Source organism: Sminthopsis crassicaudata, chromosome 2 (genome assembly GCF_048593235.1).
Source record: "Sminthopsis crassicaudata isolate SCR6 chromosome 2, ASM4859323v1, whole genome shotgun sequence".
In the NCBI taxonomy this organism is placed as follows: Eukaryota; Metazoa; Chordata; class Mammalia; order Dasyuromorphia; family Dasyuridae; genus Sminthopsis; species Sminthopsis crassicaudata.
Window position 1 is genome coordinate 473,077,810 of NC_133618.1, and position 60,948 is coordinate 473,138,757.

The 60,948-nt window shown below is 36.5% G+C and overlaps 1 long non-coding RNA gene across 1 annotated transcript; it reads left to right on the plus strand.

Moving 5' to 3' along the window:
* The first annotated feature begins 32,694 nt into the window (after positions 1-32,694).
* LOC141557482 (uncharacterized) lies at positions 32,695-57,556 on the plus strand. Its single transcript, XR_012486804.1, has 3 exons — positions 32,695-32,933; positions 55,894-55,968; positions 56,633-57,556. It is a non-coding gene; the product is annotated as an uncharacterized LOC141557482 (long non-coding RNA).
* The last annotated feature ends 3,392 nt before the right edge of the window (positions 57,557-60,948 follow it).

Consider the following 60,948-nt stretch of genomic DNA (forward strand, 5'->3'; position numbering starts at 1 on the left):
TTGTATTTCCTCCCCAAGTTATACTTTTCTCTTTCCTTTCTCCCTTTCCTTCTCCCCAAAGTTTTGCTTCTGACCATCACCTCCCTCAAACCCTCCCATTTTATAGCTCCTCCCACTTTCTTATCCCTTTCCCCTTATACTTTTGTTCTCCCTTTTATTAGCCTCCCCATTTCCTTTCCCTTGCCTTTTCTATTTCTCTATAGGCTGAAACAAATTTTTCTATGGGCTAAATATATCTGTTATTCTCTCTTTGAGTCAAATCTGAGGATCACACAAGGCTCATCCCTCTCCCTTATTTCCCTCAATTATAAAAGATATATTTTTTTGCCTCATGAGATGTAATTTACCTCTTTGTATCTCTGCTTTCCTCTTCTTCCAGTACAATCCCCTTTTCACCTTTAATTTCTTTTTTATATCGTCACACTAAAATCAAATTATACCTACACCCTATAAGTATACTTATAACAAAGACAGTTATCAAGAGTTAAACATGCCATCTTCCCATATATGAATGTAAACTTTTTAACCTTTTTTTCAGCTTTTTTTTTTTTTTTTTTTTTTTTTTGCTGAGGCATTTGGGGTTAAGTGACTTGCCTATGGTCTTGCAGCCAGGAAGTGTTAAGTATCTGGGACTAGATTCGAACTGCACCACCTAGATGCCCCAACTTTTTAACTTTTAAAAGAAAGTTGTTTTTTTCTTTACTGTTTACTTTTTTGAGCTTCTCTTGAGTTCTGTATTTGAAGATCAAATTTTCTGTTCAGCTCTGGTCTTTTTATCAGAAATAAATGAAATTCACCTATTTCATGGATTGTCCATCTTATTCCCCTGAAAGATAATACTTAATTTTGCTTAATAATTGACTCTTGGCTGCAATCCAAGTTCTTTTGCCCTTCAGAATATTATTTTCCAGGCCCTTTGATCTTTTAAAGTGGAAGCTGCTAGGTCTTTGGTAATCTTGATTGTGGTTTCTCGATATTTGAATTGTTTCTTTTTGGCTGATTGCAGTATTTTCTCCTTGATCTCATAATTCTGAAATTTAGCTATGATATTCCTTGGAGTTTTCATTTTGGAATCTCTTTCAGGAGGTGATAAGTAAATTCTTTCAAATGGCTATAGGAATCTAGGCAGTTTTTCATGATGATGTCTAGATTCTTTTTTCCATCATGTTTTTCAGGAAATCCAATAATTCTTAGATTGTTTCTCCTAAATCTATTTTCCAGGTCAGTTGTTTTTCCAATGAGGCATTTTACATTTTCTTCTATTTTTTCTTTCTTTCTTTTTCTTTTTTTTTTTTTTTTTTGTTTGACTGATTCTTGAAGTCCCCTTGAGTCGTTCACTTCCATTTGTTCAATTCTAATTTTTAGTGAATTATTTTCTTCAGTTAGCTTTTTTATCTCTTTTTCAAGTTGGATAATTGAACTTTTAAATGAGGTGTTTTGTTCATTTCATTTTTTTCCACTTCACAAATTCTGTTTTTCAATGAATTGACTTCTTTTTCATATCTATTTTGTAAGGAATTATATGCTTTTTCCGTTTCTCTAAATTTATTTTTTAAGTGAGATTTCTGTGTTCCTTATCCAAACTTTCCTCCAAAGTTCTCATTTCCTTTCCCTATTTTTCTTCTCTCTTTTAAGATCATTTTTGAATTTTTCCAAGAGAGTCTTGGGAGATGGAGACAAACACCCTTTGGGGCTTCATTTGGAGACAATTTAGTATCTTCAGTGTTTGAGATCTATTTTTCTCTGTCTCCATAAAACTCTATAAAGCTATTTATGGTCAGAGTTGTTTGGTTTTTTTTTTGTTTTGTTTTGTTTTGTTTTGTTTTGTTTTGTTTTGTTTTTTTGCTTTTTTGCTCATTTTTAAAGGTTGAGGTCTACTCTTAGGACAAAGGGGAGATTGTCCTAAACTTCCTTTACAGGGGACAGCAGCATCATGGTGCCATGGGGCCAGTGCTGCTGACTTTTTTCCCATACAGGGTAAGTGTAGCCAAGTCCCACTATTTTGGGGTTTAGAGGCTTACTATTTGCCTTCTGTAATTGTATTGGATGTCTCACAGCTAGTCTGCTGATCCACTGGTTTCTGAACCAGGACAGATTAGCCAATGCCCCTATATTTTGGCTAAGAATCTCCTGGAGATTCCCCTGGCACATAAATGTCACACCACCTTGGGTCCCTGTGCTGTACCTGCACTTAGCCCGCTTCTCTCCATGCCCGATTGAAACAGACTTTTTCTGAAATTCTTCCAAAGTATCTTCTGCTGGAAATTAGTTACACTCCAAATATTTGTGGGTTCTCTCACTCCAAAACCAGTTCAGAGGCTTGATTTGGTGTTGATCTAAGGGAAGCCAGAAAGAACTCTGTCCTATTCTCTGCCATTTTACCTCTACCCCTGAAGATGTTTAACCTTCTTTTTCATTTTTTAAAGCCCATCGTAACCAGCCTTTATCCTTTCTAGTTTCATTATACAACAATTCTCATTCCTATGTTCATCAATTCATCCAACCAAACCTCTCCCTATTTTTTGTCTCATCAAGCCTTTCCTAATGCCCCCAACTGCTAAATCATTTAACTTCTGACAGCCTCAGTTTCCTTATATATAAAATGGGCCTAATAATTACACATACTTCATAGGGCTATTTTAAGGATTGATGAGGTAATATATGGAAAGTTTGCAAAATTTAAATCCCTATTTAAATGTTGGGTGTAATTATTGTTCCTCCTCTGAAATTACTCTTGGGAAGGGGCAAAACCATCTGCATTTTATAAAGTTGTGCAGTAGCTCTCAAAGTGTGGTCCATTGACTACTAATTCCCTTCCAGAATATTCACAAGGTCAAAACTATTTTCATAATAATACACAAATGTTGTTTGTTCAGTCATGTTCAATTATTTGTGATTTCATTTGGAAATTTTTAGCAAAAATATTGAAATGATTTGCCTTTTCCAGCTCATTTTACAGATGAGGAAACTGAGACAAACAGGGTTAAATGACTTGCCCAGAGTCACACAGTATCTAAGATCATATCTGAACTCGGAAACATGAGTCTTACTAATCTTAGGTCCAGTGTTCTATTTACTGTATCACATAACTTTTCTGTTTTTTGCTTACTAAAATAGTTGTCCTCTATAATTTTTTAAGAGCATTTTTGAGGAGTTGGGCCTAAGATCAACAAGTTTGAAAGCCATTGATTTAATGATTCAGATTGCCTAGCATAGCCTCATTTGAGCAGGCAGTGTTTCTAGAATATATAGGTGTTATGTTAATAAATCTTGAGATGCTCACAAATGGCCTCTTTGAGGGATAGATACATTTTACTGCATCATTGCACATGGTTTTTTATTCCATAACTTCTAAAATGCTTTGCCAGTTTTTTATATCCAGCACTGAATATAAAAGTTTGTCAACCCTTCAAAATATCTTTTGATGTGTTTCCATAATGGATACTTCCCATCCTCTGTTTGCCCCCGCCTTCTCTTCTTCTCCATTAGATGGTGCAATTAAAGTCTTAAACTATGATCCTTTCTTAGAGTTAGTTTTCCCAGTCTGTTCCCTTGGTACAATTTGAGGCCTTTTCTTTAGAAGCTCATTTCTACAGAGAGATTCCAGAGTTCACAATACTGAAGTTTAGTATGATTCTGATACTTCAGAATATATCTAAATTAGCTTCTTCCATTTATTCCCTCTCAGGTTACTTACTAGATTTTTATGGTCACTGTTTTCTTCCTTTCTTTCTTTCTTTAAAAAAAACAACAAACAAACAACCCACAAACAACACTATTTGAACAAATTATTCCCAATTTGGGGGGGGTCACATAAGACTTTACCTGGGATGGCTGGATGGCACATTGAATACAGTACTGATCCTGGAGTATAAAAGGACCTGAGTTCAAATTTGTCTTTAGATCCTTAATACTTCTTAGCTATGTGACCCTGGACAAATTATTTAACCCCAATAATCTAGCAAGCAAACAAACAACAAGACTTTATCCAAGAAGCTGGTTGATGTTCCCTGAATAGGCTTCTACCTAGCTTAAAAAAAGCCCAATGAACACTGTTAATAGCATTTTTTTTTTTTTTTTTTTTTTTGCTGAGGCAGTTGGGTTTAAGTGACTTGCCCAGGATCACACAGCTAGGAAGTGTTAAGTGTCTGAGGTCAGATTTGAACTCAGGTCCTCCTGACTTCAGGGCTGGTGCTCTATCCACTGTGAATTTTTTTTTTTTTAAATGTCAACAGACTGCCCTGTTAACTACCAGTCTGACTTCTAGGACAGCATGATAGCATGAACTAGAGGACATGAGTCAGAATTGAATATGCTGAAATTATTTCTTTGTTCTGCGTCCTTTCATGTCAGCTCTGGTGCATCTAGATTTGGAACAACATTGAATTGTATCTAAAACATAAATTTCAATAGAACATATTTCTCATGTATATAGCAACTTTCAAATATATCTTATTGATAAGATTTACTATATTAAAACATCTGAGCAGCAAATCAGAATTTTCCACTCTACCCAATTAGTTAATCAATTGACATTTTTTGGTCCTGCCCAATAAGTAAAGCAGATGGAATTTCCTATTTCAAATCCCACATCCCTATTTTTAATTTTGGAATTATTATTGTTAATAATAATAATTATCATTATTATTGGTGAAGTAGAAAGGAAAAGAAAATTTGTTATGTGAATGTCTTTATGTAGCCTGTGGCAAGGAAATGCCTTTTCTTTACTCTTTCTCCAGCTCAGGTTATTTCTTTTGTATCTATACATTTGATAAATGTCTTATGGTGAACTTGCAAGAAGCAAGGGGCTCATTCTCTTTAACCTGTAATATAAGATGCAAAATATTATTTCCTAGCCTGAACATCTTCTCATTTATTAGGAGATGGGAAAGTTTAGTTGTATTACTTGGTATGATGTTCCTACCTGAGAATGTCATCATTGCTTCATCGTTATTTTTTTTTTTAAATCCACCCTATGCATTCTATGAACAAGCTAGGGAAAGTTCTATAAGAGAATGTGAGTGGAGGCAGTATAATGTGGTGGAAAGAGCACTGAATCTAGAGTCAGAAGACATTACTTCAAATCTCAGTTCTGATATTTAATTTTTTTTTCTCTTTTTTTTTTTCTTTCTTTCCTTCTTTTTTTATTCCTTCCTTCCATTTTTAATATAAGTTAAGCAAGTTAACATGACCTTTCTGGGCCTCAGTTTCCCCATCTGTCAAGAGCATTAGACTAGATTAGATTAGATCTATCTATGGGGGCAGCTAGGTGGCACAGTGGATAGAGCACCAGCCCTGAATTCAGGAAGACTGGAGTTCAAATGTGATCTCAGACACTTAACACTTCCTAACTGTGTGACCCTGGGCAAGTCATTTAACCCCAGCCTCAGGGAAAAAAAAGAAAAAAAAAAAAAAGATTAGATCTATCTAGATTAGATTAGATTACATCTATCCTTTCCAGATCTATTTTAAATCATTACTTTTTCTTAGATTGCAGAGCATATATATAAAATCTCTGGATAATTGCTGCATAAAACTCCATATCATCTTGGTATCATGTTAAAAGAACCTTAATTGATGGGACAAGCCAATGGTCCAGGCTTACACATGTTGTTAATAGGAATATGTTGAATGACAGCCTGAGATGGTGAAATCACTAAAGAAATAACTAATTGGCTGAGTCTCCCTCATATATTAATTGAGTAAATAGCTAATCTGCAAAGGTTGTGAAAGAGATTTCTTCACAACTGAAGATTCAAGGTTATAAATCTTTTTCTACACAGATGAAATCATATGAAGACTTCCTGAAGTAATAAGCAATAGGAATTTTATATTAAAATTAATTATTGAAAAATTCACAGGTTTACCTTGAGAAAGTTCTGCTTAGATGTGGCAAGTGAAAAGCTAGAAATTCCATGACATTTATAGTTTATTTTTTTAGTTCAAAAGCAGAAAACTAGCTGCTGTTCAAGTAGTAACAGTAACAGTAATTTTCTCCTGAGCTAAGATTTTTGGCTTCTCTTATGGACCCATTTTTCCCTTCTTGCTTTTACTTCTGGCTGGAGGACCCAGTTTTCTAGTAAATGTACATGGAATGATGATGAGAGATTTGGTAATAACATACTTCTCTGGTGCTTGAAGATTTATGGTGAGAACATCATTGACTGCCTTCCAGATCCCTTAGAAAGAGCCACATCACTGGAGGGGGAAAAGTTAAAGAGAAATGCAGAGCAAAAATAAGTAGTTAGAGACATAGCAAACACCTTTCTTCAAAGTCAGGGAAGCTGAGGAGGCCATTTTTCCTTAAGAGAAGGTTGAGTGACTGGAAGTCTTTTCTAAATTTGAGGCTGTATGTTTCTCTGATTCATAATCCATTCTTTGGTTATTCCTTGCTGATTCATAACTATTATCACCTGGTGAGTGGGATGGGGTAGGGACAATCTAAAAATCTCTATAACTTTATCATAATGTATAGAAGGCACAAAATGCCTGTTCAGTTGCTTAATTGAAAACTTTTCTGGCTTTTTTTCATATAATTATTTGATGTTACTTTCAAGTCAACTATTCCAATTTATTAAAGTGTATCTTTCACCTAAGCAGAGGAATTATTGCTCTTTTGTCCACCTCTCAGGACTCACAGAGAGAAAATCTGATACCTTGACCATTGGGAAACAAGTTGGTTTCTCTTTTTTTCTTCTCATTTATGAATGAGGGATAATGATACAGTCCTACTCCTCAAGAAATTAGAAAAACTGTTGAATATAGCCTCAGCCCATGGGTAAATTGAGTAAGTCTGGGCTGTCACTGTCATTTTTATACCTTCTTAAACTTTTAACGAATCACTAAATCCTAGTATTTCAGAGTTAGAAAGGGCCTGAGAGGCAATCTAGTCTAACTTGTACCTGGCTTAGCATTACCTCTAGCATTTATTTAACATGATTCATTAGGCTTTTTCCTGAAGACCTCCAGTGAGGGAGACCCTCTTCCTCCTAAAGTATCCCATTCTACTTTGGACAACTCTAATTGTTAGAAAGTTTTTTTGTTACATCAAGTTTAAATTTTCCTACTTGCATCTTCTAATCATCATTTCTTGTCCAAGAAGAAAAAATAAAATTCTTATGCTATGTGACAGGTCTTCAAATACTTAATTGACATCATCTAGCATATCATGCCTCAGGATAAATGTGCCCATTTCTGCAACCAATATTCACATAGCATGAACTTGGGTCCTATTACCATTCTAGTTGTCTTCCTTTGATGTTCTCCCCTAGATATTCCTAACAAGTGATATTAAACTGGGCACAGCACTCCAAATGTAGTCTGACCAGGTTCTCCTCATTCCTGATGGACTTAATGAGACTCTAAGATAAGATTAACTTTTTTGATGACCATATATATCACACTCTTGACTTGTGGGAAGCTTGCAATCCACTAAAATCCTCTGACCTCTTCAGACCAACTTCTGCTTAGCCATGCTTCCCCATCTAATAGGTGTGAAGTTAATTTTTTTTAAGTTTCCAGTAAGTATCATTTAATTAGATCTTGGCCAGTGCCTTAGCTTGCTTAGATGTTAATCCTGACTCTGTCATTTAGTATGTTAGCTGTTCCTCCCAGCTTGGTATCATCTACAGATCTGATAAACAGAGCTTGTCTTTATTGAAGTCACTGATAAAAATTTTAAATAGTACAGAGCAAGCCAAACACTTAAACCTTCCTCCATGATACAAAAGCATTGATAATTGCTCTTCAGGTCCATCCATTCAGCTATTTCAGAGTCTCTTCTAACTGTATCATCATCTTAACCTATATCACTCTATCTTTTCTGCAAATAAAAAAACATTTGATTTCATGTCTAGCCAACATCTAGATTGACTGGATCTACCATATTTCCCAGATCAACAAGCTTAATTAGCCTGCCAAAATAGAAAGCGAGGTTAGTCTGGTATTACCTAATATTAAAAAAAAAAAAAAAAAAAAAAAAAAAAGAATTGTACTAGGCACATAGAATGGAATGGGAACCTAGGTGGTTCAATAGAGTGCTGGACCTAGAATCAAGAAGAACTAAGTTCAAATCTAATTTCAGATATTTGCTAATTGTATAATCCTAGTCAAATCACTTAACCTTGTTTGCCTCAGTTTCCTTAACTATAAAATGAAGATAATAATAGCATCTCCCTCTCAGGGTTGTTGTGAGGATCAAATGAGAATAATTGTGAAGTGCATAACATAGTGACCAGCACATAGTAGGTACTATGTAAATATTATTATTATTGTTAATAGCTGACATTTATAAATGTTATTTTTAACATTATTATTGGTAACTAACATTTACATGATAACTACTTTGTGTCAACCACAATGCTAAGCATTTTGCAATTATATCATTTGATCCTCACAACAATCCTGGGAGGGAAGTACTATTATTGTAAACCCCATTTTATAATTGAGAAAACTGAAGCAAAGAGATTAGTGACTTGCCCAGGATCATATAGCTAACAAGTTATCATTGTTGTTGTTATAGAATCTCAACTCTTAAGAAGTTTATATCATATTCATTTTCAAAAATATCTTTCTACTCCCCTCATCAGTGAGCCTTCTATTGTAACAAAAAATTAAAAAAAAAAAAAACAATTAGCAAAACTAGCCAATATATCATCATATATGACAGCATATGCAATATCCCATATCCATAGCCCCTTACCTTTACAATAAAGGGAGAAGGTATATTTTTCTCAACTCTTTCTGGAGGCCAAACACATGACCCCATATTGGCTCTTGGTGATTACTTTTTTTTCTAAATGTTTAGTAAACAGTACTTTCATACTGTGTTCTAGAATTTTGCCAGGGATTGAATTTAAGCTATCGGCCCATACTTTACAGATTTCATTTCCTTTCTCTTTTGTGAAAACTGGGACAGTGTTACCCATTCTATAATTTTGTAGTACGTCTCCAATTCTCCATAGACTTTTACTGACAGTGGTTCAGAGATCACATTGTTAATAATTTCAGTGTCCAAGGACACGTGATTTGAACTCATCAAGGGCTAAATTTTTCTCTTACCAATTTCTTGCTTATCTTGGGAGTCAACTTTCCACTAACCATTTTTGTTCTCTCCTTCCCAGTACAAAAGGCATAACCATTGACAAAAAAAAAAGAAAAAGAAAAGAAACAAAGAAACAAAGAAACAAAGAAAAAAGAAAAAAGCAGGTAGAAAATCGAGCCCTTCAGCATATTCTTTGTCTTCAGTCATAATCATCCCATCACCCCTCCCCCCCTTAGTAGCACTCCTCTACTTTCTTTAATTGTACTCTTTTCCCTAACCTAACTTAAAAACAAACTTTCATACTTCTGGGCCCATTCTTATAGGCTATCACATACTTTTATACTCTTCCTCTATTAGTTTTCCTTGCCACCATCTTGTCTACATGTCTTTATTAAAATCTGACCTGGTTTGTTAAGTTTCAAATCACACTAGAGAGAACTCTTGGTTTTTATTCCTCATTAGAATTTTCATCTTCAAAATTTAATTCTCTTTAAAGCACTCTTTTTTTTTTTTTTTTTTTTTTTTTTTTGCTTAGGCAATTGGGGTTAAATGGCTTAGGGTCACACAACTAGGAAGTGTTAAGTATCTGAGGCCAGATTTGCATTCAGGTCCTCCTGGTAAAGGGCTGAAACTCTTAAAAGGTGTGCTTGAATCAGACAACCTCACACTTAAGGCTAATTACCTATTGGACAATGATTCTATTAGCATATGTTTGGGAAAATGGTCCTACTCACTGTTCCCTGCTGATGTTTGGTGTATACAGATAATTGCAAGAAGGATTAGAAGGTAGTGTGAGACAAGCCAGACTCACTTTTCAGCAGGATGAGTAGGAGAGAGGTTGTTGACTTTGGACTCAAGAATCCAGGATACATCTTTGGAGAGCCTGTGGCAGTTTGTCTATCTCCTTCACTTCTCCCCCTAAAGACCAAGGACTTTTATTTTTCCTGACTCTGACTGTTCTTGAGGACTCTGGGGAGCTAGACTGCACTTTACACTCCTGACTTCAGGGCTAGTGCTCTATCCACTGAACCACTTAGCTGCCCCCAAAATCTAATTCTCAAGACTTTTCTTATTCTCCTAGGTTGACTTACCGTGTTGAATTATATTTCAGAGAATCCTATCCTTTATCTGAATCTTTTGAACATGTTCTCCTCAAATCTCAGGTATATATCTGACTAGTCCCAGCTTTTTTCTCCTTTGTTACAAACTCTAAGATGGAATGATAGAGTTACAGAAAAATACAAAATATTGTTCAGTTGACTATAAACAATTAAATGATCTTTCTCTGTCTTTCTTTATCTCTGTCTGTCTTGTTTCTCTACTCTCTTTCCCCCCTTCCTTCCTATCATCACTGAAATCAGAACTAGAATAGAATTTCCCCTTATTGGTTCCTTCACATTTTTAAGGATGAAATTAGCATTAAAGGAAATCAAGAAATTGATTTGAGAGAGAGAGAGAGAGAAAGAGAGAGAGAGAGAGAGAGAGAGAGAGAGAGAGAGAGAGAGAGAGAGAGAGAAAGAGATGCCTAAATAATTGAAATCACCTATCATTGTTATATTATGCCTCTATACTTAGCTGTGATGTTTCCTAAATTTCTCATCCATTTCTTCTTTCTGTCCAGATGGTATATAATATAATCTAGTAATAATATTACTTCTATTTTCCCTTTCTTGATCTAAAGATTAGGTAAACCTAAATGTTTTCCATTATGCTTCCCTCTTTTAGTTCCTGGATTTCTTTACAAAAATGTATCTTTTTATCCAGTATCTACAGTATAACTTTGTGCCTCCTTTACCTTTCTTGATTTTTTAGAATAAGATGTATCTTTTAAGAGTCATGTTGCAGATATAGGTTTCATTTCACCAACTCTCACTAGCTTCTATGAAGTCAAAATTTCCTCCTTGCTTTAGGAATTCTCCATCTTCCTTGTTAGACTTACTTTGTGCATTTGTATCCAGACAGTTAAAATCAAAGGTTTTATTGATGGTTTTGTTCTTGGATTTTGGCTTCTAAGAACTACAAAGAATTTTCATATTCCATAACTTCAGATCATTAAATAATACAAATGTAAGGAATAGGCTAAGTGGGTCTCAATGTCAACAACTTAGATTTTCTAAATAGTCTTTATGTTAAAATGTCTTTTTTACCCTTAGATCTAGCTGAGTGGTTTCTGTCATTAGGAAATCCAATTAGTCTGATTTATTTATAACATGAAGGCTGAGAAACAGACTAAATAATACTTTGTACCTTTTGAATTTTTACAAATTATTTTATTCTTAAACCTCCAAGGTCATGTTTAAGTGCTGTGAATAGAGAGATCAGTAGCATCATCAGTATGGATTCAAGATTCCTTTCCTTTTCTTCTTTTCCTCCCTCCTTCCTTCGTCTGTCTGTTTGTCTGTCTGTCTCTGCCTCCTTTCTCTTCCTTAGGAGCTGGAAGGACTTAGCTGGTACTCCTGTGAGTTTGATTAAGGGCCTCACTTTTTGCTGGGCAGAAAGGTAGCTCCAGAAAAGAGGTCTTTGTGTCCTATTGACTGGTTTCACCCTAAGTTCCAAGAACACCGATGAAGTAAGAGAGGGGAATAAGTAAACATGTTGGCACTATTATTTATGTAATGGTCTTGTACCCTACCTGGAAATATACTTACCTCTATATACCTCCTCTAATCAGTTCCAAAGCAGTCCGTGCATGTGTTTCTAGACCCCACAAGGTTTTAGCATCCGATCTGCCTCCAGGACAAACCTTCTCATACCTTTTCCAGCTCCCTCCACCTCACAGCTTTGGATTGTGCTGTCCTATATATAGCCCACCTATTGGGACCACTCAAGGGATGGATTTCATTCTCCAAGCTCTCATCACAGACGTCTATCTTTAACCTTCCTGTTCTCCCATGATAAATAAGAACCCAACTTCTTACCACACCTTGCTGCTGTAACTCAGAGGCCTATCTTTAGCTCATCCCTATCTCCCCCTGGCACTGGCTGTGAGCAGAGGCCCAGCTGTTGTTGATACCCCATCTGGAAGATGGGCCATGGGTTTGGAGTGCTTCAGGCAGAGCTGGCCTGGGGCCAGGGGAGGGCAGATGGGCGGGCTACACAGAGATGACTGACAGTCTTTCCATGACCAGTTTCCTTTGGAGGAACACAAACATTGCCTGCTCATGTCTGTCAGGACTTTGCTGACAGGCATTTCCAGGTTTTAGTGAGGAATGATTGAAAATGTGTATTTATACGATGATTTCATGCCTTCCTTCACCCTCTAAGAAAGCACTAAACTAGTACTTTACCCAAAAATGCAGAGAGTAATAATGAAGTATAAAAATATGTCCCCAGTTTTGGTATACAGAAAGGTCTTTGATCCAGAAAGGGCTTAGAAAATTTCACAGGCATTGAAGTGATACTAGGTTTATAGGCAGCTGTTAGGCTTGTACTTTTCTATAGAACTGGATGAGAAGCAGAGATTCTAAAATGTGGGTCTGTGTTGTAAGCTCCCCAGATGCTTGATTCACACTCAGGATTCCTGGTTCAGGGGTTCATGTCAGCCTGTTAGTTTAGGAGCATAGAGGCCAATGTCCAAGGATCTCTCAGTTGTACCCTAAAATGTGTGCCCCTTTTCCTTCTCTTAAACTAAGGGTGTGAGGAGACAACCCCTCGAGGGACTACAGGAAGCCAGCCACTAAGATCTTGACCCTGAAAGTCAAGCAGGGTTTCCCTCAGGCCTTTAACTGTCTGGATGCCTGCCAGCCCAGAACACAGGATTTGGCTGGCCCCCTCCTTTCATTCCAGTGCTGGAGGGAATGGCCTTGGTTCTGTTCAGCACAGCAAGTCACAAATGACCCTGTGCAAAGCCCATGTAGCAAGGCCCCACATTACTTAAGCAATAGTCAGGAACACTGCAACCTAGAAATCTTTTTAAAGTTCTTTTAGCATTAGTATATCTGAGCACTGATTGCTTGCAGAAGGGCATACCCATCTGCAATTCTTCAGAGCACTTTCCCCAGGCTGCCCCTTTCTATGTCTCAGATGCCAGATCCCTAGAAATGACACATCACTTGCTTTTTCAGCATCCTTAGGTTTCCTAGAATTGGAAAACTTTCACTGGGAAAGGAAAAAGGGAATGAAATTGAAATAATGAAGAACTAATTAGCATATTGGAGTGCTTATCCCACACCATGGCTTGCCATTATTGTCATTTTTTTTCCCTCTTGTGTTCTCAGTGTGATAAAAGATAGGAATCACATCTAATCCAAAGAGAAACTAGTAAATATTTGTGGTGCTTCGGGAATATTCTAGGGATTTGCTAACTAGATAAAAATTAGAATCTCTAAAGGACAATCCTGATTGTTTCATAAAGGTAAGCCAGAACTGTCTCTTGTCTCCTTTGGCTGAGTCCCTGGTGTACATTCAATTTTTTTTTTTTTTTTTTTAAGAATGTATTTTGAAACGGCAAATAACCCAAACAAATTCACAAAGCAGGCTTTGGTGTTTTTCCATCTAGTTTCAGAGCTTTTCATGTAGTGCATCTGCATCTACATACAAATATACCCACATTCTTTCCCTACTGTAAGACCAATCATTAAAAATGCCCATCTTTCCTTTAGTTTCTGACTCTGCAACACCTGCATACTTGTTGCCCCCAGAAGCTGTTATTTCCTTTGTCCTTGATACCGTCTGCCACTCTTCAGGGGTCACATATCTGGTGATGTGATAGGGCAGCCTCAGACCTCAGTTACCGTGGCATTGGGTAGCCACAAACAGGCCCGTCACCAACTGCCTGGAATTAGTGCCCCCCTCCCTTTAGAGGGGTTGATGAGGTTGGTTGTTGCCCTTCGTTCTCCAAGAGGACCAAAATGACATCACTAGTTAGAGTTCCAATGTGTTCTGCCGGGACTGATTAGACCAACAGGAGCTCTGGGCGTTCTGCCTCAGGCGGGACACAAATAGTCCATAGGAACATGTGGGGTGGCTTCTCTAATTTTGCACATCTGGAGTTTCCCTTGGGCTAATTCAATTCTGCTTCTCTTATGAGGGCACGCCATGCTGCTCGTCCTGTGCCTGTCCCCCATGTCATACAATTGATTCTAAAGTTCTTAAGAGAGACCTTATATGGCTTATTATGACTATTTTGTGAGCACTTGCCCGCCCTGTATAGGAGAAAACATCACACTTTCTTGGGATAGAAAAGTACTTTACAAGTCACATTAGGAGTCCTTTTGTTAAGAGTTATGAATTACCAAACTTTGTAAGCATAATGAAAGGAAAGTAAGACCCACTTAAACTAGGGCAGTCTCCCCACCCCACCCTCCTGTAGCTTGGGAGTGTCACTGTGTGATTTAAAGGGATCTCTAGCCTCTTCTCTCTTCGTTCTTCTCTAAGGGAGACTTTAATTCTTTCCAAGAGGGGAAGCAGGAAGTTGGGGACAGAGGCTACTCTGCTCCTCTCAGAGGGAGGAGATTTTAAGCTACAATCTTATCTGTCTACTCCCTTAAATATTATTAGCCCAGGGGATGTGATTGAGTACAATATAATTTCTGATGAGTACATCATTAATGGGGAAGATCTCAAGTTCCATATGTAATGCTTGAACTCTTTGCCACCAAATACCAGTTCCACAATGAGCATACACAGTGAATAGCTAAGAAACCTATTTATTCCAATTGTAATAAACAGAAATCAGAGAAGGTATACATAGGTGATTATATACCAGACATTATAGAGTAAAAGAACTCTCTTGTTGGGAGACAGAAAACTTAAGATTGTTCTAGATCTTACCCAAGGGGAAACTCCTGAAAGTCTCTGCTGCAGCAGGCTAGGGAAAAGATAGGATGGAGATCATCATCTTTTCCTTCAGCCATCTGAAGTGGGGTTGGCCACCTCCATCTGGAAGTCAGAAGCAGCCAAAGGGACTCAAAATTTGAAAAGGAATGACAAAGATGTAGCTCCTCCCCCACCAACTCTGTCCTGCCTCTCACCCAGGGCAGGACATTTATCTCTGCCAAAGAGGAGTCTCCATAGCAATGGACTTTGGGGTAGAAATTACATAAGAAATTGAGAAATCGGTCAGCGAGAAAACACATATTATGTTAGGTGCTGAGATTGGATTCAAGGAGAGATTCACTATAAACCAGAACAAACTCCAACTTCAGTCAGTTATTCAGCCAGTCAACAGATATTTATTGAGTACCAGACACCGGGCTAAATGCTGGAGATACAAATAAAAGCAAAAATATAGTCCTTACCCTCAAGGAACTCACATTCTTATGGATTAGACATGCAAATTGCTCCATATGTGCAAGATATTTACAATGTAAATGTAAAATAATCTCAGAGGGGAAGGTACTAACAATGCCTCTAAAGGAAGTGGGGGAAGGGATAGCAGGAGGGCAGCAAACTCTGTCTTTGGAGCTGAGTCTGAGCTCAGTCTCTGACTGGTTATGAAGTATTTAATTGTCTTCCTCTATGAAAGAGAAGGTTCTCCGGAGTCTTTTAGACATTAAGATATATTAGCAATATTCTTTGAGATCCTTCCCTGGTAGGTTCTGCAGAATGGTATAGAGTATCATTACCATTGCTATTTGACTAATTGAATAATGACTCATTTTTAAAAGAAAAATTGATTCGGGGGTACAGCCAGCAGTGAGCAAGATCCCCTACCCTGGAAGCAGAGATTCAGGGTTGTTTTTAGAACATATCCTCCTTTGGGCTTACTGCCTGTAGGCCGGTAAAGCTGACTGGCTGAGCACAAGGTGAGTGGGTCAGAAGGCTTTCTTAGGCTTCGGGTCCCATTTTAACATAAAATAACTGCAAAGTCTGGGCTGCTTGATTCTGAGTCCCTTGTCTAATCAGTGCAGTTCTCCCAAGCTATAGGTAATAGAAAAATCGCCTGTCCTGCTGTCCCTGCCAGCGACCTCCTCAGATGGAAAATAGAGGACTCTTTGTATTGATGGGCTGATGTACTACTGCACAGGTACCATAGAAGGTTATTGCATCTGATTGAAGTCTCTCTTCCCTTTGTATAAAAGCAGCATAATTAATCAGGCAGTAATGAATTCAGGTACTGCCAGTTTGTCACCTCGAGAGAGAACTCTGAAAAGGCTAGAATTCAAAAATGGAAATAGGGTCATGATTATATTTTTCATTAAAAATTTTCCAACATGTCTGATGAATCCATTTTCTAAAATTTAGCCCAAAATATGTTTGGTGATCTTTGGTCAGGATTGTCTGTCTTGCTTCAGCTACATCAGGTTAGATACATATGGGGCTGCAGATCTATATTGGATCGAGGTGAACCTGGCTAGACAATTCAGGAGATGGCACCTGTTTTCTTTTTACTAGGCCAGGAAAAAGCTTTAGAGTTAGAGAGATAGAGATTAGGGAAGGGGTTGTCCCAGAAGGGAATTGCCCTTTTCTCAAATGATTTGTGGCAAAACCAATATTCCTCTTCCTCTCCTTTTTTGACCAGGCTTGTGGTTTCATTGCTGAAGGAAATTCCTAACTAGGAAACCCTCTCTACTGATACAGATTGGAATGGAGCATAAAACTTAAATAGTGTTATTGAGTTGCCTGGGGGTGCTGAGAAATAGAATGAGTTGTCCAGAATGTTGGTACATGTCACTTGAACCCAACCTAGTCTTCTTCACTCTGAGGCCAGTTCTTCACCCTCTATGTCATTATTGGAGCCCCTTTCTCCATCCACAGATGAGGAGCTGACCAGACATTTACCTGTGTGACATCACAGTCATGTTCTTGATCACAGAAATGCCTGTCTACTCTCATTCATTGCTCCGGCATCTCTCTTTATCCTCTTAAAGGATTTAAATAGTAATAACCAATATTTATGTAGCAATTTAAGGTTTATAAAGGATTTTACATGTTGTTTTTTTTTTCATTTGATCCTCACAACAACCTCATGCTACTATAGTGGATTTTAATCCTCATTTACAGGTTGAGAAATGAAAGGTTAGTGAAAACAAGTGAAATGTACAAGACTATACAATAAGTGTAGGAAAGGTTAATTGAACTTAGTCTTCCTGATCCAAGGTCAGCACTCTATATTTTATATACTACTACATGCTGTAGAAAAGGTACCAGAATTAAAAAGTATTAATTAAATTTTATCAAAAATTTAAAGAAAAACCCCTACATCATATAAACTTTTAAAAATAGAAGTATAAAATTATTCTACCTAATTCTTTTAAAAATAATATCTTTTTTTTCAATAAACTGAATATGGTTATGATTCCCAAACTCAGCAAAGAAAAAAACTAAAGAAAATTAAAGGGTATTGTCACTTATGAATATTAGAACAAAGATGTTGAATGTCAGACAAACAGATTTCTAGTCCCAAAAATCCTTTCATGCCTTATTATGGTTCCAGGTTCTCAAAGACTGAGAATCTTTTAGCTGAGCATAAATTCTGTTGTATTTTTACCCTATTGGAAAAGATTGGTCCCAGCAAATGAACAGTGACTGTCTTCCAAGGACTATCACAGCCATGTATGAGAATCTCAGAGGCAACTAGGTGGTGCAGTGGATAGTGCACTGAGCCTGGAGTTAAAAGACTCATCTTCCTGAGTTCAAATCTGACCCCAAGCACTTACTAATTATGTGGCCCTGGGCAAGTCACTTAACCTTGTTTGCCTCAGTTTCCTCTCCTCTAAAATGAACTGGACAAGGAAATGGCAAACCACTCCAGTATCTTTGCCACAAAAAGCCAAAACGGGTCATGAAGACCTCATCACCAATATATTAACCCCTTGGTGAAGAATTTTTAGCTTTAGCACACTGTGAAACAAGGAAAGATACATAAAAATGGTCTTCAGTTTTTGTGGTCCCCTTGAGTCAGTCACTTTTAAAGTAAAATCTGTCAGAATGACAGAAAAGGGAGAAAATGCTAAAAATCACAGTTTTAAAAGCATCCATAAATATTAACATACATGTAGATTCTTTAAATGTAAAATCCTTGTCCAGTGATCAAAGAACAAACATATCATTGAAGGTATTGCGTTGTATTAGTCTTCACATTTTTTTAATATAAAAGAAACAAAAGACAAAAGGAAATTGAAGGTAAATAGAAGAATAGATTGCAGGTTTCCAGGCAATAAGGGAGTTAAGTTTTATCATTCATCCAAAGGCTACAAGAAACATAATTTCATGGGACATTTGGTTATCTCATATTCCAGTGCTCACAATAAGTATTTACAAAAAACAAAACAAAACAAAACAAAACAAAAAACCACTATGAAAACAATTGTAATTATTTCTTAACAGCTAATGATGAAGATGAAGAGTTAAAAGAATACTATGATAAAAATAAGGCTCATACATCAAATTAACATTTACTTCAATACACAAAGATTTAGATGCAAAAATGGGAAGAAGGTGGCAGGTTAAAAAAAAATATGGTTCAAAACTAAGAAATAAGAAAGGCCAAAGACTTGTAGATTATATAGAAGAATCATATCCATATATTATTAATATTTTATTTGAGAAAAGAATAAGGAAGTACTGAAGCAAATAGCATCACAAAAATTAAATTAATTGTATTTTATTAGACTAATTGGACCCTGATGTGAGTTATTTCTGAAATCAACTTTTTATGTACAGTCATACAACTCATTTCTTAGGTGCGAGGTGGTGCTAACTTTTCTGCCTCAGGTTCCTAATCTGTAAAATGAAGACAATAATAACACTTACTTTTCAGGGTTGTTGTAAGAATAATGTGTGTAAACCACTTCATAAAGCACTATATAAATACTAGCTATTGTCATTGTTAGAATAATGGATAAAATTAATATCAAATTGGAAAAAAAAATAAAAATAAGTTAACAAAGTATTCGATTCAAGAAAACCTAGCCTGACCTTTTTTTTTTTTTTTTTTTTTTTTTAAAGCAGTTAGCATTGAAAAATAGGAATTGGATAAAAGAATTGACATTGACACCAACTATTACCATTTCCTAAGGAAGTTTATTTAACCAATGCAAAATAGTTAACACAATGAAGATCCCTTTGGATCTTGTTATATCAGCTCAGAGGTCACCAAGTTTTTATGTCTGATACTTGTTTACTTGCTGCCTTTTTCTTGTGCGCTGGAACTGACACTATATTTGACACTGGATTCCCTTCCATATCCTATTTTCTCTTTTCTCTCCTTATTTTTCTTGAGTTGATCCTTTGGAAATATAAAGGGCTTTCTCATCCCTGCCCACTCTTCCAGATTAGATTAGATTTTTATGGTCCCTATGTTTAGTCTATTTTTGGAGAAGAAGATGGTGGACGTGGTTGTGTTGTCAGAGTCCTTTTGTGCCACTCCTTTTAAAAAATTAATTAGGTCCGATGCCCATGCTGGAAAAAAATATTGACGATGGGAGTTAAAGTAGACAATTGAGTTTGAAAAGTATTTTGATAAAACCTTCTATATTTTACTATATCTAATCTTTTAAAAAGTAGTCAAAGGTTAAAAAAAACTAAGAAAATTCTCAAGATTTTAAATGTAATAAATAAAAGTATCTTTTTTATGTAATACCATTCCCTCAGTAGATTGATAGCATTTTATACCCTATAGCAAGAAAGTCAAAGACTTAAATTAATCTCATATACCCATTCATTGCAGTCTGATCCTATTCATGTTGGCCTCCCAGCTGGAGTTAATACAGGCATACACAGTCATGTTCTCATTGGCTTTGGGCTACAATCAGTCTGAAAATTTATGGTCTATTTATGATCTCAAAGGATGCTAAATTTAAATATTGGATTTAGAGCTGAAAGCGATCTTAAAAATCATCTAGTCCAATCTCTTTATTTTTCAGGTAAGAAAACTGAGGCTCACAAAAGTGATTTGTCCACAGTCATATTCATGTTCTCCTACTCTAAATTCAATGTTGTTTCCAATACACCATGCTCCCCTTTTTTGTTGGCTCTGGCCTAGTGTGAGTTTGAGTATTCATAATCCTGTTTTAATTGGCTCCATGATAGTATCATTCTGTCTATACAAAGCCCTGTTCTTATTGGTTCTGGGATGGAGTCCTGCCAGGTATACATGGTTCTGTTTTTGTTAACACCAGGTTGAAATAGGATTGACCATACATCAGATCATGTTTTTGGTTGATTGTTTCTTACTTGAGAAAGACAGAAAACAAAGGCTGTCTGGGATACATTTTACATGTTACATTATTATAGCACATTACAGTAAAAACAAATACATAATTATGATGTTTTGTTTTCTACATATTTGGATAGAGAATGATCTAATTAAGTTATTTGTGTTTAAGTTGTTCTCTCTCAGTAGAAGGTAAACTTTTTGAGGGCAGGGACGATTTAGTTTTTATCCTTGTTTTAATATACAGAGCACCTAGCACACTGTCTGGAAACCTAGTGGGCCCTTAATGAATTGAATTGAGAAATGTTGGTAATGGAAAGACAGTACCACTTGTCAAAAGGATTTGTATTGGACCAGTTTCTGAGAGTGAAAATTATATGAAGGAGGCACCCATATGGGTCACTTTTTACTGAGGTAAGTCAAGGATATCAAGATGAATCCAAATGAATATTAATGGCATAACTGTGCATTGGTCTTGCTATCTTCCTATGGGTTTTTAAAATTAATTTGAGAATATTTGGGGATCAGATGAGCAATTCCCAGCTACCTATTATTCTGTGTCTGAATGTGCAGCTGTGCAGACCCCTGTCATATTAGAGAGGAAATTAGGTTAGATCTGCTTTACTATGAGATGAAAAGACAGGCTGAGGTGAAAGGAGTGTGGAAGGAAAGAAGGGAGCCTGTGTTTCCAAATGAAATGAGAGCAGAGACTTGACAGATGAGTTTTGTTTCAAGTCCATGCTGTTTAAACAAACAGTTCTTTGGGAAATGTGGAGACTGTAATTTATGTTATATTAATAACATTCTTTAAATTATTACTAAAAGAGCCATAGCAATGAAGCACAAGTTGTGGCTTTTTTTTCCTGTCCTTCCCTTTATCTGTGAGCTTCATTTCAGAATCATCCTTTTTTGTCAGCACCTTGTTTTTCTGTTGTTTTGTTTGGCCAAGAAGTAACTTTTCTGCCCAACAGTATATTAATGCAGCAGAGAAATAAAGATGCTTTTAAAAAATGCTTTCAAGCACAAAAGGAGATGGTTTTCAGGAGATTATTTTACATATTTACATATTTTACCTTAAGCATTTTGTAGTCTTTGCCTACTGGTGGATGTATCAGATTTTTACACACTCTTTCAAAATGAACCCGTTTGGCTTCTAAGCCCATTGAAAAGGGAGGAAATGAATTCTAACTTTTTTTCACTTCATTTTCACATCCTCACATTTCCTTATTTCACATGGTTTAAAACAAAATGCCTCCAGGATTATTTTTCCTTTCTCAAGAGCAAAGTGAATGTGACTTTTCTAAGGGGGTCACAGGATGCCTTGGAGGCTTGTGGGTGTTACTGGACCGCTGCCTGCTTTCAGCTTAACTGAAGGGCTTGTCAGAGTTTTCATCTCCTAAGAAATGAGCCCCAGGCACTGGCCAGAAGCAGGAGAAGGCAGCATTATGAGTCCCACGCTGGTTATTTCCCACTGACATCAAATCCTGAGGTTTTTAAATTAATCCCACACAAAGACAACCCTTCATTTTGGTGCCAGTTTGAAATTAGACTGCAATAATGACCTTTCTAAGATGTCTCGTTGTTAAGATAACCCCCTGTTGAAACTTAAAGGAGGCCCCTTGCCCCCCGTGAGGAAGAGATGCATCGGAGGCTCCGGCAGACTCTGTAAAGGTGACAGCAGAGCCTGGCCAGGGGCTTGACCTCTCCTGCCAAGAGGCAGGAAATGGATCACCCGCCCAGAAGCAGGGCCCTGTCTCTCCAGCTCAGTCCGGCCCCCAGAAGCCAACAAAGGCTTTGCTTAGTGCCAGTGGGCAGATGAGTTACCAGCTCTTCTCAAATGGCTGCCTTTCCCAGAGAAGGGGGTGGCCTTCACCTCCAGAACAAAGTGGATATTCAGAGAGGTGAGGGTACAAAGCAGCTCCCTTGGATTTTAATCAGTGTTTTTATTAAAGGCAGTTGGAAAACCCAGGGAAATGAAAAATTAATGGTAATTATTACTATGAGCAAACAAAGACACAGAATCACTGCCAGTGATTGGAAGCCCAACGTGGGCTTTTCAGAGGGGGAAATATGAAGCTGGCAAGAGCAGTTTGTACCAACCAGGATTCTTGCAGCCCTTGGAATAATGACTCTGGTTTGTGACCAGCTTCAATTTGTCCTTCTTGTTTTGAAATGTTAGTTTTCCTTTCTGTAACAATATGACTATTTTGTGCAAGGGCTGTCTCACCTAAGATGTGAATGAATCCAAAAGATTCTATTGCCTTCCTGAAATCACAGCATGAGTGTGTGCAGAGAACTCAATATGAAAAAAAGCCTCATTCTTAAAAGTGAGTGAAATGGGGGAAGGTCTTAGGGGTCTCTATCTAATGAGTATTTCTAGCATTTCAAAAGGGTTTAGCACCTCCTTGTTGAAGTTTTTCTCCCTGTCTGTCCAGATGGTATTAAAATACAAATAACTCTAGTCTCAACTTAGGTTAATTTCTGACATCAAAACCCCTAGTAAATACATCTCAAATGGAGATTCTTCAGCATTTATGTTGTTTGAAGGTGACCAAATTTTCTTTATATATAATATATATTATGTAGAGAGAAATGGTGGTTTGCCTCTTGTGTAAACTGTTGTTCTTCTAAATAAGGAGTTATTTTTGTCACTTTCAATCATGCCATCTTCTTTGGAAGCTCTGGGTCCATTAGAATGGTCAGTCTGCTGCTACAGTCTAACATCGGGGCAAATTTGATTTTATTTCTTAGTCTTCAGAAATGGAAAGTATATATGTAACACGTTATTATTTTGTGGCGTGCACTACCATCTGCTGCTTTATTTCCCAGAATTCTTATTTGGGGAACAATTCAGTTTTGTTGAATTCAATGATTTCCATAGGATGCAAATGTCTCATCTTTTAAAAAGGAAAATAAACCACAAACCTCTCTATTTCTTTTTAACCCATGGCAGAACCAGAAAAAGAACATTGAGCACAAATGTGACTGACCCTTTGATATTTGGGAAATGAAAATGTGATTAACAGAGAGCATTTTAAAATATATATATAATGATAATAACAGACTGTGTCAAATCTTATTTTTCTGCTTAGTGTTGAGAAAATGTGCCAGTGTTTGGCTGTGCTGTTTAAGAAGTTAGAATACTGCCTTCCTTTTAGTTATCATTTCTCTTCTAATACATTTCACCTATTTTAGGAGCATGGATCAGAAACTCAGAAGGAAAACCGATGCCCTTTCCTGCAGCTAAATTAACAGGAATCACGTGGAAAACAATCTGAGCCTTGTATGAAAAGGGGAGCCATTAAAATTTGCCCTGAGCTATGGACTGCACCCAATATCCCCAGCACTGCTCCTGCTGCAGATGTGGAGGCTGGCTCTCGGGCAAACGGAGCTGTGTTGTATAGCTACAATTAAAATCAACTCCTCTGCCAAAAAATAAAAGGGAGGAGGGTAGAAGGAGAACATCAAAGACAGATTGAAATGTGTAGTTAGTAATAAGAGTGGTCTCCTCTTGAACCAAGGCCTGCAGCAATTCATGGCCCCCTTGTTAATGAGAAATTTTGACCTCTGGTTTGTAAGTTAAACTTGTAATCCCAGCTAATGAAGTAAATCAATCCCAACTTCAGTCTGTTGTTCCCATTTTTCTTTGCATACTGTGTCTGGGAGTTAGGATCCAGGTCTACAAACATTATTTGGAAAAAAAATAATTATTCTGGAATTGTATAGCATCTTGTATTTTGCAAATGCACTTAGGGTAATATTGTAAGCATATATTGTAGTCTCATAAATTATTTTATTGAAACTCAGGTGACAAGATACCGCATTAGTTGCTGTATTAAAATACCAAGGAATGGATAGTATTGAAAAGAAAGGTAAAATTTGTAACTCTCCCACAAAATTAAAAAAAAAAGGTTCTTAACCAGATTCCTTAGCAATAATGCAATAATTATATCTGTTTTGGATAATTTGTGAGGCTTGTGGAAAGAACAAGGCTCAGAATACTGTGAAGTGAGAACGACAGGCTAGAAATATTATTGGGAAGAATGGCAAATGGTAAGGATGCTGTGAGGGAGAACTTGACTCCTCTTTTCTTCTATTTGAATTTGTGGAAAGGAAAAAAGCAAAGCCATTATTTTGTTATCAATACAGATGGAAAGTTAAGATGTTTATTCTTGAATAAATAGGTTATTGCAAAAAGCCGTTTTATAAGGTATAATAGAGAGAACACTAGATTTGGAGATAGGAGCAACTGGTTTTTCTCCTGGCTTTGATGGGAATATCAGGTAACTTCTCAGATATTCAGTTTTCTCATCTCCAAAAGAGGAATACTTGTGCTACCTACATACCCTGTGATCATGGGGGAACACTTTGTAAACATTAACACATAATGTAAATGTGTTATTATTCTCATGCTATATTTATCAAGTCATAAAGTAGTGGAAAATGGACTGGATTTGAATCAGCTCTATACTGCAATTTACTGCCATTGTGATCTTGGGGGAATCATTCAACATCCCTGAACTTCAGCTTCCTTGTGTATAAAAATAAGGGGATTAGACTACATGGCCTCTAAGGTTCTTCTATGATCAGAAATGGGATATCAATAGACTTGAAGATCAGATCAGCACCTCAGGGTTTACATGATGGAGATAGAGACTTTCTTTTTCTATGAGAATGACTCAGTTCAGTGCAGGCTCAGGGCTGTTACCCTTTGCTGTCGACTGACCAAAAGGCTACTCACAGGGATATGTTCAAGGAAAAATTTTCATTTAGTCAAGAGAAGAATCCTTCCTATATGGTTACCAATGACCCAGCATGTATTGGCACAAATGATAAAAGGCTTACAGTGAACACAATTCAAATATGGCCACCAGGATTCTTCTTCCCATTAGGTTCCCCAAGAGAGACTTTGAAAACAACCACAGCATTTCTGACTAAAGTGAACATAATTAGAAGATAATGGTCAGAAAGGTCTGGCCCTGACCCTTCCTCTTAGAATCCTTAATTCTCCAGTGGATAAGCTGAGTCTGATGTTACTGTCCAAGAGCCCCCCTTGAGGCTTTGGCTCAACTTGGCTTTTAAGAAATATAGTTGGGGTAGGGAGATTCTCCCAAACTGCCCTTTCCCAACCCAGCCCAACCCAGCCTGTGGAGTTCAGACTTGTCTCCCAGGGGATCGTCACTCCCTCTAGCTGAAGAGAAGATGCTCTTGGCTTTGTGATTTGCTCTGCACAGGTGCTTCCCTCCCACCTGCAGGTGGAAACAGTTCTTATTTAGAAAACCAGGTGAGGCTAGAATGTTTTGCTTTTAGCTGCTTCTACTGGGAATCCTTTTCTCTCTTCTTCCTCTTGGCAGACATTCTCCTAGAGAACTTCTCCGGCCCCATCACCAGCTTCACTGAGGGTGGTGCTTATTTTAAACTTGGATGACTGTTGTTTATCATGAAGCAAGCTGAAATATTGTAATTTATTTTTGCTAGTGACTTTCAAAAAAAGGGATGCTTTTGTACATGAGGATAATGGTGGAGAGACAATCCCTATACATCCTATACCCATAGCTATACAGAAATAATACTTCTATGTGTGTGGTTTCTTAACACAGGCCAAGTCACCTAGCTAACTGCATTTACAAGCCATTCCTAGACTTACCTATCATGTTTTTTAGTCAATATGTAGATGAATATATCATGTTGTATTAAGAAATTTGAAAATATCTGTTATTGATTCAAGGCTGAATAGTTAATTCTACTGCAAACAACACATTACAAATAAAAGATTTTAATAACCTTTTTAATTCTCCCCAAATTTAAAATGTTTAGTCCATATTAATTTCATCAACAAGTGGAAAAACACAGCAGTGGATCTATTCTCAAATGATATACCTTGTATATGGAGAATCCTGTTGAGAGGAACTTCGAAAATAATCATGGTTTATTAGCTGCACAGGCTTCTTTCCTTTGTTTCTATTCATTTAATTCAAAGTGAAACAACTCAGCATGCAAAACTGAAATTAGCCGCACAAAAAAGGTGTAAGTGAATAAACAGGCAGCTCCATTAGAGGGGATGGGTTATTGGATCCCTCGCCATTCCTCAGATGGCGGCCTATTAAAAGTGGTAATGTCTGCCTCCAGCAGTGCCTCTGGCCAAGAACGAAGGCCAAGACAGGCATATTTCACATGCATCAGACACAAGAATTAAATAGACCAATGTTCCCTAAAAGACTGAAGTACATCTCTCTCTGACGTTCATCTCAGGCAAAAATTCATTGATCTCAGTATGTCCCTTGGCAATTATAAAATATTAAATCCAAGTCACACTTTTCTAGTTGGCTTAATTTTTTCTCTATTCACAGCTTTCTATTTGATCAATTTTAACAAGTTAGGAATAGCATCTAATAATAAAAGCTACAGAGTTTAAAAGTTTGTTCATTTGACATTCTTCCTTTTTTATTTAGTTTTTTCTGGGGAGGGGGGGAGCTGCCTGCCATCTTACTTTATCTGAATTATTTGAACACTCTTTTAATGGATGAAAACAGAAAAAGAACATCACTGAACTGGAATGTTCTTCGTGGAGAAAGATATTCGTTAAGACTCTTCCAGTGATAAGGAAAATCTGCTCTTTAGGCTTTCTTTCATACCATTTGCAGAAATATGCAGACTGTTTACTGTTTGGAAGAAGTCATTACTGCTCTGTTTCCCAAAAGGCATTGCCTCTTTGCTCTCTGGAATGAGTGTTTTAAGGCTAGAAGTTCAAGTGCTTGCATTTGAGATTTGCAAAAGGTAGATTACTTTTTCCACATCAAATCAAGGTGTTTGGGTTTTTTTTTTCCTTTTTTTAAAAAACTCATTTGTAATGTTATTTGGAGTGTACTTTATGTTTGTTAATTCAGGATAATGTGTCATAAATATTAGAGTACCAATACATTATGAAATAGTCCAAATCACTTTGGCCCATTTCAGCTTGGAATATTACTTTGAAAATATTGTGCCATAGCAAATTAACTTCTGGGTACAGGTGTGCCTCATGCTGTGTAATAGCATATTCTTGAAAATACATACATTTGATGTATATGGAGGAGGAGGAAGGTTGTAGGGACAAATTAAATTATATTTTGAATGCAGGAAACAAAATTTTGACTTTTAAAAGCATTTTATAACAACATTTTGCAAAGGGAACATTTATTATGTAATCTGGATTTTTCATATATTGGTTTGAAAATTATTAATTTTATAAATTGGAAGTTTCAGTCTTTTTTTATTTAAAATTACTCTAGCTTATTTACTTGATATATTATTTGACCTATTTCCTAATTCTTAATGTTTCCATATATGTGACAAATTTGCTCAATCCTTTAATATTCCAAAAAGTTATATTAATGGGCAGTAGTCATTCATGGGACTGACCTAAAGATATCAGAAAAAAAATGCACTGAACCTTGGTTACTGAGATCAAATTATATCATAGGCTTGTGTAAAGAGTAGATTAGGTGTGTTCGCCCAAGGTTGACTTTACTATTTGCTTTTGGAGTTGAGGACTGAGGAGGAAGGGATAATGGTAATGTGATGCAAAAATGTAATGGGACCTAATTAGCCTACTCTCAGTACCCCTATGTCTCATGTTAACATCATTTGTTGTTTTGTAATTTCAGTTGCATCCAACTCTTAGTGTTTTTTGAGATTTTCTTGGCAAAGATACAGGAGTGGTTGGCCATTTCCTTTTCTAGCTCATTTCACAAATGAGGAAACTGAGGCAAACAGGATTAAGTGATTTGCCCTGTCACACAAATGTCTGAGGTTGAATTTGAACTCATGAAGATGAGTCTTCCTGAGTCCAAGTTCAGGATGCTATCCATTGCACCACCTAACTGTCCTTATGTTAACATCTGGTTAATACCACTGAAGTGGTTCTAAAAAATCTTGCTTTTTATCTGGAAATTTTGTCAGTTTAAACATTTCTTTGGTAATGTCTATTAATAATGTGTTTTTCTTTACAAGTAAAAATATGAAAAGAAAAGGAAATAGGCATTTTATGTAGCACATATTTATTATGTGCTATACTTGTGCTAAGTATTTAATAAACATTATCTCATTTTGCTTCTCATGACAGCTCTGTGAGATTATTCTCCCCATTTTATGTTGAAGAAAGTGAAATAGACAGATGTTAAATGATCTCACTAATGTCTGAACTTGAATTTGAACCCAGGGCTTTTCAGTCTGGAGCTCTGTGCATTATGGTGCCACCTAGCTGCCATGTTTTTATATAATTGATTGGAGACAATTCATAGATAAAACAGTCAAATGTGATGGAGAGAACAACGCAAAAATTTAAAAAAACCTAGTTTTTGGTCAGTGAGATCTTGAATTAGTCCTCAGTCTACCTTACAGATGGATATAGTATTACCTGGAGACCATAAAAAAAGACTAGATGTAGAAATTGTGCAATAATGGAGTTCTAGAAATGGTCACGTGGCACATAAAAATATGTTCCTGGGTGGGTGGAACTTCTAGGAGAAGTCTTAGGGTTCTCAACTGTACGAATATACTCAAAATGTTCTCTGTGCACGTGTGTGTAGCTATTATTCTGAACATAAAAATAACCTTTGTGTGTTTTGAGATCTTTGGTTCTATATTTGATTTAATCATTACCAATTATGTTCCTAAACAATAACTATTCTCATTCTACTGCCCCCCTTCATTCATTTTGCATTCATTAGAGTCCTAATATAGGTGGAATAGTGGGGGGAAGACAATTTAGATAAAATGTTTTTCTTGCTCTCCTTGAGCTCTCAGTCTCATTGGGTAAAAAAAAAAAAAAAAAATGGTCACTTCAGGAGATACTTGCTGTTTCAAGACCCTTAAGTTTTACTAAATGGTGCCTTTAGGAGTTACTTATCCTCAGAAGTGCCCAAATGACTACTTAGGCTCTCTTAAAATTAAGAGAAGTTTCTTTCTGCTACATTTTGGAAACTTTAGACTAAATCCTACAAATGCATCCCTATCTGGCCTTTCAGGAAGAGGCTATATGATATACATTTGAGTTGACAACAGCTTTTCTAGAGTTTTTTTCACATTTTGGTCTCTCCAGATGAAAGGGTGGGAGAACCTAAACCCTTTAAGAAAAGAAAAGTCTCAAGGATTTGCTTGTTGAATTGGGAAAGGAGTAGGTGAAGGAGGGAAGAAAAAAAAAATTGAAACACATAGTTTTACAAAAATGCATGTTGAAAACTAAATTTACATGTATTTGGAAAAATAAAATACTGAGAAAAAAAAAAAGAAAAGCCCCTCTCTCTCTCTCTCTCTCTCTTTGAGGTTTTGTGGCTCCAGTACCCTTACACAGGAGTCCTTGAGGGGCAGATTTAGTTTCTGTCATGGCAGGATGGGCCTTTGGAGTTACAGTATTGTGTGGGTAGGTGGGTGGCAAAGGAAGGAGGCTGAAGAATTGTTAGGTTGACCATCCTCCCCCCCCCCCCCCCCCCCCCCCCCGCAACAATCATTGTTCAGAGAATAAAATTCTTCCTTATAACAAATAAGTTTAGGGCAGCAAAATAAAGCAGTATATTGACCATGTCTGAAAATATATATGGTACCTTTGTTGAGGTTGGGAAGGGACCTCTAGTCTTCTAGACTAGATTTCTGCTAGTGTATTAGTAGTCTAGTGTGTTAAATCTAAATAGAACTTGGGGGCAGGGGTATCCCATTAAACTATATATGTCAGTATTACACACTGACTTAGAAAAGTCCATATTAACATTTTCTATGTTTTGTTGTGTTTTTTAAAAATTATTTTCTTATACATTTTAATCTGGTTCCAGCTATGTTGAGGCCACATATTTGATATCTCTGCTCTAGTTTACTAGCTCACTTCTGAGAAGTAGGATATGGGCTAATGAAAACATCAGCCTTTTTGAATATTATTCACTAAAAATTTATCTTTAGTATCTCAAATTCATTTTCTGCACTTTTGTTGTCTTTCCCTGGGTACCCTGGTTTCTTACCTGTATTCTCTTTCTTATGAACTAGGGAAATAAATTAATTAATATATTTATTTTTTACTAAGTTAAAAATAATCATGGAGCATAGAAAGGACTTTGAGTCCAACTTCTTCACTTTACTATTGAGAAAACTGGGCATGGGGAAGTTGGGACTTGACTGGGGTCATAGAGTTAGTGACACAGAATTTGAACCCTGGCTTTTCCTGATAGAGGCTAAAGGACTCCAAGTTACTTCTCTAAATCTGTCTTTGGTGAAATTATATTTTGGAGAATCTCCCTTCTGATACTTTCTAAATCTCACTCTGTAGGTACCTTCTTACCTGTCTGTGCAGTAAAGTCAGCTTTCCTGAGCTGGTGAATTCTTAAGTTCCCATCCAGGAAGTCTGGACAATTGGACAGGTGGCTAGATTTCTGCCTTGGGGGCATATATAGGTTCTGCCCTCTGTGTTTGGCCTTGAGTACACACATAACTATTTCCTCTCTTTGAGGAGGTTACCTTGTATATGTATTCCTGAGGAGGGACAAGAAATAGTTTTCCTGTATCATTTTTCTGCAATTTTGTTTCTCAGTGGTTTCAGTACCAAAGTAGTCCATATAAAGTTCCCTATCTGGAAAGCTTTCCTTTGTGTCTTTCATTCTTAGCTTCTCCAAAGCTTCCCATTGATCTGGGTCCCAAAAAAGTAATTCAAGTAGGTCAGTCAGGCAATGACTAACATGTGCTGAGTGCTGGAGATATAGATTAGAATAAGAGATAATCCCTATTCTCAAGGAGCTCACAGTCTATTAATGGGGAAGACATGTAAACTAGTGTGTATAAATAAGTAATATAAAGGATAGAGATGAAATACCCAGCAGAGAAGACATAGAATCAGGATCCATAGGATCAGGAAATGCTTCCTTAGAAAGCAAGATTTTAGCTGGAATTTGAAGGAAGCCAGAGAAGCCAAGAGGAGGAAGAACATTCCAGAAATGGGGGGGGGGTGTCAGCCAGTTAAAATGCCTAAAGTCAAGACAACATTTATTAAGCACTTACTGTATGCCTGACACTGTGCTAACAGAGAAAGCCAAAAAAGAAATCTAACTGGGAGTGGTGGGGGTGGTGGAAGGCATAAAACGCAAACAACTATAAACAGAATATGTACAAAATAGACTGGTGATCTCAGAGAGTATGGTCAAAAGAGCTAGATTTAAAATTAGAAGATTTGTTTTTGAATTTGAGACCAACTCCATTCTAATTGTGCAACTTTGGACAAATCTTTCATTTCTCTATCTCAGTTTCCTCTCCTGACAATTTGGAAATAACATTTACACTTCCTAGCCTACAGATTATTCTGAAGAGAGTGCTTTGTAAATTGTTATAAAAATGGAAGCTTTGTGGATGTAGCAAAAGGGCAAACATGCCCTCCTAGGGGTTGCTTTGCTCTGTCAGAGTCAAGCTATATACCCCACCAGCACCAGTGCATCAGTGTTTATTGAAGTGTTACTCCTTAAAGAATCTTTTATTGAACTTTATCCCCTCTGGGATCAACCAAAATGGAGTATCTTTTTCTGACCTAATGGAGCAACCACCTATATTTATTAATAAAATCTATTTCTATTGTTCTTCTGAATGCTTTACTAAGTCCAATGTTCTTTCATCCCCAAGTTTCCTATCTCCTCCCCAGAAGCTTTTCTTTTCCCCCAGATCTGGTTGCCTCTACCAGCCCTCAATACACAATGAAGATTTTGTGAATTGCAGAAATCTCCCCTCATTTTGCTCCTCCAATTATACCATCAAACCTCACCCTTATACCAAGACCTTGTCAGGTTTGCTAAATTTGCAGCTGGGAGCATGCCTGTAAGATGAATGTGGCGATGGGGGGTTTCTGTGAACCTGGATAATTTTTTTTTCTGAGATGCATATTATAGGTAGCTGAAATTGTTTACATATTTCCCCCAGAGTTGGCATATTCCCAGCCCATGTTAACATGATGTTCTTTCCTGAACTTAACATGCTTTTAAAAATTTCCAAATATTTCACTAGAAAACTCAGTGGCATTGTTCTTAAAAGGGTCCTGTTAAAAGAACACTTTATTGAACTTTATTTTTCTTTGTTAACTACACACTAATTTTAAAGGTCAGTGTGGTTAGTTACCATAGCAGTGACCTAAAAATAACCTTTCTACTGTACCTGTATATTTTTGCTCTGTAGTGTTAGCATTCAGAAATGTTCTTTCCCTTAGAGTTTCAGCAGCTAAATAAGTTGCAGCCCCTTCAGCTATACTCATAAAAATTTGCTTCCAGACAACATGGTCTGTTTATTGTGTAATAATCGAAATGGCACTAAATTGCAATGATTGCCGAACACTTAGGAATTGCATTAACCACTTAAGTGCTAAACAGTTTTCTCTTTTCTTCCTCCCTGAGAAGGATTGTATTGATTTTTTTTTTCTTCATTAGGGCTGCTTGCTTAGCCTGGGAGGGGAACCGAATATTTGAGTTACCTTCTTCATCCGGTGACATACTGATATGTCACATACATATCAGTAAGTGACCTTGGCTTAGGATTTTGCTAAGGTTTTTCTTTTCTTCTTTTCTTTTTTTTTTAAACATGTGAGACAAAATAGCTTATGGTGCTAAGCCTTGAATTTGCTCAGAAAATGAAAAACAAAAATAAAGCCCTCGCGGCTAAGTTGCTTTAGAAAATTGCCAATAGAAAGAAATGCTCGTGCTTTTCTACATGAGCAGAGAAATGTCCTGCCCTGTGACACTCCCTGGCAAAGTCACTCCATCTCTATGGAATATGCCTTGCCTGGCCTCTGAGGTATGGAAGGACACAGTTGTTGGGAGGGGGGATGGGAGGGGGCGTCCAAAAAACACAAATTTCTGCCTTTGAGTGTTAGCTGAGATCTCTTTCTCCTCCCCTAGCTGTTGAATATTTTGGTCTTTCCAATGACTTGCCTTGCTCTGTAACTTGGTTTTGAAAGAAAAAGGATTGATGACTCTTGGAAAGCAAACGGAACTTTAAAGAGCTAAGACAGGAGTGAGCCAGTTGCTTTGTTAGAGATGTATTCTTTAGGAAGAAACCAAAGGAATGTGATATTCTGGGTAACAAACGGTCCAGGGGAACGAGCACCGCTCCCCCCTGTGTTTGGGCTGGCACTCCAAAGCCAGCCCACGGTTTAAAATAGCTTTTGGAAAGCCTGCTCCTCCCCGAGAGCCACTGAACAGGGAGCCTGATGCTGGTAAGGAAGAGTTAACCAGAAATTGAGCGGGGCTGCTGGGGGGCAGCAGTGCTGCAGAACATAGCAGCGTTCGTGCAAAGGCAAGTCATTTCCCGAAACACTGCAGACACATGGCCTCGGGCTGTCTAAAACCTTTGGAGACCAAAATGGCTCGCAGGAGTTAGAAGTAATAAGGTGTTTTTCCTTCTTTCTCCTTCACTGAAATTCTGTAAGGTTGCTATGCATTACCCGGGAACAATGGCACTGTTTTTTGTGTTTTATATGGGTATTAAGATCCATTACAATTTGACATTTTTAAGATTGGTTATCCTGTAGTTTGGTGTTAAATTGAAGTTGTTTGTTTTGAATTTAATTCTTTCATTTTTCAAAGGGGAAAAAAGGCAGCACTGCTGTGCTGATAGCTTACTGAAGTATGCCTGTACTTGCCGTTTGATTCAAATCTGTTTGCTATCACCAGACCTAGACAGAATTATCTGTAAGAGAACTCTGACATATTTTTCCATTATAAAGTCTGTAAGAACCCTTCTGGATGATTTCTTAAACATCAGAATGTAGGAGGAAGACACTATAGCATCTTCCAAGACGGACAGGACCTGCGATTGTTTGTTACAGAGTGTTATAGATCCAATCTGTGTTATGCCTAATGCAGCCTGCATATGATTATTACGGCTCTCTCTCTCTCTCTCTCTCTCTCTCTCTCTCTCTCTCTCTCTCTCTCTCTCTCTCTCTCTCTCTCTCTCTCTCTCTCTCGCTCTCTCTCTCGCCGCTAAATAAACTCAACATCCAATAAATGACCGGCAGTGGTATTAGGCCAGCAGCAATGAAAAGGACATCTGTTAACTCTTTGTCAAATGCCCTGTCCTTACTCCTTTATTCCAAATAGTTCTGTTGTTAATTACTACTTAAAGTATATGACATACATAGTCCCTCAAACAGAGCAATGGAGACCTGCTTAGGAGGAGAAATCTGGCTCCAAGTAATTCCTTCCTCCTACCTCCCTTAAAAAAAAAATCCATAGCAAATCATTTTAAAATAAACAGTCATGTAAATTGTGGCACCAAAATAGGCTGTTGGAATATGCTTTGATTAAATCCCAAGATTATAGGGCACTGTGCAACAGTGCTGTATCTAATAGCATCATTCTGCAGTCCTTCATGGAAAAAAAAAATCACTTGAAATTCATGTTAAACCATAGAAAAGTTTCCACTGAGAATATAAGAAGGGTCAAAGTTGCCTTTCAGTATTTTTCCAATATTTGTGATATAACAATCTTGAAACTTTTTTTTTTTTTTTTTGGCTACCACAATAAGCAGAGAATACATATACACATATATGTAGCAAAGCTGCATTTTACAAGTAATTTGGAATTTGAAAGTGCTATTCTGATCAATAAATTAAAATGACAACCTGGAAAAGTTTCTTTAAAAAAAAAAACCCCACAAACTTGAAAGTGAAAATGAAATTCTGCCTTGCTGAATGACATGACAAGGGCAGTGGGTATGGTACAGAAGTACCTATAAGCATTGTATCTTCTGTAGTCTTCCTTTGTCAGCAGAGCTGTGTAACACTTGGGCAGGTTTTTGCTTGGATAATTCTAGTTATATTCCTTTCTTTCCTTCCTTAGTGGCAAAGAACTCACAGAAGTGTTTTATTTGAGGGCTAGACAGGTTCATTTGTACAACACTGAGCATTTTAGAGCCCACAGTGGGGTGTTTCTTTTCCCCCTTCCTGAAACTAAGCCTTCAACCAAGTGTCTTCTCAATGTGGTTTCCTATTGGAACTAATGATTCCAACTCAGAAGGTTCACTAAGAATTAGAATGAGCCTTCAAGTCTAAAACCAAGAACCAGGAAACTTCCTGGGCACAGGTTATTACTTTTATTCAAACAGGTTATTATATAATATCTAAAGGTTATTACCTTTATCCAAAATGACCTATGTCTCCCCCTTACCAAACTTTATGTTATCTCCTTGTTGAAGTAGAGGAGTTATGAAACAGTTATTAAGACTTTGGGGAGACATTTTTAGGGAATATGAAGTCTCAATGGAGATTTCTCTCCTCTTCATCTATTTCTGTCCTGCAGCCAACTGCTTACATTTGTATATTTCTTCTATTTCTGGAGTCCCATTTATAACACAGGTCTGGTTTCTGGCATTGGAATGAAACAAGCATGCCATTGCTACTGTTCTTGACCTAGAAAAGTTCACCGATTGCATATTTTTGCTTTGAGGAAACATGATGTAGTGGACAGAATCAGGAAGACCTGTATTCAAGTTCTGCCTGGGATATATTCTAATGGTGTGAATCCAGGTGACCCACTTGACTTCTGAGTATCTCAGGCAGTTCTATGATTGTAAGTTATGAGATGCCAATCTGCATTAATATAGCGAGTTTCCATATTAAGAGCTCTTTATGTTGATGAAATCACGTCTGGATTAAAAAAACAAAACAAACAAAAAAACCCACTTCCTAACCTGTCTCTGAGGGGTGGGGAATCTTCTTTTAGAAGATCACTTACCTCCCCAACAGCTGCTCATATTTGTTTGTCTAATAAGATCACTTCTTAGTCCTGTTTGGACGAAGATGGGTTTTGCAATTGTTCTAGTTCATTGAGCATTGAGTTAAACAAGGTGCAAGTCTGGGAAATCTCAGTGACTTACGGAATCAGTTCTCAGAAAGTACTGGTGTGGCAGAATCGGACCAAACCTTGTCTGGGAAGGATCATTCCGTAGGTATGTGGGCAAGAAATAAACAAAAGGTTATTGAATTATATCCATTAAAGCTTTCACCACTTTTCTTCTTTTGGGGAAAACTTCACCCCCATAGCGTAACCAAATAATCCCTGAAAGATCCTTTGAGAATCTAAAATGCATCCCAAAAGATATAGGAGGCTTAAGATTGCAGTGGTTGCCCAGCACTTTACCTACAAACCCTTTTGAACATTTCACTACATAGCAAATGTTTCCACTGTGAAGTTGAGGGTTGGATTTTCTTTAGACCTGTTTGTCTTTTGTTTGTGCCTCGAGATAGCATTGAATAACATATTTAAACTACTCATGTATGAGAAATCAAAATTATATCTCATGAATTGATTTCCTCACACATTGGGAGAACATAAATCTCCCTATTGCTCAGAAATAAGTACAAAGCATATGGTAAAGACAGTTTTTAAACTGGCTTTATTTTGGGTACCAAAACAGCAAAACAGCCACTCTGTCCAAAGAGGGCATTATTGCCTGTGGAGCTACTGTATGGTAAGATATTAGTTTCCAGGCTGTAGCCTACTTCTGTATTAACTTATTCATTAGTGTCTTTACTGAGCATCTGAGGAAGATCTGCAGGATAATGGGTCACAAGTAAAATGTATTAAAAGGTTATAATTCAACATTCTGTTTGGAACTCTAAGGGGGGAGGGGAGAAATCTGTCTAATCAATTCTCCTCTGCAATTTTCCCCCATTCTTAATAATCAAGACTTTCAAATAATATTACGTATATAAATTAAGAGAGCTACATGTAAGTAGAATTCAGAGGAAGTATTTAAATGCCATAATATTAATTGCATTGTACCTATTTTCCCATCACTTCTTAATTCTAGTCCTCTCTTTTAATTATTTCCTATTTACAGTTTGTTTATAAATACTTGTTTGTTGTCTTCCCTATTAGATTGTGGGCTTTGAGGGTAGGGACTATGTTATGGTTTGGTTTTGTTTTTTTTTTCCCGGTATCCCCAGCATTTAGCATAGTTTTTGGTGCATAGTAGGTGCTTAATAAATGCTTATTGACTGAATTTCAGAACATATGATTTAACCCTGAAATAAATGGAGCTAATTCTAAAAGTCACATATGAATATCTGATTTGTTTCCACTTATGCCATATACACAAATCTCATGAGTTTTTATGAGGATTGAATGAGATAACATATAGAGCATTTTGCAAATGTAAAAACCTTAAAGAGTTATGTAAATGCTAACTGTTGCTATTCTATAAAGTTTGTTTATTCAACTTTTTCTTATCCATACTACAAAGAAAGAAGCCTTCATTATAGGCAGAGTATACTTAGACTCATAGTTTTTTGATAAATCATCCAACATTACTGAATGATAAAGGTTGATGTCACAGAATAGAAAGGGTTCTCTACAATATAGAATGATGAGGGATGATAAATACCTAAGCTATTTCCTTGGCAGCTTCTATGCCAGGAATTTTAAAATTATTTGGACTCTGGGGATTTGAAGTCAGAAAATCTAGGATCAAGCTTAGGAACTATTAGAAGGTACTATATAATAAGGTCCTAGACTCAAGCAGTCACATAAACAAACATCTATCCCAAGTTTATTACAGTTGTTTTTTATGCTATATAGGGTTCCCTATTCCCTCAGGTTCTATAGTTCAGGTCCTGAAGTCAACAAAGAGAGAGATAATACGTAAGTACTTAAGCTCTACATAGATCATCCCATCAATTTACATGTGGATTTATTTAGAGAAATACCTTAGCAAAAAGCCTAGAGAAATTAAAAGAAAATTCAACAGTTTCTGAATTAAAAAGTTATTGGATGATTGACCCCAATCTTCTCCTTCAGTCCATCCATCTTGCATTCCCTTCTTGAAGGGAATCCATACTCTTACAGGCAGTTTTTCCAGTTTTCCCATCCTCTGCTCTCTCCTTTTTATCTCTCTGTCTCATTCTATCTCACTCTGCCTCTCTGCCTCTGTCTGTCTCTGCCTCTACCTGTCTGTTTCTCTCTGTCTCTGCCTCTCTCTCCCTTTATCATTCTGTCTCTGCCTCTGCCTGTCTGTTTCTCTCTGTCTCTGTCTGTCTCCTGAATTATTTTCTCATATAATCTGCTCATACAATTTATAACTTGATACAATTTGTACTTAATTTTGAACCACATCAGGATATCAGATTATTTGCTATTGCTACATATACAGCTGTCCTATCTTTGCAATTCAATTACTAGCTGCCTAAGGGCAGATACTCTGACATACTCTTCTATATTCTTCATAGCACCTAGTGTTGAGCACATATGCAGTGAGTCACCAAGTTCAGGCAATTCTTTCTTTACCATGTCTCTCTCAGAGCTGCTCTGTTATTTCCATTGCCAGTTATTTTGCTGGGTTTTCATCACTTCAAGTTTATACTATTACATTCTCTTCTTAACTGGTCTTGCTGCCTTCACTCCCCCCTTCTTTTTCTGTCTCTGTCTCTCCTTCCATTTCTCCTCTCCTTTCTCTCCTTCCTCTCTCCCTCCACTCCTCTCCTTCCATATAACATAAACACACCGCCAGGATAATCTTAATAAAACACAGCTTTGAGCCCTCCACCTTCAGTGATTCCACTTGGCCTAGAAACCCAGACTACACAGCCTAACTCCATTGATTCAACCAGCAATTACTAAATAAACAGCTTCTACTTACAATATCTTGGCTTAGTAGCTTGTGATACTAAGATGAATAGGATATATAGTCTTTTTCCTCAAGGAACCTATAGTCTGGTAAAGAGATGATATATGCACAGACATATCAACTTATGTATAATATGTAACAGTATATGATGTAAAGTAATATGTAACAGTAATATGATCATAGAATAGATTATTATATTTCACCATATTTTGGTGATCCCTTGTCATTCGTTGCTGGTCCAGTTCATTCTCCAGACAGTTTCATTTCCTCTCCAGCTTTGCCCTCATAAGGACACTATCCTCTTCTGAGAGATTTGTTCATTGTCTTCATAAAGATGATTGATAATTGAAGCTCACAGGAATAGATATGACAGCCAAAAGAAAGCATATAGGGGGTTGTGGGAGGCAGAGCCTTGGGAGATGAAGTTGGGAAGCAGGAAGAGGAAGATGAACCATGGAAGAAAATGAAGAAAGAACAAAAAAACCAAGAAGGAGGAGTGTTTCAGAAGCCAAAGGAGGAGAGATTACAAAGAAAGTGGTAGCCAGAACTATCAGATGGAAAAAGGTTGGGAAGGATTAAGTCAGAGCAGATGAAGTCATTAATAACTTCGAAGAGACCTTGGTCTTAGAGTGATAAGGATGGAAGTGAGATTACAAGGGGTTGAATAAAGAATGAATTGTGAAGAATTGGAGAGGAATATAAAGTACACTTTCTAGGTGTTTGAGGAGAAGGAATGGAGAGAGATAAGAGGATAACTTGAGGGGATGAGAGGGTCAAGGGAAGGGTTTTATAGGATGGGGTGGGGAAGAGGAACAGCTTGATTTCAGAAGGAAATAACACATAGAAAGTAGAATGGAAGAGATGGGAGGGGGTGGAATAAAGGGCACTTCTTGTTCTGAGAGAGAATTAATGAAGCCCTAGAAAGATTTTAAGGTATAAATGAGGAAACTCAAATAAATTTGTTTTTCTAGATTTTTCTCTCAATACTCCCCCATCTGCAGTTTCTTCTCTAGCTAAATCGATCTTTTCAATGTTCTCTAAGCATGACTTGTGCTTTCCAACTTAGTGGCTCTGTTCATTTTGTTCTTTCTGCCCAGAATACTCTGCTGTTTTTTTTCCTCCATTTATCCAAATAAATTCTATCTGGTTTTGAAGTCCATCTTAAATCCCAGACCCTCTCAGAAGTTTTCCCTAATAAGTCTAACCCACAGTTAAAATTGCTCCTTTCTGGGCTCAGGGTCAGACATTTGACCCTTACTCTTTGACATTAACTATGTTGTAGAGTATATGTGTCAGCCTCATCTCTGTGAACCATTCTTCACCACCCCCACTCCCACCATGTCTTGTATATCTTTGTTGCTTTCCTACTGCTTAATATTAACAAAGCCTGACACATAGTAGGAGTTCTATAAGTATTTGTTGGTTGGTGGAAAGTTAATGATTAAAAAATATTTGGGGGTTGGTTGATTGATGACTAAAAGTATTATTTTTATAGGAGCAAAATATGAGAGAGGTCTCTAATGAGAGTAAAATCACTAAGTACCTCTTTACTGTTCTTAGAAGCAAAACTGGGAGAGTAGGATAAGTCTCCTTCATGAAATTTTGTTTAAGACCATCTTTCCAATGGAGAGATTAGCAAACAAGGATTGGATTTATCTGTGGAGAAAACATGGAGTTCTTTCTGAAAGGCTGTTAGTGCTGAGATGTTCATTAGCCTTCTTGAAAAAGCCTTTGTCCTTGGACATCTGCTTCTCATTAGTTAAGAAGATAGAGGGATAGTCTGAGTTTTAGTTTTCTTGCTGGTATGCTGTTTCTCGTAGGTATCTTGCTTTAAACATTCTTTGTTCTTTAGAAATTGGTACTTAATCCAGTAAAATATCCATTCATTTCTATTTTCTCTGTAAAACAGTTAAGTGTGTATTTGGAGGAAAGTGTTGGTGGAAAGGATTTATTTGTTTTTAAGAAATGGAGAAATCATTTTTATATCTTGATGTGTCACCTTTCCTTAAGAGTTTAGAAAGTCTTTATATGATGAAGGGTTCAACTTGTCCCCAGTTCTTGGCAAAGAAGTTTGGAAATAGGGAAATTACACAAAATTACAAAATTTGAGAGTTTGAAGAGATTTGTATGTGGAAGGATAGGACACACACACACACACACACACACACACACACACACACACACACACACATATACACACACACCAGTAACTTAGATACTTAGATTTAGCATACTGGAAAGACACCAACTGTCCCCTTTCTCCCAAACAAAGGAAGCCTGGAAAGGCAGAAGTCATAACAGCCTCAGAATCACCACTCAGCCTGGGCCCAGACAGCCTTCTACATATCAGTAACATCATGTATTTGTTGAAAGTATTGCAAGTTCTCCAGTCTAAGGTAAATAGAGCTCACACAAGCCTCAGTTTCTTGAAATATTTGCTAATTAACAAAATTTTAAGTTGCTATCATGATGAAGACTTCTTTTCTCATGTCTGAGTATTAATCTTTGGTTGTCCTTTCTTTCAGAAGCCAGGTTATACAATATTGTGTTATAGAAATACAGTAAAAAAAAAATAGTAGTAAATTTAAAATGCTGGAAATTTTCCTAGGCAGGCTTATTCTAGGAGTCCAGTGATTTTACATAATCAGTCAATTTCAAGAATCAGAGGGCCTCAGAAGCCATATAGTTCAATCCATACTTAAGTTAGAAGGCTCTCTAACAGCACATTGGATAAGTAGTCATCCTGGCTTTGCTTGGATACCTATAGTGAAGAGGATACCACTTCCTCCCAGGCAGTCCATTCCACTTTTGAACAGTTCTATTAGCAGCATTTGCATGAAGGGCCACATTTGAATGAAGTGATTATATCCTAGTACTTTCTGTTTAATGTTTTAATAGTAATAACAATAATAATATTTTATATTTCTGTAGTATTTTAAAGTTTATAAAACTGTTTCTTCACAATAACTTTGTAAAATAGACCAAGTATCATTTAATTCACAAAGGAGAAAATTTTGGTTTAATGTAAAAACAAACAAACAAACAAAAACAAAAACTACTCTTGCTAATGAAATTTATGGACTGGATTGGATTAGATTTCTTCTGAGGTCCTTTCCAATTTTTGAGATTTAATGATTCTTTAGTACCCATTTTATAGATGTGGAAACTGAGAGGTAAAATGTTTTGTCTGTAATGATTACCTTTCCCCAAAGTCCAGAAGCCTATTACCTTGTTAATTAAACATCGTTTAGACACTATCTTTTCAACATTAGCAACTCTGCCATGTAGTTTGGAAAATTAAAGTGTCACTTTCTACATTAGATCTTTCCTAGGCTCTCTAGTTATGATTGTCTCCCCCACCAAATTACCTTGCATTTTATATTATATATGTTTTGTTCTATGTGTTTGTGCATTTTCTCTCCAATAGAATATAAGCTCCTCAAAGACTGGAATTATTTCAGTTTTGTCTTTGAATTATCAGTGCCACAAACAGTGCTTTGTAGTGATAGGGCTTGCCAATTGATGGATTGATTTAACCAATTAGTTAATGATAATTGCTAACTTCAGACTGTTTGTATTTGAACAGCTTTTAACTTTCTATGAGTGCATCCCTTCCTTATGTGCAAGTTTCTTTGGGATAATCTTTTTCCTTTGAGTAATGTAATTTTGCAAATTATTCCAGACCACAGAAACCTTTGCATCCTCTGAATTTCTTTTACATTTAAAGGCTGCATCATTCATTTGATGCTTAGCTCATATAGTCTGACAACCTTAGGTCTTCTGGGTGCCTCCCCCTATCTTTTTATCTGTATTGTAAATCTCTTAGGATTCCTTCAATATATATAGTTCAGGATTCCACATGTAATAAGTGCTCAATACATCTTGGCCAAATAATTAATTGGCTCATATTTTTTAGGGATAAATAAAATATATCTGTGTCTGATTTTCTCTTTTAAGTACATGATAAAGCCATTGAGGCCATCTCATAGATATAATGAGGAGAGAAGTTTAACTTTTCCAAAAGAGATGAATGAAATAAGTTACTAATAAAAATAAGAACAACTACTCATTGATAAAGCATCTTTTTTTCTTTTGTGCTTCCTATACCTCTTCTTATTCTTTTCATTTAATTTTAAATATAATAACCTAATATAAAACATGATACAAAACTTTACAGTCTTTAAAAATTGTAATTTAATTGTAATTGTAATAAGATACAATTAACATATTTGCCATTTTTTTCCCTCTCGACTCTCTCTGGATTTTTGTCCATTTCCCTCTTGGATTACTTTTATTTTTACTTATTTAAAAATATTTTTATCTTTTGTATTTACATTACATTCATTTCTGCTTGCTTCTCTCCTTAAATTGGCAAGGCTTTCCTTCTAATAAACACAAAATAGAACATAACTGATCCAATCAATGCAAAATCAAGAAATGCATCAATTACTTCTGATAGCACATGCAACATTCCACATTTGTATGGCTCATGCAACATTCCACATTTATGATCCCCTATCTCTCTGATGAAAAAAAGATGCTGGTTTTTCTTATCTCTTCTCTGGGGTCAACCTGGTCATTATTATTCCATGATGTTGTTTTGTCTTATTGTTCTTTCCCTTTTAATGTTGTAGTTATTATATATATTGTTTTCCTGGTTCTGTTTAGTACATATAATTCTTTCTATGTTTCTCTGAATTCTTTATCTTTATTATTTCTTATAACATGGTAATATTTCATGTCATTTATGGAACACAATTTTTTTAGGCAGTGTCCAATTGAAGGATACCTAATTTGTTTACAATTCTTTGCTGTTACAAGAAGTACTACATTAATACTTTGGTTTAAAAGGATATTTTTTTTCCCCTGTCTTTAACTGAGTGGGGGATATGCCTAGCAATTAGATCTTTGAGTCTAATTACATGGATATTTTATTATCACCTTAGCATAATATTAAATTGCTTTTTGAAATAGAACAATTCACAGTTTCACCAACAATGTATATTAGTGTGCCCATTTCTCTGAATCACTTCCAGCATCATTTTCATCTTTTGTCATCTTTGCCAATTTCCTGGAATTGAGGTGAGATCTTAGAATTGGAATTTACCTTATTATTAATGATTTGGAGCAATGATTGTGAAAATTTTATGACTTTTGAGAACTATTTATTCTTCTTCTTTGACCACTTATCTAAAGGGGAATAGCTTTTAAACATATAAATTTATGTTATGCAGCAGACTCTTCTTGGACTTTTTAATGCAAAGATTTTTCCAAAATCAATTTTTTATTTCCTTTGTAGTTATTTGTAGTCATATTTTGTTTTGCTTCTTTTGCAAAGCAAGTTTATTTTAAGTTGAGAATAATGCTACTAGGATTTGGTTGTGAAATCAGAAGAAAGCAAATTAAGGCTTTAGTCTTACTGTAATACCAAATCCTGAATTAGGAATTCAGAATGGCTTTTAAGTATGACATAAAATTTTAGGTATGAGGAGGCCTGCTTGATTTGTTGATTATTTTTTCATTAATTCTGAGATGCTGCAAATAACCTTTTTGGTATTCTTAACAGTGTATTTTGGCCTGAATGGTCTGAGTGCCAGTTTATTAGGTTAAATAGCAGACTATTTAGAGTCTATGTTATGTAAAGCAAAAACCAAACATTCTGGCTTAAGCCATCTTTTACTAACTTGGGGATAATGAAGGAAAAATTCAGAATTCAAACCAGTCATCTTTCTGTGTTTATTTGCAAAAAGCTAAAAGTCAAGCTCTAAAAATCATGTTAATTACTATTAATTGATGATTTGAAATTATTAACATTAGAATTTTTTTAAAACTGAGGTTAAAAAAGAAATTAATATAGCATTTTCTCCCCCACACACACACCCTTGCCATCTATTCCTAGATAACATGTGCTCTGTTTCTGTTTTATATTCAGAAAACATAAGTCAGTCCTCAAATATTTTTTAAAAAACCTTCAAGAGTGCCAGACTCTATATGGCTAAAGCTTTCACAAACCATCTTGAGATCAAGGGTAGGTAAAAATTAGGTGTTGGGTTTTTTTTGGGGGGGGGAGGTTGTTTTCGTTTTTACCAAGGTTCAGTGCTATTTCATAAGAGTCTAAGTTTATATCAGAATTTTGAAAGTGCCAAACAACAAAGAGAGTTCGTTGAGTCAGAATTCTTGGACAGAGAATTGGAGTTGTAGCAAAGAAGAAAAACGAAGGCAGAGAGTTGTGATTTGGAGCAGTGCTACAGACCCTGTGGGCTTGTTCATCTAGCATTCTGTAATGCTCTGGTTGGGTTGGATGGTAATGCACTTGATTCAGCTCCAGCTTGCTATTTCTCATATCTTATTGCCATGGGTAAAACGGCAGGCAGAGGCATCCCACACCCATTTTGAAGCCCCAATTTGCTGATAGCCCAGAATTAGGACTTCTTTCATGAATCTTAGAAGAGCCTTTATAGGCCCTTTTCTAAATCCAGTTGTCCCATGTCACCTGTTCCATTATCCTGAAATGCCATGGCTCTTGGGCCCAGTTTGCCTTCCTAGCTCACGTACCTCGCTGGGGCTTCTCTGAGTACTGTTTGGGCCAGAATTTGGGAAACCACCTTACTTGGGAGAGGGAGGAAGGGGTGGAATAATGGTCTGCATAAGAAATTTCCACAAAGGGAAGGGAGCATCAGACTTGGACCCTCTGTGCTGGGTGAGTCCCTAGGCAAGCCTGTGGGCCCCAGCTGGTCTGTCTGTTGCCTCTTGGGGGCTTGTTTACACTGACATGTCTCTATCAGTTTTAACTGTTAAGCAGATTTATTTGTTACTACTGGCTTCTTTGGCTTTGATAATCTTGCTTTTATCCTCCTGGGTAACAGGAGCAGTGATGTCTGACTACGTAGTGTTTGAAACTGAGCTGTGAGAAAACACAGCCGGTACTGTTAGGTCCTTGCGGGGTTTTCCTGTTTATGCTTTTCTCCAGAACTTTGTGCTGCTGATGTTCAGGTAAACTATTCCCTTAATTATGGTTGATCATCTTGGGGGTGATACTGAATTTAGCTTTCAAAAATAATCCTTGTAAAGCTGTCTCTTTTCAAATCCCTGCTTACATTTTACCAAAAGGAAGCCTCCTAGCATTTATGGTTATATATTTTAACTCATTCCTTGCTTATTTTCTGTGTCTTTGTTGGGCTGGATCAATTTTTAGGAACAATTAATATAGAGAACCATATGATGGAGTAGCCCTTACTGAATTTTGGGGATGGAGATAAAGGCTTCTTTTGAGGTCCTGACTTTTCATCAATTCCCCAGGAAGTTAGGCTGTTGGTTATGTGTACCTGTACTTCTGGTATGAACTAACTCTGAGGTCTGGATTAAGGGAAGCCCTTAAAAAAGAATCAGGAAGCAGCCTTGAACTTCACTGCCTCAGGTTACAAAAGGTTTTATATATGCCTAGAAGCATCTTCACCTTAGGATCTGAACTAAAGAGGAAGGAAGAAATCTTGTGCAAAAGCAGACAGATTTCTGGAATCTCCTGATTGAAGGTTTGGTTCACAGCAAATGGGTGTAAGGTGATAGGTCACAGGATGCTGGAGCTGGAAAAGGACCCTGGAGGTATTTTCTATGGTTTAGAAGAACACCTAAGCCTGTGATTTAGGAAGATGGAGCTCCCTGGAAGTGGTTCATTAAAGGAAGAATAGAATTCTGTTGTACAACCACTTATTAATTCATGCTGCTAAGACATACAGAATGAGCTCAGTGGAAAGAAAATACGGACAATGGATCTTTTGGAGAGAAGGAGTATCTTGTGATACAGGATGCTATCTTAGGCTGTTAACTTTCCAAAACAAGCGACATATATAGGCATACTACTTCCTTGTATTGATTATTTCCCTGAAAACACAATCCTGGGTGAAGTAGCAATTTGGAGGCTGTACTTTTAAAGGACCAATGGACAATCAGTGAGCAAAGTAACTACAGTAACAAATTTAATTTAAGGGGAGTTAGGATTTAGACTTAGATGAACCATATATTGGCCAGTGAATAGAAGGTTTTGTTTATAACAAATTAATGATATTAACAGTAATAGCTTATTTATATGGTGCTTTAGAAATTACAAATAATTTTTCCTTCCTATGAGTTATTTCAAACAACCCTTTGTTTATATATGTACGTGAAGAGCTGTGAGCTCATCGAGGAAAGGACTCCTGTGTTATCTAAATTTTGCATTTCTCACATACCTAGAATAAATGCTCTGCACACAGTAGGTACACATTAATGATTGTTGAATAAAATTTAATAATGATGTTTATTAATACAAACCAAGCCTGAGGTCTTGAGGGTTTTTTAAAATTATATATCAGGAATACAAAGATTTTTTTAAAATGACAAAATAGCATGGAATCAAGGTATAATAGAAGGAGTGCCAGATCTGGAATCAAAGGAGAGAGATCAGATCCTGGCTCTGTCATTTACTAGCTGTGTGATTTTGGGAAAATCATATTAATTCTCCGAGTCTTAGCTTCCTTATTTGTAAAATAAGGGAACTGAATTAGATGTTCTTTAAAGTTCTTTTGAACTTTGACTTCTATAAATTTCAAAACTAAGGCTGTGTGAACTGGAGGGAAGAGGGGTCTGATTTCACTGAACAACTGTTGTCTAAAGGCATGGCCTGGAAGGACCAGCTCAATCTGATTATATCTTTGAGGTTATTCTCATGGAGTCAAAGAAGGGAAAGGGACTCAAATGTGCAAAAAAGTTTGTGGCAACACTTTTTGGCAAGGAACTGGAAGCTGAGTGGATGCCCATCAGTTGGGGAATGGCTGAATAAGTTGTAATATATGAATGTTATGGAATATTATTGTTCTATAAGAAATGACCAGCAGACTACTGGGCTTATATCCCAAAGAAATACTAAAGAAGGGAAAGGGACCTGTATGTGCCAAAATGTTTGTGGCAGCTCTTTTTGTGATGGCTAGAAACTGGAAAATGAATGGATGCCCATCAATTGGAGAATGGCTGGGTAAATTATGGTATATGAATGTTATGGAATATTATTGTTCTGTAAGAAATGACCAACAGGATGAATACAGAGAGGCCTGGAAAGACTTACATCAACTGATGCTGAGTGAAATGAGCAGAATCAGGAGATTATTATACACTTCAACAACAATACTGTATGAGGATGTATTCTGATGGAAGTGGATATCTTCGACAAAGAGAAGATCTAACTCAGATCTAATTGATCAATGATGGACAGAATCAGCTACACCCAGAGAAGCAACTCTGGGAAATGAGTGTAAACTGGTTGCATTTTTGTTTTTCTTCCCAGGTTATTTTTACCTTCTGAATCCAATTCTTCCTTTGCAACAACAACAACAAAAAATCGGTTCTGCACACATATATTGTATCTAAGATATACTATAACATATTTAATATGTATGGGAATGCCTGCCATCTACGGGAGGGGGTGGAGGAAAGGAGGGGAAAATTTGGAACAGAAGATAGTGCAAGCGATGTTATAAAACATTATCCATGCATATGTACTGTCAAAAAAAAAGTTATAATTATAAAATTAATTTTAAAAAAAGAAAGAAATGACCAGCAGGATGATTTCAGAGAGACCTGGAGAGACTTACATGAACTGATGCTAAGTTAAATGAGCAGAACCAGAAGATCATTACACACAGCAACAAGATTATGCGATGATAAGTTCTGATGAATGTGGCTGATGAAGAATGAGATGTTTCAGACTAGCTTCAATGATCTTGTGATGAAGAGAGCCATCTACACCCAGAGAGAGGAGTGTGGGATCTGAGTTGTGGTTCATAAGGTAACATTTTCATTTGTTGTTGTTGTTGTTTGCTTGCATTTTATTTTCTTTCTCATTTTTTTTCCAGTTTGATTTGATTTTTCTTGTGCAGCAAGAGAATTGTATAAACATGTATACATATATTGGATTTAACAGACATTTCTACCATTTAAAACATATATTGGACTACTTGCCATCTAGAGGATGGGGTGAGGGGAGAGGGGGGAAATTGAAACACAAGGTTTTAGAAGGATTAATGTTGAAGAATTATCCAGGTATATGTTTTGAAAAAAAAAAGCTTTAATAAAAAGAGATTATTCTCATAAACTACAAGTTTTGCAACAGAGTCTACTCCATTTGTATCTTATATGTGATTTCATCAATAGGGTACTCCTCCAAAAATAAAGACTATATCTAACCAATCTTTGCCTGCCCATAGCCACTAATAGTGAAATTGATCCATATCCTCTCTGGGAATACATTCAACATGCTGGTAGCCTTCCTTGAGTTGATCTTGAAAGGTATACCAGAGGACATATTGACTATCCATCTATTTGTTGCTTTTTTCCCTTGGTAAGCGACAGGCCTATTTTTTTTTTTCCCTTGATCACAAATTTATCTGACAACATCCTTCACACCATTTTTCCAGGATAATTTCTTAGTTTGGGGTGGGGGTAGAATTGTGTGTGTGGCAGCCTTCTCATACCTATAGTGGATCACTCTCTTCAAGGCCTTTTAGGTGAATTTTCAACTTAAATTCTATAGACACTGTGATATTCTATGACTAAAAGTTATAAAATATCATCTGAAGAATATGGGAAGTAGTCTAGACTTGTAAATTTATTGGTGCAAGGAAGTGTTGGTGTGGAGACTTTATCCAGCAATGCAAATTGTCAATTCATCTGTTTTATATAATCTTGGAGAGTTGCTTATATTAATATAGGTAATTAGAACTTGAAATAAGGTCTTCCTGATTTGACTAAGTAAAACTGGCCTTCTAGTCATTATACTATACTGCTTTTCTTGGAAGAATACTGTTGAGGTAGAGATTAGTAACATCAAAAGAACTATAGTTTCCCATAGGCATCCCAGTCTGCTCTCCTCTTTCTGTTCAATTCTGGAGCCCACTAATTGTTCACTTGCAGTGTCTGTCTAAAATTTACTTATTTATAGATAAACTTTATGTTTTCATCCAACTGTATTTCACAGTTGAAATAACAACAGTCACCTATTTGGAATTTCCTATGTGGTTAGATAATTAGATCAAATAATTTTAAAAAATCAATAGTATATTATTTTTCCAATTATATGTGAAAATAGTTTTCAACATTCATTTTTGTAAGATTTTGAGTTCCAAATTTTTCTCCCTCCTTTCTTTATCTCTTCCCTTCTCAATATAGCAAGCAACATGATACAAGCTTTACAAGTACAATTATTTTTAACATATTTTCATGAGTCATATTGGAAAAGAAAAATCAAAACAAAAAGGAGAAACCACAAAAAAGAAAAAAACTCCAAAAGATGAAAATAGTATGCTTCAAAACTCATTCAGTCTCCATAGTTCTTTCTCTGGATGCACTGGCACTTTCCATCCAAAGTCTATTGTAATTGTCTTGGATCATTGTTGCTGAGAAGAGTTAAGTCTATATGGTTGATCTATCAGACAATGTTGCTGTTACTGTGTATAGTATTTTCTTGGTTATGCTCACTTTTCTCAGCATTAATCCATATAAGTCTCTTCTCAAATTAGCTTGCTCATCATTTTTTTATAGACCAATAGTATTCCATTACATTCATATACCATATCTCATTCAGCTATTCCCCAACTGATGAGCATCCACTCAATTTCCAATTCCTTGCCACCACCAAAAGCTGTACAAACATTTTTGCATATATGGATTTTTTCCCTCTTTTATCAAATTATTATAAGTGACTATCTTATTTCTTAGGCTATGCAGTGTTCTGAGGCTTGATATAATCACTACAATGTTTTCCAAAAAATAGGAGCTTCAGCAGGACCTCAGCATCTATAGGGAAATCCTTATCTATTTGGACTTTGGGATTCATTCCATGACGGTCATAAATACTTTGACAAACATGCATCTCCCTTTTAAACTCCATCTTTGGTATTAGTAATAAATTAGTCAATCAACAAGCATTTATTAAGCCTTTATCATGTGCCTGGAACTGTGGTAAATGCTAGGGCAAAAAAGTGCTTGCCCTCAAAGAGCTCACATTTTAATAGAAGAGATAATCTACAAACAACTGTACACTTATGAGATATACACAAGGAAAATTGGAGATGTTCTCAGAGGGAAGGTACTAGCATTAAAAGGGACAGGGAAAGGCTTTTTATAGAAGGTGGGATTTTAGCTAAGACTTGAAAAAAGTCAGGGAAACCGAGAGGTAGAGGTGAAAAGGAAGAATATTCCAGGCAGTGAAATTTCATAGCATTTCCAGGCATGATGGCGCACATCTGCAGTGCCTGTTGCTGAGGAAGGTGAGGCTGATGGATAGCTTAGTAATTCTGAGGAGCAGGAGGTCCAGGGATGTGCTGAAGCCAGTCCTAACTAGTTTGATTGCTAAATTTTTAGGGTGAGCATTTACATCTCAGAAATGGAAGATTGCTATAAATCATTACTTTATTCATTTCGTTGGTTGTCTAAACTTAAAGTGTTAATAATGCAGATAAAACTTAAGCATGTGTGTATGTGTGTACATATTTTTAATGCAAATAGCCCAGTTGTTAAATATTTACTAGCACATCTCTGAATAGGAGTAAGGCTAAGGCAGTCTCTCCATTAATGTCCACTAGCAATATAACAAGCCCTTGTGAGTAAATCATAGGCTGCTTAAAGAGAGGTAAACAGGTCCAGGTTCGAAAAAAAACAGAAGCCTGAAACTTCTGGGCTGATCAGTATAGCATTGGAAATAGGAAGGAAGCTTCTATCTCTGGATCATGGCATATTTGGAAGAGAGGGAAAGGTAAGAAGACCAGAAAGGTAGTAAAGCTTAAGTTATGAAGGACTCTAAAAACCAAACAGACGATTTCCTATTTGATCTTAGAGGTAATAGAGAGTCATTGGAGTTTATTGACTTGACATTGAAGGTGAGTATCATATCTGAACTGTGAGGTCAATCAGAAGCTGGTGAACAAGGTTCTACCTATTGTTATGTTTGTCAAGATACTTGGTATGATTCTGACTTATGTATATTATATGTGGTAATGATGTCCACTCTCTTCCCTGTTGAAGGAATAAAATGCCTATAAAGTGTTTTTCTTCTATCAAAGAAAATGCCTTCCTCCCCCTTCTCCAGCCAAGTATTTGCCATACTTGTACAAGTATTATACTGATATATATTCTCAATATACATCAGCCATAAATTCTTGGGACCTGAAAATTATTTTAATTTAGATTTTCCAACCTCTGATGTTATTGACAAAAATATTGGGGAAAGGCTTACCCTTTTCTTTTCTTTTCTTTTCTTTTCTTTTAATTATATGATTTTTTAAAAATTAATTTTATAATTATAATATTTTTTGACAGTACATATGCATAGGTAATTTTTTACAACATCATCCCTTGTACTCCCTTCTGTTCTGAATTTTCCCCTCCTTCCCTTCACCCCCTCCCCTAGATGGCAGGCATTTCCATACATATTAAATATGTTATAGTATATCCTAGGTACAATATATATGTGCAGAACCGAATTTTGTTGTTGTTGTTGTTGCCAAGGAAGAATTGGATTCGGAAGGTAAAAATAACCTGGGAAGAAAAACAAAAAAATGCAAACAGTTTACACTCATTTCCCAGTGTTCCTTCTCTGAGTGTAGCTGATTCTGTCCATCATTGATCAATTGGAACTGAATTAGATCTTCTCTATGTTGAAGATATCCACTTCCATCAGAATACATCCTCATACAGTATCATTGCTGAAGTGAAGTGTATAATGATCTTCTGGTTCTGCTTGTTTCACTCAGCATCAGTTGATGTAAGTCTCTCCAAGCTTCTCTGTATTCCTTCTGCTGGTCATTTCTTACAGAACAATAATATTCCATAACATTCATATACCATAATTTACCCAATCATTCTCCAATTGATGGACATCCATTCATCTTCCAGTTTCTAGCCACTACAAAAAGAGCTGCCACAAACATTTTGGCACATACAGGTCCCTTTCCACTCTTTAGTATTTCTTTGGGATATAAGCCCAGTAGTAGTTATGGCTGGGTCAAAGGGTAGTGCACAGTTTGATAACTTTTTGGGCATAATTTCAGATTACTCTCCAGAATGGTTGAATTCTTTCACAACTCCACCAACAATGCATCAGTGTCCCAGTTTTCCCACAGCCCCTCCAACATTCATCATTAATTTTTCCTGTCATCTTAGCCAATCTGACAGGTGTGTAGTGGTATCTCAAGAGTTGTCTTAATTTGCATTTCTCTGATCAATAGTGATTTGGAACACTCTTTCACATGAGTGGAAATAGTTTCAATTTCATCATCTGAGAATTGTCTGTTCATATCCTTTGACCATTTATCAATTGGAGAATGGCTTGATTTCTTATAAATTAGAGTAAGTTCTCTGTATATTTTGGAGATAAGGCCTTTATCATAACCTTTAACTGTAAAAATGTTTCCCCAATTTGTTACTTCCCTTCTAATCTTGTTTGCATTAATTTTGTTTGTACAAATGCTTTTTAATTTGGTGTAATCAAAATTTTCTATTTTGTGATCGATAATGATCTCTACTTCTCTTTTGGTCACAAATTCCTTCCTCCTCCACAAGTCTGAGAGGTAAACTATCCTCTGTTCCTCTAATTTATTTATGATTTCCTTTTTTATGCCTAAATCATGCACCCATTTTGATCTTATCTTAATATGTAGTGTTAAATGTGGGTCCATGCCTAGTTTCTGCCATACTAATTTCCAGTTTTCCCAGCAGTTTTTGTCAAATAATGAATTCTTATCCCAAAATTTGGGATCTTTGGGTTTATCAAACACTAGATTGCTATTTTTATTCACTATCTTGTCCTGTGAACCTAACCTATTCCACTGATCAACTAGTCTATTTCTTAGGCTTACCCTTTTCTTACATATTGAATGTACTAAGTTGATTTTTTGTTGTTATTGTCAAACTCCTGATGCAGTCTTTGCATGATCAGTTCAGGACATTATTGGGCAAGGCTTCTAGTTAGTGCCAATAGTCTTGTTGATTTGGGAAAAGACCCAGCCAAGGCTGGTTGGGATGCCATTTAATTTTATTATTCTGAACTTCACAAACATTAAATATGATAAACATTTCTTTATACAAGATAGAGTGTTGTACATGAAATTATGTGTGGCTTGCTTTTCCTTTTAAGTATTTAATAATTTCAGTGTATTCCAACACTATGCTACTTGTCTGTATTTCCTTCTTTTCTGTTTTCTTTAGTGCATTAAATTTTTTTCAATTGTTTTCCTCTTTTCTTTTTCTTTCTTCTCTTTTCTTCCTTCCATTCTTTCTTTTCCCCTTCTTTCTCCTTTGCTTAACCTTATTTTCCTTCCCACCTCCTTTCCTCTCCAAATTGGAGAGGGAATAAAAAAAAATCCAAATTCTTGTAACAACCATGTACATTGAAGCAAAACAAATCCCTACCTGTCTATATCTGAATATATGCCTTATTCTGTATCTTGGGTTCATCAACTCTCTATAAGGAGGTGGAACAGCATGCTTCACCATGTATCTTCTAGTATTGATGTACATTGATCAAAGTTCTTAATTCTTTCAAAGTTGTTTTTCTTTGTGATATTGTTGTTATAATATAAATTGTTCTTCTGGTTTGGGTTATTAACTCTACATCACTTCCTATTAACTTTTTCTGGGTTCTTCTGAAACCATTCTATTTATCATTTCTCTTATATTCCATATATACACACAAACATACAAACATATACATCCACACAATATATGTACATATACTGTATATGTGTTTATATATACAAATTCACATATACATATCCATACATATAAAATATGATGCCTTTATCAGGAAAATTTTCTTCAAAAATCTGTTCCCCACCTATCTGTTTCCCAGCCCTTTCATTTTCTAGATAAGGAAATTGCAGCTGGGGGTAAGCTCTATGACTTTGTTAAGGTCTCACAGATATTAAGTACCAGCCTCAAAAGCAGGATTTGAATTTAGGTCCTTTGACTCCAACTCCAGGGCTGTTTACACTGGACTACCTTGTAACAATTATTTTCCCCAAGAATTATTCATTATTCATTAGCATATAAAAACTGTTTCAAATTACTCATAAGAGAAAAAAAACTTAAAATGACTTTGAGGTTTCATCTCATACCCAGCAAATTGGCAAAGATGTTAAAAGACAAAATGGTCCATTTTAAGCTGAGTAAACAGGAACATTTAGTATACTATTGGTGGAGTTATTAATTGGTCTAACCACTAAGGAAATCAGTTTGGGACATGCTACAAAAATCACTAAGATAGCCATAGGTCCCAGTGTGAAACATACACCTTCAAAGAGGTCAAAGACAGAAAGAGAGATCTCATACAGTCTAAAATATTTATAGCTGCATTTTTATTATAGTACAGAACTGGAAACAAAATGGATATGTATTGATTGAGAGATGATTAAACAAACTGTGGTCCATGAATGTATTGGAATGTTACTATCATAAGGAACAAATGAATATGAAGAATAGAGAGAATAGAGAGGACTGGAAAGACAATGTCAAGAGATGCACAGTTACAAGCAATGATACACAGTATTTACAAACGGAATGAACATGTCCAAGCCAAACCCAAACTGAAAGTTATTTATAATGGTGAAATCTGGTCTCATTCAGGAGAAAGTTTATTTTTCTCTCCTTCTTGTAGGGGTGGGATGGGGGAATCAAGGTGGAGTGATGTGGGTGAGGAATATACCTGCACTATTAGACTAACTGAAGTGTTGTTTAGTTTTTCTAAATTAGTGTTTTAAAAAATCTTTTTTATTCTTATTACAAAGAAAAGTTCTTTGAGTAGGGGGAAGGGATACATTTGGAAAATTAAGTGATATAAAAAGAAGAGACAGAGACAAAAGAGACAGAAAGGAGAAAGAGAGAGTGGAGACAGAAGACAAAAGAGACAGAAACAAACACAAACACACACAGAGAAGATAAAGGAGAGAGAGAGAGAGAGAGAGAGAGAGAGAGAGAGAGAGAGAGAGAGAGAGAGAGAGAGAGAGAGAGAGAGAGAGGATTATGGGTGCTGAATCTAGTTGGAGCCAGGAGTCAGCCTTAAGGAGACTCTTGCAGTTAGAGCTCACATTCCTTTTTTATGATCTAGGCTGATGGGCCGGAGATAGGAAGAATTGGAGGAAATGCAAGGATGTTCGATATGAACAAAGCTGGAATCTAATGGGTAAGGACACAAAATGATTTGTTTTGAAGTACAATATCCCCCTGACATATAAGCCACACTGAGAAAGCTTTCATGTCAACAAAGGAATTGGCAGGATCCATATCTCAAGAGAAAAGACACCTAATCAGACATCAGCAGGAAATCAGTGTCCATGGAATTAGTGTGGAGAAGAAATCATCTTATGTGAGCTCTGTTTACATGCTTAAAAGCCAACCCTAGAAGTGGATCACCAGGAATAGAGTTGCAGCAGATGGAGGGAGGTTAAACTGCAGAAAATACGAGGAATCCTAATGCCAGCAAAAGCTCTGCTGGCTCTGTAGACTTTCAGTGAGCACCATGTGGGCAGACCAGACTTTGAGGATACAGAATATCAGAACAACATGGACATTTACATAAAGGTAGATCATTTGCTCACTGTAGCACTCCCTAGGGCTAATTTGATGGATGAATTGTTTTGAATGACCATGAATAGCCTAAAGAAGTAACTTTTAGATAAGCAAGGAGAGAAGTAAGAAAAAAAGATCACCTTCTAAGGGGAGGATCTTAACTATGAGGGCTGCATTACTCAGAATTGGCAGGTGACATTTTTGGGAGTGATGTTTTTATCGGACTCTTAAATAGGGAGCAGGAAGAGGCTATAACAGAGATGTATTTGTTTTTCTAGAGACACTACAAGCAGATAACCTAATGAATGGCATGGAAGAAAAGTCATTGAACTTTGAGAATTAAAGACATCTCTGTGGGCCTTGAAGGGCTCTGAAGAAGGAAGAGCATGGCCATGTTCTAAATACCAAAGAGGGGATTAGCTGTGAGAGAAGCACTATGATAGAGTAAAGCTAAAGGATCTGAGAGTTGGGGAGGGAGGGAGGGCGGTGGCAATGTATCTTTCACAAAAAAGTTTTGGCTATGTTCCAGATGTTATGGCCATGTCAGGCCATGTCAGGGACTTGGCTCAAAAACAATTCCAGCACATTGGGACCATCTGGAAGACTTGAAACTTTGGTATTAGAAATACCATAGAGTGTGTCAATTCTGAATCCATGGGATTCCAATCTACTCCTCAAATGTGCTTAGCAATACAAATATTGCATAGCTGGGTGGGGTGGGGGTGGGGGGGTAGTATTGTGATTTTGAAGCAATATGGGGAATGAGCCAAATTCTGGGGCAAGTTATTAGATTGCCCATAATGTCACAATTGCATGAGAGATTCCTGTTTTATTTATCATGGAAGTCAAGCTGGAACTTTTCTTTGTATAAGACTTCCTTCCTTCTTTCTTTCCTTCTTTCCTTCCCTCCTTTCTTCCTTCCTTCTTTTCTCTTTGACCCTTCTATATTTCTTACTTGGCATTTTGATGGTCCTCCATTCCCAGTAGATCATCATACTGATGCCATAGTTCATGAAGATATCCAATCAGCTTTACCTCTGCTATAGCTCAGAACTCCCAAACTCAGGCAATCTACCAGCCTCATCCTCAGCCTCCCTGGTAGCAGTGGTTATAGGCTTATATATCCACATCCAATCTTTAGCCTATTTCTATATTTTAGTTGGAAGTTTTCTTGGGTCACTGTGATTAAAAAAAAAAAAAAAGTCATCACCTGATTGCCAAGGCCCTGGAGATGAGCCTTATTTAGCTAGGTCCTCAGATAATAGATATGCAGTGGGTTCATGTATAAATCCCTGTATAAGAAGGAAAATGTAACACACTCTGGTAAAATTCCTATAGATCACTGACAGACAGATTTTGACCTTACCTACCCTATGAGATATAGAAGAAGATGGGAGTCGGGGTGGGGATGAGGAAGACAATGTCTAAAATTAGATTTAAATTCATATCTTTGATTATTAGCCAAAGTCTCTTTTGCCTATTTTGGTCTCTCTGATGACTTCCTCTGTAATTTGATTTTGAGAGAAAAGGAATGAATAACTCTTTGAAATCAAATTGAACTTTAAAAAGCTAGGACAGGAGCTGGTTTCTTTTTTTATATTTCCTTGGGCATGCTGGGTGTATCAGAATAGGGAAAGATTAGAGAGAGGCAGGGAGAACAGTTTAAAATATAATTTTGTGAAGAGATGAAGCCTGAATTTGGGTGAACTGGGCAGTCAATATGAATGGTGGGAAGAATTGAATTCAAGAGAGATTTTTAGTCACTATTCAATAAACACTTACTAGGTGCTTATTATGTGCTAAATGCTGGAATTTTGAAGGAAGAATTTATAAGGACCTGGTGACTGATTGAAAATATGGAACACAAAAAAGAGAAGAGTAAAAGATGATTCTAAGGTGCTTAGCTAAAAGAAACTAAAGAAATATGTCCAGACTTTATGTAGATGAGGAATTTTTCCAAAATTTGTTATCTTTTACACAAGGTGAATTAGGATCAAAACAAGGACACAATTTTGGTAGTGTCATCACCGTCACATGCTTTACAATTGTACTTTACCGTTTATTAAGATAATACATGATCCTATTTGAATCTCGAAGTAATCCTCAGTGGTAGGCAGGACAGGCATTATTAACCCAAGTTATAAAAAAACATTTTTTTAACAAGTTGAAGACTAGACTCAGTAAATTGAAATAACTTGTCCAAAGCCATGTGATTAAATCAATGGTGAAGCAATGACTAAAATTTGGATTTGCTAAATCCTATGTAGCTAGGCTTTTTTTTTTTTTTTAAATTAATTTTCCAAGAGGCAATTACAAATAAAGGACTAGCCCCCAGGAGGTAGGTCTGAGACAGAAATTGTTGTCCTTCGGTTTTGAAGAGGACCAAAATGACCTCACTATATTAGAGCTGAGTCAGTGTGCCCCACAGCGGCTGATCAGATCAATCCAAGCTCAGAATGTTCAGACAATCCTTGTGAACATTTGGGTTAGCTTCTCATGGTTCTTTTGGGCTAATTCAATTCTCCTCTACTCACAGAGCCCAGCGCCTTCTCTGATGAGGGCACTCCATCTGAGCAGTTCTGTGTCAATGTCTCCCATGTCATACAGTTGATTCTAAAATTCTTAAGAGACACTTTAAGAGTATCCTTGTATCACTTTTTTCTGACCACCTTGTGAGTTCTCCAAATTTTTTTGTCAAACATACTTTTGTCATTAGAACAATATGGCCAGCCTAAGGGAATTGTACTCTCTGTAGTAGAGTTGGAATGTTTGGCACTTTAGTTAGTTTTTTTTTTTTTTTTTCCCTTTCTTCTTTTCTTTTTTTGAGGCTGGGGTTAAGTGACTTGCCCAGGGTCACACAGCTAGGAAGTGTTAAGTGTCTGAGACCAGATTTGAACTTGGGTCCTCCTGAATTCAAGGCTGGTGCTCTATCCACTGCACCACCTAGCCGCTCCCGGCACTTTAGTTTGAGAAAGGACCTCAGTGTCTAGTATCTTATCCTGCCAGGCGATCTTCAGAATATTCCCAAGACAATTCAAATGGAAAACTAGAAAAAAATATTACAAAATTTATCTGGAAGAACAAAAGATCAACAATATCAAGGGAATTAGTTAAAAAAAAATACAAAGTATGATAGCTTAGTAGTACCAAACCTAAAACTATATTATAAAACAACAATCATCAAAACCATTTGGTACTGTCTAAGAAATAGTGGGTAGATCAGGAGAATAGATTAGATACATGTAACACAATAATCAAGATCTATAATGGTTTAGTATTTGATAAATCCCCATGCTCTAGCTTCTGGAATAAGAACTCACTATTTGACAAAAATTGCTGGAAAATTGGAAAATAATATGTCAAAAACTCAGCATATCTCACACCTCATGCCAAAATAAGGTCAAAATGGGTACACAATTTAGTCATAAAAGATGATACTATAAACAAATTAGGAGATCAAGGAATAATTTACCTATTAGACCTTTGGAGAAAGGAGGAATTTATGACCAAAGAATTAGAGAACATTATGAAAGGCAAAATGGACAACTTTGCCAAGTTTTTGCATAAACAAAACCAACAGAAACAAGATTAAAAGGGAAGTACAAAGCTGGGGAAAAAATCTTTACAGTCAGTGTTTCTGATAAAGGTCTCATTTCTAAAATATGTAAAGAAGTGTGTCAAATTTATAAGAATATAAATCATTCCCCAGTTGATAAGTGGTCAAAGGATATGAACAGACAATTTTCAGATGATGAATTGAAGCCATCTATAGTTATATAAAAAAAAACAGCTCTAAATCACTATTGATTAAAGAAATGCAAATTAAAACAACTTTGAGTTACCACCTCACACCTCTCAGACAGGCTCAGAAAACAGGAAAAGATAATGATAAATGTTGGAGGTATGTGGGAAAACTGGGACATTAATGCATTATTGGTGGAGTTGTGAAACGATCCAACCATTCTGAAGAGCAATTTGGAACTATGCCCAAAGGGCTATATAATTGTGCATACCCTTTGACCCAACAGTGCCATTACTGGGTCAGTATCCCAAGGAAATCTTAAAAGAGAGAAAAGGACCCACATGTGCAGAAATGTTTGTAGCAGCTCTTTTTGTGGTAGCAAAGAACTGGAAAATGAGTAGATGCCCATCAATTGGGAGATGGCTGAACAAGTTGTGGTATAGAAAGATAATGGAATATTATTGTTCTATAAAAAATGCTGAACAAGCTGATTTTAGAAAGGCCTGGAAAGATTTACATGAACTGATACTGAGTAAAAGAAACAGAACCAGGAGTACATTGTACACAATAACAGCAAAAATGTGCAATGATCAACTTTGAAAAACTTGGTTCTTCTCAGTAGTTCAGTGATCCAAAGCAATCCCAATAGACTTTGAACAGAAAATGACATCTGCATCCAGAAAAAGAACTAAGGGGATTGAATGTAAATCAACATATGCTATGTTTACTTCTTTTTTCTATTTTTTTTCCTCTCCCATGGCTTTTCCCTTTTGCTCTAATTTTTCTCTACAATGTGATTCATAAAATAATGTGTATTTATAATAAATAAATTTACTAGACAATTCAAATGGA